This window comes from Panulirus ornatus, chromosome 4 (assembly GCF_036320965.1).
Source record: "Panulirus ornatus isolate Po-2019 chromosome 4, ASM3632096v1, whole genome shotgun sequence".
Lineage (NCBI taxonomy): Eukaryota > Metazoa > Arthropoda > Malacostraca > Decapoda > Palinuridae > Panulirus > Panulirus ornatus.
The window spans coordinates 3,242,574-3,314,662 of record NC_092227.1 but is presented as its reverse complement, the minus strand read 5'-3'; the positions used below and the strand labels follow the sequence as shown (position 1 = coordinate 3,314,662).

The following is a 72,089-nucleotide window of genomic DNA, read 5'->3' as shown; positions in this document are numbered from 1 at the left end:
GTGTGTTACGAAGCCTCTTGGTCCTTTGTATCGAAGTCTCGAGAAACATAGTTATTCTTCAAAAGTTGACAAAATATACCCTGACCTCAATGTGAAAAATGGCAATAAAATCACAACGATGGTTTAGCGTGCACGAAAAGACTACATATGACACATTGGTACTCCCTAAGGTTTACCGGTGATACCAAATTATCATAGTATATCCTTAGAGAGATGTAAAAATATGCCGGATATATCAGGAAAGGTCTATTCATACGCATAGCAGGACAGTGGATAGTGTATGAGGTGGGCGGGAAGAATGAGGAGGAGGAGGAGGTGGTTGAGGAACACAAACAATAGAGACTTGGCAACACGTCCCTCCTCCCGGGATTGGTCCATCACCAATCGTGGCGGCCAGTTCTTTGCTCTTAAACCGCTGTTCGACAGCACTTCAGGTGATAACACCGTCTTCTTCCATTGCCTTCTTGTCATTTTGTCTTTTTATGAATGGTACAGAGGGTGTTTCGTGTTGGGTGAAGTGGTGGCAGGTTAACAGCGCGGTTGGGTGTCAAGGACATGCACATGAGCTCATGAGTGTGCATTGAGTACCACAGCAAGACATTGTTTTCGTTTGGGGTAGAGGTTATATACATTTAGCTTGAATATCATGAAATGTTTATTTACTCAACGTTATGAGTGTGTTCTGTATATACCTGGAGTATCACCAGACAATACGTTATTGTCGTACATACGTCTAAACCGAATAACTTGTCATACGTTCCATTGGGAGGATGGTATACATATATATAGGTTAGGTATCATTAAGTATCTTGTTTCTGTATGTTTTATTCGTATTATGGTGTACGTATAGTTCTAATGTCACGAGACGTGGTTTGGGTTGGCAGTGTCATGTACATAAAGTCCAAGTTAATCCAGACATAAGTTGGTATAAGGTGTGAATGGCTTCTATATCTCTTAATATATGTTTGTATGTGTTTTTTTGATATATCCAGAAATCAGTTCCATTGGTAATGTAAATCTATGGTTGTATTTAGTTATAATTACCCCAGGACCATATCCATTAAAGAGTCGTGGTGCTATACAAGGTCTATTGAAATTTTCGTACAGCCTGAGGCTGCACATCTGTCAGTACCAGGGTAATGTAGACTCCTTTTGTCGTGACAAGACTTTACTCCTAGTGGTAGAGTCTCGCTGATGATGATTTTTCACTTGCAGTGTAACCTCATTTAAGCATAACCCAGTAACATCTATAGTGAGTATTGCCTGGTGTACATATCGTTGGGGTTATGTTTGACATATAGTTTGAGTGTCTTAGAGATACAGAAGCCATGCACACGCATATGTTTCATTGGTTTTTACTGGAGCCTCAGTGTAAGGTTACATCATGTGTAAGGTTTTCACTTGGGTAGTGGGTATACACACATGGTTTTGGTGGGATTGCTTGGATATAAATTTTTATTGCTTACTTTCTTTGCACCGAGCTAACATTAAAGTTATTGCCTTCTTCTGTTGAAAAGAGTAAATTTCTTTGCTGAAAAAGTTTGATGGATGACAGAAATATTTTTTACATTTTTGGTCATCAGATGTTTCCAAGCCTGAAGATGTGTAAATCTGAACAATTTGGTGCATTTATCCATGACCTTTTTGTATCAGGTATTTTGCTGAAATTGGTTATTTTTCTTGCATGCCTTAAGTGAGTAGTATTAAAATGTACACAAAAGTTAAGTGAAGCTTTGTTATAATATACTAGTGTTTGGAAATGAGTGCGATGTTAGTACTTTTGTTATATAGAAGTGAGGGAATACTTCTTAAACACTGGTAGATGATGGTTTCTCATCATTTGATATTTTGTAACAATGTGGAGGGCTGTGTAGAAGTGGAAAATGTGGGATTAATTTAGATAAAAGTTGATGAAACATTTGTGGAACTGAACAGAACAGACTTTCAGAAATCCTCCCATAACTTCTTTAGGCAGCTGATATTCACCTTTTCAATGTTATGTAAAAAATTGGATTTGATAGTCACGGTATGCTTGCTGCGATGTGGCACTCAAAGGAAAAACTCTTGATAATTTTTATCTGAAAGTTCATGTTGATATCCTTTTAGAATATTTCTTCCTTAGAAAATGACTTACAAATGTATCAAAATATAATTATTTCAGTTGTTATTTCAGGAAATTACTTTCAAGTACAGATAGTCCCATCATGTGAGAGACATGTCTGATAATGATATTGGTGTATTTTGACTATACTGTTGAAAATAGATGTACATTTATGCTCTTGATTAAAGTTCAGTGAGGTGGTATTCATAGGTTCTGTTGATTTTTAAAAGTATTTCACTTGCTTCTAAGATGATTAGCTGCTCATTTTTCCTGGTTTTCTTAACCATCCCCACTGTGATCATAAAGTGAAAAAGATAACCAGATCTTAGTTTAATAGCCTTACATATTCTTCATACAATACATTGCCATTACAAAACTGATATTTTTAAGGCAGACCTTTTTGTATACTGAGACTTCAACTTCAACATTCTTTATATTCATTCTAATTTTGGCTGACAGTTCTTCAGTTTGGTGACAAAGCAGTTTAAATGTATCAGTGTTGTCAAAAATCATGTGAATGGATTCATTACACTTTTAAGAACTCTTTATTCACTTGCAGTTATCACTTTAAAAGGCTAATTAGGTTTCTCGGGTCTTTCACTGTACAGATGCTACTCGACTAACGATGTAGTTACATTCCGAGAAACCCATTGTTAGTTGAAAATACAGTTAATACTGTACATCTAACCTTCTGAACATCATAGCTTAACATAGCTTACCTTAGACATTCTCAAAACTCTTACATTTTTTTAGCCTACACTTGGACAAAATCATCTAACATAAAGCATGTCTGTCTTGTAATAGTGTTGAATATTTCACTATTGTAAAGTCAAAAATTCATTTCGAATCATCGTAAGTCGGGGGTCATCTGTATATATATCTAACTTTATATACAACATAGTACCAGTCTGAGAAACCTAATATATATACTGGTGAATGCTGCTGGTAGAAAAGCATTTTAACGACTAATGAATCCACTTGTATAATTTCTAATTGATACTGTTATGTAAGAATTACACATCCCTTTGATTAAGATTTACTTTAGCTCTACTATTCCTTTTGTAGTTTTTCGCTTCTGCTTTAACCATTTCAGCTGCCCATCAGTTGCCCATCATCTTGCATAAGCTGTGCGAATATGTGAATTTTACTCTCTTGGACATGTTAGGGAGTTGTGTGTGTGCTAAGATCATTTCATATCCATTGTGAGTTGCAGATCACAAAGTGTGCTGCAAGGCCAACATTAGTTTGTTGTTAATGCAGTAATCCTGTAGCATCCCACAGTTATCCTTTCTAACTCTTAACTGCTCACTTTTTTCATTTTGTTTAAAAAATGAATTTAAACTGACAATTTCCAAGATATTCATATTATAACAAAAATTTTCAGAAGTATATTTTGTCCACTACTTTCTCTGTAATAACATTAAAAGTGCAAGAGTAAAGATTGATTGTAATGTTGCAGCTGCATATGTTTTATTGTATGGTTTGTCTACATTGAAATACTGATTAGTGATTATCATTATCTTCTGTAATGGACCTCATCTTGTTATAGTGATTGTTGTTCATTGTTAGATTTTTATAATGGCTAAATTATGAAAGTTTGTAAAATTACTGTACACCAGTCGTATACAATGTTGTTAAGGTCAGGAGGGCTTTAGCAATGCTGTCTCCACGTTTTCCAGCCTCATCTTGGATACCTTTTGGTGGCTAAATTGTCAGTGTTCATGAAATACTCTACATAATTGGAATCAAATAATCATCAAATAATATTGTCATCTGCTCACTCCTGTAAATCCAGTTAACAGTTGTGAAATTTCATTCCTAGAAGACTCGTGCAGATGTGCTGTCATTTGGATGGTTAGAGGATGACTGACTAGGGAGAGATTATTGTACTCTGTTAGGTTAGCTTCCTCACAGGCTTGATGCATAACCCTGAAATTGAGGCATGAAACTTGCTGCATAGATATCCATCGTTAGGCATTGCCCAGCTTGCATAGATATCCATGAGGAGGCATTAAGGGTTACACATAAGTTTGCAAGAATTGTTATTCAAGGAATAATTCCATGAGTTCTGACTTGGTGATGCAGCCTTTTACCCACAAAAACTTGGCAAAAAACAACTGCCACTTATGTGTTTTGTTACATTGATTCATAGTTTGCCACAATATGGTAGGCCAACCTAGGGTGACCTTTGCTAGGATTGGTTTGGTTTGACTTTGATTCAGTTTAGATTAATGGTTATGTTAGATTCATTATATTCAACACAACATTTTTCTACAATTTCAGAGCACTTTCCACTTCATAGGAATCATGTAAAATTACTGGATGGGTTAGGATAGGTAGTGATTATTAGATGTGCAACTCCTTTTTTTTCACCAGAACTATTTGATAGATTACCACAAGTTGACTAGTTATAGACTCTATTGCCATGGCCATAGTTAGAGAGAGACTATTGCCATGGCCACCCTCTTAAGGGGGTTCCAGTTAGGAACAGCCATCAGATATATAAGTAGATTCTTAGGCACAAGCTTATTTTTTGATGAATTGAAAAACATAGTGAATTACTTTTTCCTTGTAGCAGAACTAACTTAGACAGATAGTTAATTTTAAGTTAATAGGTCCTTCAGATTAGGCAGGATGTTGAAGCAAAGGGAGAAAAGAAGAATTTAGTAAGATAGCTAGAGGAAATGACAGACAAACCAAATTGACAAGTAATGCGTCATTAACATTTCTCTTGGAAATTGTCTAGATTAACTCCACATTGCTATTAGCTTTGAATACTGAGTGATTTTTATTCTGCTGAGCTAGTGTAGAGTTTAGAGAACACAGCAACAGTTGCAGAACCTTAACAAATATTATCTTATTGATTATTGGAAATTGTGGGGTGAAGGTAATTCACTTGTAAGATATGAACAGAACCCTTTAAGAATTTCTCCTAGTAGCTAAGCTGATTGTGGAAATATACCACCATAAAATTCATGTGCTTTTGATAGTGCTTAGTCAGGGGTGTGATTGGTATATTTTAGACCAATGAAAATAAATCTTGACTACTTAGGAGGTTAGGTGAGGTTTTCATAGGTTCTGTTAATTTTTATTTACATGTATATTAAGTAAGTATATCCTCATATTTTCCTGATATTTTTCTGTTTGATATTGTTTTGTTATATTAAACTGCAGTTGCTGCTGTTTTTTCATAAAACTACGCTATATAGCATTTTTTTTTTTTTTTTTTTTTTGCCGCTGTCTCCCGCGTTTGCGAGGTAGCGCAAGGAAACAGACGAAAGAAATGGCCCAACCCACCCCCATACACATGTATATACATAACGTCCACACACGCAAATATACATACCTACACAGCTTTCCATGGTTTATAGCATTATAGAGGAAAATTCCATTGTATTCCTACTTTAACTGGTTGACTACACCTATTCTATATGTTTAGTGTTCCCATTTGCTGCCCTCTCCGGTCAGTCTTAAACACCTGTATGTGAGACATACACACCATGTAATTGTGCATAGGGTTGATAGGTAACTAGAAAGGAGGCAAACATAAAGAATGTGTGTTTAAAGATATTCCAATACTAAGCTTGGCACAGGCTCTTGTCAATGACAGCCCACTTTTGGGTGTTCCATTACTGGCACTGGTTGGGTGTGCCATAACTGCCACTGGTTGTGTGTGTGTGTGCTCGGGATGCCATTACTGGCATAGGGAAGCTCATATGTAACAGTTGTAGTGTTTTCTTAGGGAATGTGCGTGCTGTGTAAATGTGATGAATTGCTTCATTCCAAATAAATTTTCATGAAAAAATGCAATATGGAATATTGGGTTAAGCAATTTTTTTTATCTTAAAAGCAGTATCTTTATTTTATTCACAGACATATTTTGTTAAAAATTAATTGAGATTTGTTTATGATTTATGATTTCGGTTTTTATTCACTTTTTCAGGGCATGGTGGAGAAGTGTAATGGTCAACATCTTTTCTTTTATTCTTCAGAAGAAGCAATTATTGCAACAAAGTGGAGATGGCAGTCACCTCTAGAAGTGAAATGTAGCAACAGGAATACATGAAGACATTTATTGATAGGCATAAGATAAAGTGTAACTTTCCATTTCAAATATGGCATCAGATTTAAAACCACTTATTTTGGAAACCTCTCCCAGAAAGGAGAACAAGGTTTTGCATTATTACACAGGAAGAGTGAGGGCCTTTTGGAAAGACAAGATTTTTTTCTCTGACCAAAGGAATGTTGCTGTGGTTAATGTGCAGAACTTGTTCTTGTATGGGAAACGAGCAGATACTACAGATATACCAAATCTTGAGGCACTGGTAGCCAAAAGTGAATGGGATGAGGCACCAGAACTTCATTCGTATGTGACTGAGTATCCTGATAAGGATCCGCCATCTTGGCCGTACCAGCTTTCAGGAAAGTCTCGTTGGCAAGCTCAGTATGCGTGGATGGGTTCCATGCCAGAGTTCATTATGAGGGATTGTCAAAATGAAATTGTTTATATGCCTGTTAGCTACTATACAGGTTTGATCATAAAACAGTTTGATGATAAGATACTTTTTGGGGATACAAGAAATAATGTGATGGTGAATGTAATTGATTTTTACATATCTGGAAAAAGAGCCAGCAAAAAGGAAACAGCAAAGGCCTTTAATGATTTGGATCCTCTGATCCATGCTTACATCACTAAACTAAAAGTATTGGCAAACACCAAAATTATAGGGCCAGAGCCTCAGTTACCAACCTGGCCTAAACAACACTATGCATCAGACACATGGGTGGCAAAATTTGCATGGCAGGGAGAAATGCCGCAAGTGGTAAGAGAAGAGGTGGGAAGATATCGAATTATACGCATGAACGAATGGGATATTGTAGGAAGAATCCCGTGGAGAAGGGATGATCAGCTGGAAAGACTGCATTGTCAAGCTGAAGTAAGAAAAGAATATCAGCAGGAAAAGTCATTTACAAATGATGAGGATGTCAACTGTGCTAAGGTCACTTTGAACTCAACCTTTATTCCTGTTGAGCAGGAATCGGGTATTATGAAAGGTTCATTGCTACTGGCTGATCACCAACAAGGACTCATGACCAGCTTTGTTGATGTTATTGCTTTTACAAAAGAAAGTTTTTATATAAATGGTGAAAAATTTAGAAGCCACATGTCTCTCTCTGATTTTTTTCAGAATAGAAAAATTCTCTTATCGGCATGGGTTGTGCCTTTGGCGGAACCTAAGGTGATCTTTCATATTACTGTTGTGTGGTATGCAGTTTGTGTATGGTTTGGGAATGTACCAAAAGACTTGGAAGATATTAAGAGGCAATATGGGGATGGGAAACTGGCAGGGACTTTAACGGAAACTAGTGACTCTAACTCCACGAAAAGGTTTACTCACTTCATGGGAAATATCACAAATTTATCCTTTGCTTCCGGTGTTCTTAAAAGCAGAGTCAGTCCCAGACATACTGTGAAAATATCCTTTAAGAGGAAAGCTTTATATATGTATGGATATAAGTTCCACTCCAGCTGTAGTCTTCTTGATAAACAACAGATATTAGAATCTTACACGTGGTCTGTATTAGCTTACCCTGTATCCTTGGAAAATCAAATGGGAAATCTTCGGTACCATGCGATTGCTCTCTGGCAGTACCAGTACCAACATTTTATTATGATGGATGTTTTCCAAAGAATTGTTTCAGAGGCCAGTGACCCCAAAATCAATACACCTTATGACAGAAGTAATGGACAAAGAGAAAATTCCCTTGGAAAAGAACTAGGTCGACACCTGTCTGGGTGGATCATGAAGGTTTCACAGAATTATGGAATCATACAAAGTGGAAGTACCCAAGTGGAGGCCACTTGCTTGTATTTCCACAAGTCAGTCCTGTACTTGGATGGGGAATTATTGCCAGAACATGTAACCTTGAATGCAATAGATAAATATCGTCAGTGTAATATGTATGCTAAACCAATGCCGTCCAAAGATATTGATGGGTTTATTGTAACAATGGAAGCAGTTACGGTATGGATAGGTAAAAAGCCCTCACTTTTAGGATCTTCACCTAAAGAACTAACACAGGTTATAAATGGTGGAAAGAGCCCACCTCGAGAGATTGATTCATCCGATACAAATTCGAAAACCACACATTACTTAAAACCAAGGGAATTGGACATCATTGAAGATTTTCAAATGGATAAATATCAAGGCTTGACAAGCTACAAAGAAGACAACTTTTTGTGTGTTAATGAGCCACATGTTGTGGAAAGTATCATTAGTGGAAGCATACTGATGACAAATGATTATCAAGGACTCATGACATGGTTTAAGAACATTGTTGCCTTTTCTATTAAGATATTTTATGTAAATGGTGAAAAATTTGAAAACAAATACACTTCTCTAACAGAGTTCTTTAGTGGCAGTAAAATAGTGTTAAAGGCCTGGATAGTACCTTTGAAAGAACCAAAAATAATATTTAATTGTCTGGTTATTTATGAGGCACTGTGTGTTTGGACTGGGCAAGAGCCAGCTGATTTAAAGAATTTTAAGACAGAAAAATGCTACGGAATACAGCTAAAAAAATTAGAAAAATTAGATAGATTCCCTGTACCAAAGGTTGTTTTTACCTACTTTATAGGTAATGTTACTCGTCTGTCTCAATTTGTAGGGGTGATTACCAGTAAGACTGACAAAGGAAATATTGAAATTGCATTTTGGAACAATGCTCTTTTCCTAGATGGAGCAAGAGTGCACAACGGTTTTAACCTGAATAGCTTAAGCAGCATTTTAACATCATCATTGTGGTCTGTACTTGCATTTCCTATTACACCAAAAGAGTTTCAGGGAAAAAAAGTGAGGTATTGGGCTGTTTCAGTTTGGCACCATAATGACCAACACAAGATTGTGAAAGAACTTTTGTTTGGGACTTCTAGTAAGGTTCAGGATTGGGCTTCTGATATCTTATCCTTAGTTAGGCCAGCTTCAGTGGAAGACATGTCATCGGTAGGAACAGGTTCAGTTGACAAATTCATGTGTGGTTTCATTACCACTGCCAAAGATCAATATGGTATTGTTAAGTGTGTCAGTAATAAGTCACAGGAATACACCTATGTCCTTTTTCATCACTCTGTGATGTGGATTGATGGCTGGGGTGTGACTGCTGATGTGTCTCTATCCCTCATTGATCAATCATTACAGTGTGGTCTCTATGCTCACCCAACTCCCAAGCAGGAGTTAGATGGCTGTCAAGTAACCATGATTGCTTCTGTGGTATGGCTTGGCAAGAAACCACATCATATAATTGGGCCATGCTCATCAGAAGATAGTCGTTTGCTGACGGAACTTGATGAAATAACAGTTTCACGGGTGAAAGAAGTCAGAAAGAAACTGGAGAAAACATCCCTCCAAGATATTTCAGTGACAGCCTTGCAGAATTCCCAAGAAGGATCTGGGGCTAGAAAGACTCTTGATAAATCAGAAAGTGAAAGTGAAGAGAGTGGCCACAAGTATGTGGGTAAACACATAACTGGGCGAATCATAGACAAATGTAAGGGTGGTGGAGTTGCTCAGTGGCATAGTATCCAGCTTGAAGGAGAAGTCTACATAGAATTTGCTCGTAAAAATATTTCCATTGACTTGAGTCCCATGAATAAAAAAACCAAAGTATCAGTTCTTCAGGCACGACCATGTAATTTCTTTGTTGTACCTGTACCACACCGAGAGGTTTGTGGCTATACTGTCAGTCTAGAAGCAACATGTGGCTGGGTTGGTAGCAAGCCATCACATATTCCTCCACCTGGGACGCAGGATTTATCCAAGGTTGATCTTAGTGGTGTCCATGTAACTCCAGTTGATAAGTCATGTTGTAATGGTAAGTCACCTATTGAACTTTTACAACTGACAGACCATAGACCTTCTCCACATCATTTTCAGTGTGTTTGTGGATCACATGGAAGCATTTTACCAAAAACTATGACTCACACTCAACCAGAAGCAATATCCAAAGACAAAAGTCATCTAGTTACTACCATAAATGGGCAATCTCGTAGTAAAAACAAATTTGATTCTTATGTTGTGGAGGACTCGCTGCATAACATGACAAATACTTTGGCAGTATCTGCTAAATCATATTTTAGAAATTGTAGCGAAAATACCAGTGAGCTTTGGGAAGATGGAATGAGGAAGAGTCACTTGAGAGGCACAATTATAGAACTTCACTCTAATGTTGGACGACTCCAGGGAGAAGATGGGAGCCAACATTATTTCTCACGGGACCATTGTTACCTCTATGGTGTCAACCTCCGCTACGTTGAGCTATGGCATGTTCTTGTGCAAGGTAAGTGTATGTATTTGCCATCTTTACCTGATAACCATTTTTACTCATCTACTTTTGATCTGATTTTCCAAACGGAGAAAGAGCATAAAGATTTTTGTTTTTGCATACATATTTGGCAAAGTGTAAGTAATCAAGAAAAATATGGTGTGGGTGACAATTTTTTTTTTGTAATCAGGGAGTTTGAATTAATGTATACCCATGGTATTTCCTTCCAGGGTTGGATTTTGCTTCATGATGTATGAGAGATATCATTGATTTCAAGGGGTTGAAAGCCTCTTAACCCCTTGTCTTGCTCGTGAGCCATATGCTTCTCACCCCTCATAAGTCATGTGCTGGGTGCTTAAAAGCATAGCTTGGTCCCTGTCTGGATTCAGACCAATCAGCCACCTCTGTAATGATGTCATCATCCCAGAGTTTGTAGTGGTGCACCTCATTTTTTCTTGACACAGTTACAACCAGCCTTGGCTTTCCATCTACTTCCATACTAACATGGAAAAGTATCCTTGACTTATGTAGATGAACCTTTAGGTATATGTAATTGATTTTTATTTGAAATATAAAGGTTGGGCATTGTTCATGAACACTACTGAGAGCACATGCTCTTTAAGTATGTAGCATAAGATGTGTCTGTGAGGATTACTGTATTGTCACTTACTACATACATAGACTTACAGTTTTTCCATCTAACTAAATCTCTGCTTCCCATTCCCCTCAGGAAGAGGATGGCCATGACAAAAGTCTCCTCTTATCCCTGTCCTTACATTCCTCCCTCGCATATGCCGTTTCATGCATTATTCCACCATTTATATCCCTCGTGTACTCATTCCACTCTGTTTCTCCGTGTCACAGGTATTTCTTCTCTTACATCAACCCCATTATTGTACCATCATGCACTCTTCCTTGTAAATTCCCTGTCCTGCATTCTCTCCTCATACCCAAACTTTCCTCTTCCACACTCTTACCTTGTTTGGTTATTTTTCTCTTATATTAAGACTTAGTGTATGGCTCACAAACGGGGGGAATACACAGAGGTTGGGACTAAAATAGTGTGGTCCTTTAGCACTAGGACTGATTACCACTCCTTTGATGTGCAACCCAGGGTCGAACATCAGTCAGACAAGCCTTTGCCATCTGGTTTGTGTCCCCATTGACCATTACTGGCACATCAGCAGGTATAAGGCATCCTTAGCTTGATCCTAGGAGAAGGTAGTTTTCTTTTTCAGAACGACTAATTTTCCCACAGGGTTAGTAGTGGTTCAAAGAGGGAGTTGCATCACAATGTCCAGACATAAAGAAGTGTTTTGTATTCAGTGAAGGTTTCATGAATCACACTTAACACATTTAATCTTCTCTCCAACGTATTGAGGGTAACTGAGCCCTTAAGGCCTTCATTTCTTTCATATGGGCAAGACTCATGGCTTCTGACAAATATCTTTCAACATGCCTTTAAGATTAGCACAACCTTGAAGGGTCCAGGTTTAAAGTATTAAGAATTTATGAGTGGGCAAAAATGTTTTTTTTAGGATGTAGTAAAGATGCTTTGTCAAGAGTGAAATGAAGATATGTTTGTTGGAGATGAAGTGAGACCAGGTTCAAGACTGTACTAAAGATGATTTTGTTGAGTTCAATTACATTTAAGTGTACTGAGGATGTAATGAAGATGTGTTAAATGTTAAAGATGATGTGATGGGTTGTTTGTTGAAGGTGATGTAAATATAGATTTATTGAAGGTATTTTAAAGATTCACATGGTGGTGTCATCCTATGTATTGAAAGTTATGGTGAGTGGTACTTTTGAGGTAGACATACTTCATTCCCTTGGGAATATTGGCTCTATTTTTCAGATGAAGAAACTATATAGATATGAGTATGATCACCCCAGGAACTGTCATGGTATGGAATAGGGCCTGTAATAACCTATTTTTGTGATTGATATCTTTATAGATGGTGAAACCAGTAAGTTGTAGAATGTTCAGCATGAATGTAAATTTATACTTATTCAATATATTATATATTTACAGTTGTAACTCCTGATATATACCCTTGACATTTCAGGTGAAGAAGCCCTGTACTGTATAAGCGAGATCACTCCAGGTACAGACAAAGTGCAGGGAGTGTGGGTTGGAGCTTTGAAAGTTAATGATGTACAGAAGACTGCTGCATACATTTATGAGTGGTGCAAAAAAAATCTCGTTCCTGATAGGGCACGGGATCTCTTGGTAAGTAAAATGCCTTGTAATGGTTTCAACCATTTATGGAAATTAAATGTTTTAAGACAGTATGTGGTGTGAGGTGGTTTGACCAAATAAGTAACGAAAGGGTAAGAGAGATGTATGGAAATAAAAAGTGTGTGGTTGAGGGAGCAGAAGAGGGTGTGTTAAAATGGTTTTTACATATGGAGAGAATGAGTGAGGAAAGATTGACCAAGGATATATTTGTTTGAGGTAGAAGGAACAAGGGGAAGTGGGAGACCAAATTGGAGGTGGAAGGATGGAGTGACAAAGATTTTGAACGATTGGGGCCTGAACATACAGGAGGGTGAGAGGCATGCAAGGAATAGAGTGAATTAGGATGATGTGGAATACTCTGGTTGACATGCTGTCAGTGGTGGTGGTACTGCTAGTAGTAGTAATAGTGATAGCTGTAATGTTAGTATTAGTTATGGTAGTGATAGCAGTAGTGATGGTGATTGTGGAGATAGTAATCATAGTGGTAGTGTTGATGGTAACAGTGGAAGTGGTGGTAGTAGTAGTAGAATTAGAAAGTTTTGGTAGTAACAGCAGCAGCAGTAGTTTCTTTTAACTTTGTAGTAATATTAGCAGTAGATCGGGCCTGATGAGGGTATCTGTACATGAAGAGAGCCTTGGTGGAGAATACTCCCATTACAGATTATGTATCATCAATTTTTCAATAAAGGAAAGAATAGGAAGGCTATCTGAAGACAAATGCTTGTTCCAGGTTAAGACCAAGCAAACCATTAAAAATAGGTTGTCTCTCATCGTCACACCAAGGAGTAGCAGTGTACATTTGTTGAAAAGTTAGGGTTGGGTTTTATAGAGAGACTGTTCATGCATATCACCGTTGCTTTTGTTAATTACAAACTATTTTGATTTTCCAGGTGCACCAGCTTAAAGTTTCTTAGCAGCTGATGTAGGGAGCATTGAAGTTGCTTGTTTTGTCACATTTGATGATAGAGTTGTTCATGCAGTTTCTTTGGCACATTACAGAGTTTTTGTAATTGATCATGAATGTACAGTATATTGTTAGATGTGCTTTTACCTGAAAAATCAGAAAAATCTATGATCATAATTTTTGAAAATATGAAAAGATTTGTTTAGGACATAAGATCATTTGTTGAAGTTTGATAAGTAAATGTACTTGATTCTCTTTTTCCAAGTTATTGGTGAATAAAAAGACTTGCATCTTTGGCTAACTTTATTTCATTTTAATCATTAGATTTCTAGTTAACCCACAGTGTATTCACCGATAATCTTGTAATAATTGGTGTGTTATAGCATAACTGCATAAGATTCTTATTTTCTGATGCTTATCTTTTTTGTAAGGATGTCTCTTGAAGCAGTTGCAAAGAATTGACTTTCGTAAAACCTAAAAGAATTAACCCTTAAACACTTGGGTGAACATAAAATTTATACATAGTTTGGACAAGAATGTCTTCAGATTTTGTTTCCCATTATGAAATGGATTAGTTACATGTTGAAGTGAGAGATATGTACAAAACAGTAAGCTAGCATACCTTATATGGCAATGGTATAATGCTGAGGCTACCATGTAGATTTCTCATGGGAGTGATGGAAGAGTTTTGAAGGATATATCATTCAGATTTTGTTTCGCATTTATGTTGAAAGAAATGCATTTAAGAGTAAAGGAATGTACAAAAAAGTGGGCTAACATACCTTACATTGTTTGATGCAATGCCTGAAATTCATCCGTAGATCCTCCATAGGAGCAATGGAGGAATGGTTATAGAGGGTGTGTATAATTCAGATTTTCTGTTGCCTCTGTTAGAATGAAAGAAGGATGTCTAAAAGTAAAGGGTATGTGCAAAATAGTGAGCTATCATACCTTATATGGCTGTGGTATGATGCTAAAGTTATTGTGGAGATCCCCCAGGGAAATGGTGGAGGAAGGTGCTTGGCAGCCATTGTCAGTTTGAGGCATCTCTGGTTTTCCATGATTTTCCACTCACACTGTCATCATAGGGAAGAAACTAAGGTGATGCCTAGTAGCTATACAAATGTCATACTGTTGTCGAGAGGTCAGAGAGAACCACAGAATAGTGCTCTTCTTAAACTGTTAGCACCTCAAGAACAGTCACCGTGTACACCTCTTGTGTTTAAGGGTTAAGTGTTAGTTTATTGATTTTTATGAAAAAATTAAATGTTTGCATGTAATAATCACAAGTGGGTTAGCTTTAGATAGGATATATTTTTGTGACTTCATTTGATTAGGAATTTATTTAATAATAGATCCTTTTCAGGAACTTGAAAGCAGATTATTTTCTTAATGAAATACTTATAAGGAGTTTTCTTATTTTTATACAATGTGTTTCTATATTTAGAGATTGCTTCAGCGGCTATTTAGTATTTTTTTACCAGAGGTTATTGCGCATAGAATTCTTTGCTGGGTTAAAGATGATGTTAAAAGTTATTTGCTATCTCTGATAGATAACTTGTGAGTGTTGGTTGAATGCAGCATAACACATACACACTCAATTATATTTTTATGATAAGATATTTACTGACATGCCATTGAATTTCTAAGAAATTGATTAGAGAAACTAGTGAGATGATAAGGCCTCTCATTTTTTAGTTTCACTCTTGTTTGCTATCTCCTGATTATAGAGGTAGCACCAGGAAGTGATGACAACAGCTTCATTTGTTCATGGCCACTCTTTAGCTGTCAGCTGTCTTGTTTAATGTACCCAAACCAGAGTCTACTTTCTACTGCCACATCCTGTAGAGAACTCCATGGTTGATCTTCACTGCTTTATATGCCCTTAATCAGCCCTATGATAGCTCATCATCTCATTCCTGTGTGTATCACATCATTCCAATCCATTCCATCCCATACATGCCTCACCCTCCAGAATGTTTAGACTCTGATACCTCAAAGCCTCTCTCTACATTCCTCCATATCCAATGTGTTCTTCCCTTCCTTCTTCCAGCACTAGCATGTAGATCCTCAAAGTCAGTTGTCTTTTGTTCATCCTTCTGAAATTTCCAGACTTTTATCATACCATGGTTTGCCTTCTTAATTAAACCATACTTTCAACAACACCTTGCTCCTACATTGTCATTCCTTATATGATCTACATACCTGACCCTATGTATTGTCCTCAGGCATTTCATTTATTACACATGCATCATTTTTCTTTCTTTTAAACACTCAGTACCTAAGACTCTCATTCATGTGGCTCCACTGGGACTACTGAACCCAGACATATGAATCTCTTCCTTAACAGACAGTGACCTATATTTTCACCTATTCCTCAGTGCACCAAGGACCATAGTGCTCTCCCTGACTCTGCTTGCTTTACCTCCATGGTTCCTTCAAACTTGTTCGTTCCCAAGTACTTAAAATACTCCATGCTCCCATACTCATACTGTTCTGTTTCGACCCCACGTTACACGTTATTACCATTTGTTGATGTTGACTTTAACTTCCTCTTTCCTTACACACTCCCAAACTCAGACATCAGCTTCTGGAGTTTCTCTCAGGAGGTCTGCCTCTATAACTGTCTCATCTACAAACAGCAAATGACTCGCTTCCTAGGCCCCTCTCCTTCCCAGTGTACTGTAGACCTGCTTCTAGCTCAGAAATCCTCATGTTTACCTTCCTCCACTCTGTTTTCTGTTATTGTATAATACTAAGATTCCAATAAGTCATGAAACTCCAAGGGCTTCTGCTGCAGGGGGCTATGAGACACCGAGTGGCAGGGACAGGATGGACTCGCTTAAAGCGAGTTTGACAAAATGTACTCTTGTCAAATGATGATACAGTCTTACCAAATATGACTTTTGACTGGCAGTCTAAAGTCAAGTGGGCAGTCTGGCAACACTTCAGTCCATGAAAACATTTAATGGCATTGGTGACCTCATATGCCATTGGAGACTCATCTTCACTTTGAACCACTCACCCTCTTCCCTTCCTGCTAGCAAACATACTTAACTCTCTTATAAAAACTCTTCGCTGTATTAAGTACAATAAAAACTCTTCTGCATTAAATACCTTTTTCCCACACCATATGTGAATGATGCCATCCACAATGCTTGTCAGCTTTATTGTATGCTTTCTCCAGGCCTATAAATGCCACATAAAATTTTCTGTAAGTATTTTTCACAGTTTTCAAGCAAACTCTTAGTTCCTTTATCCTGTACGACTGATAGTCGCAATAATTTTCCGAAACTTGATGCTCTATGCATTTCTCCAACCTCAATAACACTTACCCATTCACTTTTATCCACTTTGCCTCTATATCAGGCAAGCATTTTGCCAGTCCTCTGGCACCTCACAATGCATACATTGAAAATCTTGACTGGCTACTCACCTGTGCTGTCACCCCTTTTCTTGAGAAATTTTGCTGCAATCCCATTCACTCCTGCTCTGTCTCATTTTGTCTAGTATAAGTCTTTCATCACCTCTTCTATTTTTAAAAAACAATTCAAGCATAACTTTCGACCTGCATACCATTTCTTTCCACACACACCACATCTACTACTGAGTCATCTTACTCATTTAAATGGCTTCAGAATATTCACTCAATATCTTTTTCACCTATGGTCTCCTACCATTTCCTCATTTGTATCCTCTGTCACTTCAATTTCTTCTCATTCTTCTACCACTATTCACTCCTTAACAAAACTTTTTTTATGATACATGATTGCAGTTTTCCACATTAGCTAGGTAGCACCAGGAACAGATGAAGAAAGGCCACAACTGTTCATATCCTTTCTCTAGTTGTCGTGTGTAATTCTCCCTAAAGTTCCTTGATATTCTCTGTCTTTTATTTGACCACTTTTTCAGCTTCTGTACTCTCCTCTTGACGGGCTCTTGTTGTTTTTTGTACACCTCCCATTCACTTGCTCTTCTTTCCTGCAGGTACCAACCATACACCTATTTTCTCTCACTTCCTCATCCCACCACTTGCTACCAAGTACTATACATTTCATTACAAATGCAAGTACCTCTTCACTAAATGATTTTCACTCCTTGGTTCATTTACTCCCTAAATCCCACCTGCTGCCTCTATAAGCACATTCACATTCATTGACCTGCCCTTTGCATGCCTATCAGTTGATACATAGTCTTATAGTGCCATTTGACCTTTAGCCCCACTTGCCCATACATACATATATATATACACATTTTCTTAAGCCAAGTATCCTTAGTCACTAATCATGCTGAAAAGTTCTGAATAGCCATTACATTCTAGTGCTTTACAAATTCCTGGAAATAGGTCAGTCCATTTTCAGCATATAACTTTACAAGCTTTTCTTTATATCCATTTGCACTGGGTACCCCACGCCCCTTAGTTATACCCTCACCTGCCGTGTCACACTTGCATTCAAATCTCCCTCCACGAGGCCTGTGTTCCTTGCATCAGAATTGCTGAAGTACTCAGCCTCTCCTAGAACATTTCCCTTTTCCTCCTCTCTCGTTTTGAGGTGCATAAGCACTGGTGATCACCCACCTCTCATAGTCTTCTTTCATTCTCATATATGTCAGTCTTGAACTTATCCCTGTACTCTCTTTGATACAGTCCTTCATTTCCTCCTTCATATGTACCATCCTGTCCTTGTCCTCTTTTTCACACTTTCATACTATACCCCAAGACAGTGTAATAGGAAATGAAATTGTAGATTATGTTCTAGAATGTCACCAATTACAGTATTTTTTATTCGTTCCATTGAATTTCAATACAGAAAGGCTGTAGAGAGACTGGATTTTCCCAAGCCAGTACTTTCTCAGAGTAGTGCTTCTTTAGGTGATTAGGGCAAGTGGATCTATTCCCAACATTTTTCATTGCAAAATCCTTTCATCTCTCTATCTCCCCTCTCATAAACCTCAGGCTTATATTCCTGCTCCCAGCATGAAGGGTCATCTCTTGCTCGGATTCTTTGTGTAACATATATCGGTTGGAATTTGCTGTTCCCAATTGTTGGAGGGTCAGCCATTTCCAGACACTGATAAATCAGTCACACATTAATAGATTATGTTGTTTTTTTCTTAGAAAGATGATTGTCTTTGACTTACTGCAGTGAAATTTGCTGAGTATGTTACTAGAAAGGATGAATTTTTGTAAGTTTTTTCTCCTGTGAAGGACACCAGCCATACTTTTACATTTTTTTGTATGGAGACTTGTACAGATTGCCACTTCCTATCCTTATGTAGATTCGTTGGCATATTTTATTGGCACAGAGAGGTGCCTTATGTCACAAGCAACTAATTGGTACCAAATGAAAATCCTAGAATTATAATGTTACCCTTAAAGCATAATGTCTTGCACTGTGGACCCTATCTGTCCTTGTACATATTGCCGTTTCCCACTGTCATGTAAATTGAATGGCATACCTTGTGTCACAAGTCAGGCATTTATAATTAGCCCTGGGAAAGAATCTTAGTGGCCCAGCAACCTAAATAACACTTAGAAGTGTATGCAGTTGGAATGTGCCCAACATCAGTTAGTGGCAAATTAACATTAGTCTTTGGAGCACTAATTATAGTGATAATGGTATGGTAACTGTCGAGTTGCCAGCACTGAGGAAAGTTATTTTTGCTTCAGTAAACCATTTGTGATGGTGGATAAGACATAAATGTGTTTTATATTGATTAGCAGAATTCAGCAAACAGTGATAAACCAGACAAATGTTATGCACTGAATGTAAATGTCTGCACAGCAGCAGATGTGGATAATTTCACAGATTTTTCCCTTTAGAGTTTCTTTGATATTTCTAATTAACTGATTACTTTTTTTTTTTTTTTTTAGTATTTGAGAAGCCCCTGCCCAGAGTGTCCCCTAGATTATCATGGTTAGGCGATTCAGGAGTTAATCGATTATTCTCATATTGTTAGATCATTTGAGTGCTACTTCTCATGTAAAGCATTTTCCAACAAGTAATTTCCAGACAGGGTTTATGAAGGTCCTTGAAAACATTGTTTTGGTATGTCTATTATTTGAAGGGCAAAAAATCTTCAAAATTTATACCTGAATTTGTGAAAGGAAATGCTCCCTCGGCTAGCAAATTTTGACATTATTACCATTGGTAGATGAAGCGTCATTTCGGGTTGTTCTTAGCTGGATACATGTAAATGACATGCAGTCTGACTTATATTTACTTGTCCAATCTTCCTATATCATAAACCTTTATATGTTGGTTGCTATTTTATAAATGAATTTTGTGGCTTTTGGCTTGGTGAATTTGAAATCCTAGAACATTTTAGGGGTAATAAAGGTTTCTCATACAGTTGGAGGAATTTTAGCAAAATTAGAAAAGTAAAAGAAAGTTCTTACCCTTTGAACAACCACAGCCATTTAAGCCCAGCGTGCCATAGATATTTAAACTTGTGTATGACATCGAGACATTAATATCCTGGTGTGCTGGTGCCATTCAACAGCAGCACATACCCAGCAACCTCTCATTTGATTTCACAGTCCTTGTAGATGAGTCTTCCTTTAATGCTCCACTCGAGTCATTCTTTTTGGTCTTGTAACATGTACAATTACCTGTATGATTATATTTGGCTGTTATCATCATCCAAGTCCTATAAGACTGTATTTACCTGAGATGTAGCAGCTGTGTGAACATGCACAGTATTTCTGCCATTGTTGCTCCTGTGCAGCAGGTTTTAGATGTTTCCTTGGGCTGATTATATTTGTGGGTTATATATGGAATCTGTGCATGCCTCATTTGATATGAGTAAGATAACCTGTGATTTATTTGAATTCAGATGGGAATTTAAGACTTGTGAAAATGGTTGGTCCATTGTGATCACTCCTACCAGTATTTCTGAATATAGTCCTTAAGGTTCAGTCCTGAAGGAACATCAAGTAGAATCTGCTTTATGAAAATGGATGGGTTCTTAAGGTTGTTCATAGGAATTTTTACATGTTCATTTTGTAGATGATCTGTTTAAGGGACATTGGACAAGCCTATACCTAACTCATTGCTCATACCGTTTTATCTATTTGGTATTTCCCATTTGCCTCTATTTTACGTAGCATGTTGTAGTAACTCTTGCCACTGTGATATGGAATGTTTCATGTGCTAGAGTACAGGCATTTCCACTTTTTTTCTTTTATTAATGGCCACATATATTATGTTATTGTCATCATTAGCAAGGAGTTTACAAATGTGAATCTTTTTATGGCAAAATTAATCACCTCTGCATACCATGCTAATGACACTGCCAAATGTTCCTGGTACTGAGGATTATAGAATTTTTCATACATGATCAGAACTTTATGATGCACTATTGTGAAATTTATACAAAGTTTTAGATATGAATAATAAAAGGGGATAGGGGAGAAAGAATGCTTCCCATATATTCCCTGCGTTTTGTAGAAGGCGACTAAAAGCGGAGGGAGTTGGGGCTGGAAATCCTCTCCTCCTGTTTTTAATTTTTCAGAAGAAGGAACAGAGAAGAGGGCCAAGTAAGGATATTACCTCTAAGGCTCAGTCCTCTGTTTTTACTGCTACCTCGCTAATGCAGGAAATGGCGAATATGTTTGAAAAAAAAATACTTTTTTACCATGTTATATATCCTTATTATCCCTGGGGATAGGGGAGAAAGAATACTTCCCACGTATTCCCTGCGTGTCGTAGAAGGCGACTAAAAGGGGAGGGAGCGGGGGGCTGGAAATCCTCCCCTCTCACTTTTTTTTTTTTTTTTTTTTTAATTTTCCAAAAGAGGGAACAGAGAAGGGGCCCAGGTGAGGATATTCCCTCAAGGGCCTAGTCCTCTGTTCTCAACGCTACCTCGCTAATGCGGGAAATGGCGAATAGTATGAAAGAAAAGAATATATCCTTATGTACAGTATTATAGGTTTAGTTTTCAGGAAAGTTATGTAGTGTGGTCCAACATGATATCAAATACTGATGTGATGCTTATATATATTACACATGCAGACCAGAGATTTTGTTGATAATGTTGCTGTCATCCTCAGCTTTAGTTGTACAAGTTAATTTGCTTATAACTGAAAGTCCATGAAATGTGATCATGTTAATTAAAAATCAACAAATATCTGTCTTATACTTTTCATTAAACTATGCCTTTTTGAAAATAACTATGAATGTGTAAATACAATACTACTTAAGGCTTGGATTGTTAGAAATCTATGCAAGTTATTTGATTTATTGTAAGAACACACTTCGCTGGATATTGTAAGTTGTTGCATCCATATTGAGTAGAAATTGCACCACTGCTGAAAAAATTTATGCCAAATTATTGTACCACTCCATCACATGCACACAAAGGACTCCTGTCTGCTTTTCTGTATCAGTTGTATGTATACAGGTATTTCTCTGTTGATTCATTTTTAAAACTTGAACTAATGTCTTCACCTGTTAGCAGTGTTGCTCTTCGAGGTTCTCTCCTGTATGATGCTTCACTCATTTGTTGATTCAAAACTTTATTAATCTACATATTTTAAGTTTGTTCATTTTTTCTCTTTTTGCTGTCTCGTATTTTCACAATCAGATATACTTAGTAAGCTAGTTAAATTTAACACCCATAAAACCTGCTTTCTACAACTGCCAACTCCTTTGATGGCTCTGTAGTTTCACTACTTGGTACAATACAAGTATTTGATGGTATCACTGTAATAAATAGAAGTTTGAGATCCCGCATTACACAAATAACAAAATTTAGGCTCTAAAAAAGCAGTGAGGTTTGGTCATGTTACCTAAACAATGTTCGATTCATCTGGGTCTAGAGTACTATTATTACTTTTTGGATATCTCTGGTTCCTTGAGTTTGCTGGACAGAGTCCAGTCAAAAAAAAATTCAACTTTTCTACTCTTCAGTCTGACTTGATAACCATAGTCACTTTTCATAGTTGCGGTCAGTTTTCTACTGGTCTCTTGTAGAGATTACTTTGGTTTCTTGCATGTTGGCTGCTTGGAATAGCTAGATCTTGCAGTGCTCAGTAAACCTCTGTATCACATACCTACTATGGCCATGGTTAGCTTAAAAGTTGGCCACTGTAATGTCTGTCTCTGCCAGTAATACAAAGTTTAAATAAGAATTACAGCTAAATACTACATCTTATCAATTTTCAGGAATAGTGGTTCCAACAATGTTGTATGGTTGCGAGGCGTGGGCTATGGATAGAGTTGTGCGCAGGAGGGTGGAGGTGCTGGAAATGAGATGTTTGAGGACAATATGTGGTGTGAGTTGGTTTGATCGAGTAAGTAATAATAGGGTAAGGGAGATGTGTGGTAATAAAAAGAGTGTAGTTGAGAGAGCAGAAGAGGGTGTTTTGAAATGGTTTGGTCACATGGAGAGAATGAGTGAGGAAAGATTGACCAAGAGGATATATGTGTCAGAGGTGGAGGGAACGAGGAGGAGTGGGAGACCAAATTGGAGGTGGAAAGATGGAGTAAAAAAGATTTTGAGTGATCGGGGCCTGAACATGCAGGAGGGTGAAAGGTGTGCAAGGAATAGAGTGAATTGGAATGATGTGGTATACCGGGGTCGATGTGCTGTCAATGGATTGAACCAGGGCATGTGAAGCGTCTGGGGTAAACCATGGAAAGTTCTGTGGGGCCTGGATGTGGAAAGGGAGCTGTGGTTTCGGTGCATTATTACATGACAGCTAGAGACTGAGTGTGAACGAATGGGGCCTTTGTTGTCTTTTCCTAGCACTACCTCGCACACATGAGGGGGGAGGGGGTTGTTATTTCATGTGTGGCAAGGTGGCAATGGGAATGAATAAAGGCAGACAGTATGAATTATGTACATGTGTATATATGTATATGTCTGTGTGTGTATGTATATATGTATACGTTGAAATATGTACAGGTATGTATATTTGCATGTGTGGACGTGTATGTATATACATGTGTAGATAGATAAAAAAAAATTTATCTCCTTAGAAACTTATAGATCATATTTTTCTTGTATTTTCCATTTTTGTTTCATTCATGGTCTCTTGTTCAGTAATATAGCCTTGGGGATAGTCACAAATGCACACAACATGTTCACTCTGGAGCTTGAAAGGTAACAAGATGATGTAACTATGTTATGTGGTTGGGGATGAGAGACTGCAGTTCCTGTGGCCCACAAGTGCAAGTGATCAGATATTTAAGTGGGACTCCTTGAAGGATTCTTTCTTTGATATATATAGTTTCGTTTTGAAATGCGTGAGGCCCTCATTTAGTTTGAATGGTGAGAGGGGTGTTTTAGGGAGGCACCAACTGTTCGGTTGATAAAAGATAGTAGTAGTAGGTTGGAGTAATAGAAGTGGCACTGGAGTTCACTCGTATATGAACATGAATATAGTGCAAATGAATGTGCACTTTCAAAGAACACATAATACCCTCCAACAGCCAGGCTTCGAACCCAGGGCCTTTTCCCAGTTTTTATGTTGCAACTAAAATTCTGGGAAAATAATACACAAGATCCTATAAAAAGTCTTATTCAAATGATGGAATGAACATGTTACAATGGGTTCACAAACAGGAAGCAACAATGGGCAGTCAAGAGTAAGAAAATGCTGTTCATTACCTTAACTGTAGATCTCGCTAATCTTGACAGAAAATTTAGCCCACATTCAACAGCATTCTCTTACCACCAAATGCTTTCGAGTCCTGCTGAAAACAGTACATCAGTTTCTCAAGACTAAGAAAGATTGACAAATACCAGAATTACAGCAGGGTTTCATAAGGATTATTTTCCCAAACTAACAAAGGGGGAAAACAAAACTTACAGCACCCTACTAAGGCTTGAGATTTTGTGGATGGCTCACTAACTATAGGAAAAAACAATATTGTATTAAAAAAATAAAGTCTTGTGATACCATATGAAAAGAAAATAATCCCAAGCAAATATCTAATACTGTGTCACCCTACATAATACAAAAAATGCTGGTCATCAGGAGCATGAGATTAAGATCTTAACAAAAAACAGCAGTCCGAGGAAGAATGGGACATTGCTGGTTATGAAAATTTTTCTTTGCTCTGAATTTCCTTATTTCTCCTGTATAATCTTAGTGTATAAACATTTTGACAAAAATGAGGTAAGAATTACTTCTGACTATAGTTATAACAATGCAATAACAACTCCTACATCAACTTTCTACTGATGTAGGCTAGTGTGTCTGGATGGGAAGAACAGTCGCTGGTCCATTATTTTTGAATTATGGATCAATGTGCAGTTCTACAGAACACCACTTAAATTTGCCTTTCAAGTTTGCATTTATCCTTACTCTGGTTATTATAAATCCAAGGACCAGTCTTTTTACAAAATATAGATATATATATATGTATGGCCTCATATTTTTCTCATCTATCACACTTAAGGTAATCTTGCAAACGTCAATCTCAGTCATGAGTTCCAATCTATGGGAGAGTTCAAAAAAATTCAATTTAGTAATAGTCATATGTGGATGTGAAATCTAATGCATGTTGCTCTAACACAAAAGCTCTCCAAAATTATTCAAGCAAGAAATATATGTAACCATTGATGATACAAAAGTAACATTTTACTTCAACTACCTTTTCCCCCATACATTACATTAATAGTAAAGACTACTGGAGAGTCATATATACATTTTACGTCTTAGGTAACAAATAGCACACAGAAAAATATCCAAGTATCTTGAAGATTTTAAAAACATCCTGCACAGAGTAAGTTAGATCAGGGAAAAAAAAACTCGGCAAATGTTCACTGCCATTCACAAATGGATCCACCATAAGATCATTATCTTTAAATGATTACAGAGAATAATATGCCCATCTGCATTAAAGGCATAAAATTGACTTCATAATAATATACAACATCACCCCTTAACCATCTTACAATACGACTAAACACTCTTAATACACAGGCAAGTAAAGTAAGCATGAGAAACACATTCAGTAGGAAGATTATCCATAAAGAAAATCATACTGTAATCAACAGTATTATCAATTATCCATCATACATTTAATGATTATAATGGACTGCACTGATTGCAGGAAAATAAAAGGAATTATGGGAATATCACTGTCAAGTGGGTACTACCTACCTCCCAGTGTTAAAAGTTATAATGCTTAAGCAGTCTTTCAAGTTATCTTCTGTGGCTGTGCCTGACCCATTACTATCAATACTTCCAAATGATACGGGATTTGGTTTTCAGGCCTTTGTAGAATTCTTTATAATTCTTCTTGAGAGACATGAGAGAATATTTCACTGGCCTTTCTACTGAACATACTTATGAAGACTGCATTTTATCAGATTGAGAAGAATGTGCTACATATCAGTTAAACCCAGCGAAATTATCTAAATGAGGATGCATATGCTTTCATCATCAATGTATGAAACTAAAAACCAATTCCCTTTTGATGCAAAAGCTTTCATGGTTGTTTGGAAGAAATTGCTTATAATATCAAGATTGTAGTATTCATGCAAGTCAGAATTAATGACTGATATAAGGAAATGAGATCACAATTATCATCGGGGATTACTGAATTATTAAATACTACATGTTTTGATAATTATAATGAAGGCAAAATATTCGACCAAATACAGTCCTAATATTAAAAGGAGGTGCTTATTTCTCATGCATGATAAGATGCGAGCTGATAAATTGGTTGCCTCTCGTCTGGAAATTACACTGGATGCCACTCATTCAAATTGGGACCTGACACTCAAAATAGTTGAAAACTGCATAGCAGGCTGATAGGATTTGTCCATCGTTATGCCCTTATCACTTAGCCACTGTGCAAGCAACACACTTCAATGAAGCCCTAAGCAGACGATGCTGTGGTCAGTTAATAAAGTGTCCAGTAAAAACTGAAACCAGTGGAGCATGTGAGAATTGGGTTAACTCATATCCTGATCGATGGGAAGTTGCATCTTTTTTATTGTTTTTCTCCTCTGGACAAATATAAACTGACAAACTGTTTGCTTCTTGGGTATGATAACTAGTTTTACTAAAGGAACAAGAGGACATTACTCACATAATGCTACTGCAAGAGTCTTTCTTTCAAAAAGCACGATCCAATCATCATTAAACTTTTGTATATCATGCAGCAAAAACCTCAAAAGCATATCAAATATTTGTGAAAATAATAAGAATGAAGATATCTTTAGAGTCAACCATGTTGAAACAGAAAACTTAATGAGACATTTTAGAGTAATTCTCTAAAAATCAAAATTTTTGGCAAAAATGGCACGAGAGGAACTGATCAAAAAACAGTTTACAAAATGTGACTACAACATCAACATGAAATGAACTGTTTAGATATGCAATTAATGCAGTAAAATATGTAAATGCAGATTGCATAAGTTCAAAAGACTGTATGATACAAAAGGTTCAAATTTCACCATACTGCACAAATGGGTAATCACTTAGGAGAGAAACTGGTAAAAGGTCTCCTTTCACATCCACCTACTGACACATACACATATAATCTGTTTCTCTCTCTCTCTTTCCCTCACATACACATGGCCCCATGAGTGTTAAACTCCTACCAGGAAGTATAAATATGTAATTACAAAAAGACAATCCCTTTCACACACACATGCACATGCCCATATACATTACTGAAGAAAGCACAGAAAAAGGCAAGAAGATCATCCTGTCTCATACACCATCCATGAAGAGGTACTTAACTCATTTATCTTCAAAACTTTCTCCATCATCTAGACTTCAAACAACAGTTAATAATTAAAGAACAGAAACAGGCATAAAACATCACTTACACACTTCAAAACTGTACTTTCCACAACATAAGGCCCCCTGGTATTTGTTTTACTTCCCCTATGCCAATTGACCTATGCTGCCTTCTGCAGTATTAGCCTCCATTTAACTTGATGTCACTAGTAAAAGTGCTCAGTAAGTTAACAGTCAAAATGGCCACTCCAAATGCACACTTTGCAAGTGACATACTCCATGGATAGGAAGGACTACAAACTTAATCAGAAGGCAAATAAATACTGCATAACTCGATTACCAGTAGGCTGGCCTTTAGAGCCACTTTTGGAGTTCATCTAGAAGCTGCAATAATGACAGTACAGCATTATGCTGCAAGTATCACACTTGTAAAAGGTATTTTTCACAAACTAGTTCTCATATAAATGTTTCTATTCAGATATTGAAAAAATTATATTTAGCACTTGAAAGAGGATGTACTCTTAAATGTGTGGATAATGGCTATATGCTCACCTAAGCTGAGCCCTAACTGCATTGCCTCATGTACCATGTCTTTGAAAGATTAAAAATTTTGATCTCATAAGAGATTCTGATATCAAGTTCAAACCTATTAATAGTGAGATGAATTCAAATGTGAACAGGAAGTTTAAACATAATCATTTCTGCTCAAAAATGAATCAGGGAAATGCTCTTAAATATGCTAACCAGAGTTCCTGCAGTGTGTGACTGTATTATTACCATAGTTAATGATGATCACACGAGAAATGTTTGTTTTAACAATTATATAACAACTTCTGGTTTTACTATTAAGCCAGACCTCTTGTGGACCTATGATGCTGCATAGCAGGGACATCATGTAAATTACTGATCACTGATTTGTACTAATAATAACTTTAGCTGATCTACATCTATGGTAAAACATGCCTCGGACCTCCTTACACTAAAACTGGATATGGATGCTTTGATTATCCTTCAGCATAGTGTCAGGAGGATACCATAGTAAACCACTAACTTCAAATGAAATAAAGTAGCATTTACTTCATAGCAGTAACAACTCCTGCATCAGATGATAACATACATAGGTCCAATGAAGACTTACATCTGTGTGGATTATGGATACCTTAATTGCCTGTGCAGCTTCTCTTTACATGGCTAGGTTCGGTTACCTATTGCAAGGATAACTGAGATAACAGTGCATATGTATAAAGCTGTGTCTGTGTAATATTTCTTTAACTTAAAACCCTTGCCATGGTAAAAACAAAATATTTCAATAATTGGCTTACAAAAACCAAGTGAAAATTATGAAGAAAAACATATGGCTCCAGCTACCACCTTACAGAGGTGTTTGAGTCCAATAAATACCCAGCATCTTTGTTGTATATGACCATCTCACAATCATAATCATGTGGGTTGGTACACTATTCAATGACCAACAACCAACTTTTATATATATCAAAGTTAAATTTATAATCAAATCCCTTCATACAAATTAACACATACTTTCATAAATATGCTGCCAGGACTTACCCAAGATAGTTCCCAGTAACAGACTACTTAAAGAGCTGAGTGATGAAATGGTTAAATGCATCAACCAAAATACTGTAAAAGTTCCACACATAGCCAACTAGTAGCATGGTCATCAGTGATGGAAAATCATGATGCAGCTGTGAGACTACTGCATTTGTTACTGAAACCTGCACTCAAGGAACTGGTGTTTGAGCTTAACTACATTACTATACATTTCAAAATAATCAGAGCAAGACCTAAGGCACTTCATTATAATCAACAAAATACCTTTCCCTCCTTAAAGTTTGTAAGAGGTAGCTCCTAAGATCACCACAGCTGTTTATGATGACTTGGACAAAATAAACAGAGCTTGACAGTGACATGATAAAACCTTGCTGGGTTGCTTCTTATTCATACTGGAAACCAAATAAACATAGGTGCATTCTTTGCACATGTTGTCTGATGTGGCCACTTGAGGCAAACAGTTTGTCAACTCACATACATTCAGTGGACAAACACAACCCACAACCAAAAATCCTAGAAAGCATAAATCTTTCATTAAATGGATATCAGATCACCTAGGAAGATGAACATTTAAATTTGTCTCCGTGAAACTGCAGAGGTAGTGTCTAAAAAACAAAAACCATGCACTTAAAATTAACTAGGAGAAAAACTTTTTGAAAAAGTACAAAGCAAAAATGCATAATGACAGTAAACTTTACTACCAATCCTAACTAATGTATAACTTACAACAACACAGTTATACAAAAAAAATATTTTGTAACAAATAAAGTGTGAAAAGATAAATGATGAAAACTTCTAGGGCTCTGTCTTAGCAGTATGTGGCAGATATTGTATTCAATATGGAAAGTACACAAAAACTTGCATACTCTTGCGTCAAAATAGCTCGTCAAACACCTTTTTGAGATTGCAAAATGATAATTTCATTTTTCTAAATAAATAACTCATGTCACAGACAATGAAGTACGCCAGTGTGAAAGCACAAGCATGCATGAATACTTTGTGTGTGTGCACGTGTGTATATGTGTAAATGTTGATATATATCCGGGGGATATGGGAGAGAGAATACTTCCCACATATTCCTTGCATGTTGTAGAAGGCAAATAAAAGGGGTGGAAGTGTGGGGGGCTGGAAATCCTCCCCTCCTGTTTTACTTTTCCAAAAGAAAGAACAGAGATGCAGACGAAGTGAGGATTTTTCCCTCTGAGGCTGTCATCTGTCCTTGATGCTACCTTGATAAAGCAGGAAATGGCAAATATGTCTGGAAAAAATTAGATATATATTTTTCTTATTTTTTACTTTGTTGCTGTCTCCCGCGTTAGCGCGGTAGCGCAAGAAAAAAGAGGAAAGAAAGGCCCAACCACCCACATACACACATATATACATAAGCACCCACACACACACACACACACATATATATATATATATATATATATATATATATATATATATATATCACCACTAGGGATAGGGGAGAAAGCATACTTCTCACGTATTCCCTTTGTGTCGTAGAAGGCGACTAAAAGGGGAGGGAGCGGGGAGGGGGGCTGGAAATCCTACCCTCATTTTTTAATCTTTGTAAAGATGGAACAGAGAAGGGGCCAAGTGAGAATATTCCCTCTAAGGCTCAGTCCTCTGTTCTTAACGCTACCTCGCTAATGCGGGAAATGGCGAATATGTATGAAAAAAATATATATATATCTACATATATATATGCGGAGGACTGAGCCTTAGAGGGAATATCCTCGCTTGGCCCTCTTCTCAGTTCCTTCTTTTGGAAAATAAAAAAAACGGGAAATAGCGAATATGAATGAAAAGACATACATACACACACTATATGCATAATATACTGGATGTTAAATGTGCACATGCACTCACACAAATATGGGCAAAGAAGCAGTCACACATCCACTTATTTTGCATACACATGTACACTTGCATACACAAAACATACATAAGGACATCATGGTGTAAGGGTATATGTCTCCTTTAGTACTCTGTGTATGCTGACCCACAGCACTCTGTGCACAATGACCCATTTAACTACTTCTGCTAAACAGAGATGTACTCTAAAACAAGTTGCTTGTTTTTACTTTCACATTACTGTTTTCCCTTCAATATATTAAATTTTGTCTCTAAAAACTGTCCTAAATATCTTAACCTCTACTGCACCTTTGACTTGCACAATCTATTTCTGAATCTGATAAATTACCTTTCCCTTAAGTCAATGATTTTGTCATGATTTAGTAATTGCCAAGCATACTTTTTTACCAATAACATGTTCTTTTAAGTATGGTTTACAACCTGATTTCCATTACTTAGTCCCCTTTCTGTTCTTTCAAAGACCATTTCTTTTTCAGGAAATCATTCTTCTTCATTCTCGATGTATAAGGACAAATATACCCAAACCAGCTAGCACCGCAAACTGAAATCAAGAAAAAAAATATGTTAGTAAAAAGACATCTTCCTTCTTTTTATCAATGCTAGTTATAAAATGATGAACCTTCTAATAACTTTTAAACCTTTGCCTCTATAGCCTCATCCACAATTACATCAGAAGGGCACACCAATGAAATGCCTTACCCATGCGCAGGGGAAAGGGAGATCAAAATCTCACCAGATTGCTCCCAGATATTCAATATATAAGGCAAAAACCAAATCAATGATCAGTCAGTAAATCACTTTCCAATAACATGCAAATCTCACCAAATGATGTTAAAAGCCTCATACTCGTGTCCATACGCCAAAAGTAATCTCCCTTTTCCCTCTAAATGAAAAGGAATCTATTATGGCTCTATGCTACAGTGGCCTATCAGATATTTCTCATGTGCAAGATCATTTCAACTTACCTTCTCTAACACTATGGTTGATAAGAATCAGTCTTTTAACCTGCTATTTAACCTGCTATCTTTTACATGACTCATGGCCAGGTAATTATCTGAATCTAAGCCAGCAACCATTTTTTTTTATGTTGAAGGCTCCAGTCATGGACAAAAGTCTACACCAAGGCCAGACCTTAATTGAAATATAGAGAAATATGAAATGGAGAAAAAAAAACAAGGGCAAATATTTCAAGAATTTTTGAGAAAGTAAAAACTGTCTTTTGAAATGTGCCACATTATAGTCATTGACAAAGACATGAGAAGGTAGAGTTCCAAAGCATTGACACATGGGGAAAAAAAGCAGGTATCAAAATGGCCCACCCTTGAGTTGCTGATGGCCACACAATAATCATGTGACACAGTAGCCTGCCAAGTATAGCATGGTCTAGCTAGTGGTGGGGGCACAGAAGCAGCCAGCTCTTGGGAGCAGAAACCAAAGTAATACCTACAGAAGAGGGAAGGTGAACCAACATTGCTGCGCAGGCAAGGGCTCAAGTTTGGAAGTTAGCGTAGGATAGTTTATATGGCACACTGCTTTCAACTCAACTCTGTCAAGTAAGGATGCAGAGCTAGAACTACCCTAAATGTGAGAGCAGTACTCCATACAAGGACGAATCGATTCCTTGCATAACCAGAGCAACTGTTCAGAAGAGGTTTCAACATCTACACATGACATTTAGTTTCTTAGAGGCAAGCTTAGTTATTCTTGTAACGTGGGGTTTAAAAGAAAGAGTGAATGTTACAGTAATACCAATTATGTCTATTGAGTTGAGAGGTGGAATTAGAGGACTGTCAAAGAACAAACAAGAGTTGTGAGGAGTTTATGATAGAAAGATGGGTAGAAACTAGGTCTTGGAGGCATTAAACTCAACAAGATATTGTCTACCCCACTAAGAAATCCTGTCCAAGTCTGAGTTTAATGAGGAAGTTGTATCAAGACAAGCTGTTGATTAAGTGAAAGAAGAGGATACAGACGAATGCAGTGTTGAGTCGTCAGTGTATGAGTGCATTAGATTATTTGTAAAAGAGGGGAAATTGTTGAAAAAAGGAGAAAAAAAGTAGGAGACATGACAGAATCTTGAGGGACACTGCTGTTGACAGATTAAAGGGGGAGGCTGATCCAACAACAACCATAGAGACAGATCAGCCACAGAGGAAGGTAGATATGAAAGAGCAAAGTGAGGGAGGGAAGCCAAAAGAGGGGAGCTTAGAGATGAGACTCCATTGCCACAGCCTATCAAAAGCCTTAGATATGTCAAGGGCAACTACATGACCCCAAAATCTTTCAGGGATAATGACCAGACATAAGTAAGATAGGAAATAATATCACTGGTGGATCTCACCTTACAGAAGCCATACTGGTGATCAGAGAGAAGACTGAATTTCGACTGAGAGTAAAAGTGAATAAAAGCAAGGTCATTAGGTTGAGCAGGGTAAAGGGAAAGGTTAGTTGGGGTGTGAGTTTGATTGGAGATAATTTGGAGGAAGTCAAGTGTTTCAGAAAACTGGGAGTGGACTAAGCAGTAAATAAACCATGGAAGCATATGTGAGGGATTAAAGGTTCTGAAAACATTGAGGAATGTGAGGAGAGAGACATCATTAACTGGGAGGGTGAAAATGGGTATGTTTGAATGTACAGTCATCCTAATGATGCTGTATGTATGTGAGGCATGAGCTATAGATGTGGATGCACAGAGGAGAGTGGATGTATAGGAAATGAAATATTTGAGAACAATATGTGGTGCAAGGTGGTTTGATTGAGTAAATAAGAAAATGGTAAGAAAGAAGTGAGTGGTTGAAAAAGCTGAAGAGGCTGTGCTGAAATTAATTGGAAATATGGAGAGAATAAGTGAGAGGCTGACAAAAGGATATATGTGTAAGAATTGGATGGTGCATGGAGAAGGGGGAGACCAAACTGGAGATGGTGGTTTCGACGTATGAAGAATGAGTGAGGTGAAGTTGACCAAGAGGATGTATGTGTTAGGAGTGGAGGGGACAAACAGAAGGGAAAGACCAACCTGGAGATGGAAAGATGGGAGTGAAAAATATTTTTAGTGGTCAGTGTGTGAACATCATTCTACTTTTTTTTGTGCGTAATTTAAACAACACATGCATAGTGACGACTTGCTTAACACCGAGGCTTTATTCTTGCAATTTTTAGTGTGTTCTGCTGAAACATCTATAAAACTTCTACAGATTATTGGAGTGAAAGAGTAGAGGTAAACATTTTCTGCAGATTTTTCTTTTTCCACTCTTATATGAATATCTTTGAATTTGTAAGATTAATTACACTTTTCTGAGCAACTTGTAAAATTAGGTTTTACAAGACTGGAAAGAAACTTTAGCAAGAGGTCAGGTGGTTAAATTCATCCAACAGAAAAGTTCCCATTCCAAGTAATCAAAGTCATTACTACCATCACTTAACATATTAGGTTAAAAGAAATGTGTCTTGCTGGGGAATAACTTATGAGTCAAATCACTTCCACTTTTTTTCCTGCTTCTTGCAAAATGACAACAGTCCTGTCTCAGACCCACATGCAGTAAGGAAGGAATACTCTAACAGTTAAGCCAATATATGATCATATGTAAACATCCTTAAGTCCTGTGAATGGTACATGTTTGGTCATCAAAATCCCAATGAAATACTTTATCCTTCAGCTTTTGAGCAACCATACCCATTGTTACAGTGGTAGCTTTCCACAAGTAATAGACCTGGTAATAGAAAAACACATAACCCCTGAAAACTTCTACTGTATCTGTCAAGAGATCCTCAAAAAAAAAAAAAAAAAAGTGCCTGAGGCCTGGACATGGCTGGATTTTTATTCTTCTCGATTTCTGAATGTATTTCCAAGAATACTTTAGAAATTCTAACTTGCTATCTACCTATCTATATCTGCATCAAATAAGTGTGTCCTCAGTTATATCAAAATAATAACATACTTCTTTTGAGCTCGTCTTCTCATGCTAGTAATAAGCATAATGTCATAAAACTTGTAAATCGAACAGGTTTAATAAAAATACTACATAAAATGAAAAATCTTGGAAAGAGTTCTCTTGAATTATAGTCTTAATTTTCAATGTTGTATCAGTAACAGCATACCAAATACCCTAGACTGTGTGTGTTTTCTTTTTAGATATGGTAATCTATTATACTACTTCACCACAACATGTAATGATCAGGATGTAAACACTGTAAACTCTCTAAATTAAAACTTACTTCAATGCATTACTACCACTGTACATGGATATTATTTATGTCAAACCACCTCCATTTCCTTCGATGCATTTAAAAAAAAACATCAATTTACTTCATACCAACCTTAAATTTTGGATAGTCATTCATTATGATTGTTACAGTGCCAATGAATGGGACGTATCCTCGCGCTCGTCCCACTACATCTTTGCGGTTCAACCATGCCTGTCCATTGGCATACAGACCACGGTCATCTACACTATTGTTGTCACCCTTTGTTAAGAATTTAACAGTTCCATCCTCTCTGTAGGAATATAATGTGACTGTCAAATGTACAAAAAACATTAAAGACAGCAAAGTATACATCTAAATGCTTAGACTGCTATCAAATCATCAAATCCTATTTTTTCTTCTTTTAAACTATCCGCCATTTCCTGCATTAGCGAGGTAGCGTTAAGAACAGAGGACTGGGCCTTTGTGGAATATCCTCACCTGGCCCCCCTCTGTTCCTTCTTTTGGAAAATTAAAAAAAAAGAAAAAAAGGAAAAAAATTTGTATAATCCCTAATGCCATTTTCATTTGTATAATCCCTAATGCCATTTTCCAATGAGACAAGGACCCAATGGGGTGCATCTTTCACCCTCTCATGCCAATGTACTGTACCATGAGTTTGCTCTATGCTTGCATTTCCTATCATCTTGTGAGCCCTTTACTTACATAATACATTTCTGCAGTGGTCATACACAATAACCTATACTGTATCCTATTTATATAGAAAAAAAACTTGCTTGGATGGATTTTCAAATACGATGAAGTGGACTTGATGGGAACATGCAATGCAATTCTAGCCACTGAGACAGCTGAACCATAAAGTGGAAAATGTAATGAATTTAACGGAGTATCTATCACTCTTAACAAATGTTTTCAATGTCCCAAGATCCAGGCAACATAAGCTCTGCCTCTCATTTGTATAATCCCTAATGCCATTTTCCAATGAGACAAGGACCCAATGGGGTGCATCTTTCACCCTCTCATGCCAATGTACTGTACCATGAGTTTGCTCTATGCTTGCATTTCCTATCATCTTGTGAGCCCTTTACTTACATAATACATTTCTGCAGTGGTCATACACAATAACCTATACTGTATCTGTAGTCATGTGTCAAATACAGCAGCACGAATCTCTAGAAATGTGCAAAATACATCTATAAAGCTTTTAAAAGGATGCTATCCCTTTTTCAAATTACATTAATACATGCATTTCCTATATAGTCAAAAGATTCTGATAAATATTTCAACATCTACATTGACTGAAATAATGGTGATAACTAACTTTTCATGGACCTTCATGACGCGATGGACGATGGGAATATCCCGTCCTTCAACCTTGAAAACAACAATCTCCCCAGCACGGATGGGTTCATGATCATAGTTTGTCAGGAACAGGAGGTCACCCCGCTGGAATGCTGGCTCCATACTTCCACTGAAAATGAGGGAATTTCATCTAATTAACATATTTGTATTTAGAAACAAAAGCTTTCTTCACTTCTGGATTATTCATATATCACTTTTCTTATTAGTTCTAAGCATAATCTTGCACATGCCAGCTTGAGAATGCAGCCTTTCTTTATGTTCCTGTACTTCCTCGCTGTTGCAGGAAATGGCAAACAAGTATGAAAAAAATACACACACACACACACACACACATACATATATACAGCAGCAAAAAAAAAAAATATATATATATATACATATATATATATATATATATATATATATATATATATATATATATATATATATATATATATATATATATTTTTTTTTTTCATACTATTCGCCATTTCCCGCGATAGCGAGGTAGCGTTAAGAACAGAGGACTGGGCCTTTGAGGGAATACCCTCACCTGGCCCCCTTCTCTGTTCCTTCTTTTGGAAAAAAAAAAAAAAAAAAAAAACGAGAGGGGAGGATTTCCAGCCCCCCGCTCCCTTCCCTTTTAGTCGCCTTCTACGACACGCAGGGAATACGTGGGAAGTATTCTTTCTCCCCTATCCCCAGGGATAATATATATATATATATATATATATATATTATCCCTGGGGATAGGGGAGAAAGAATACTTCCCACGTATTCCCTGCGTGTCGTAGAAGGCGACTAAAAGGGAAGGGAGCGGGGGGCTGGAAATCCTCCCCTCTCGTTTTTTTTGTTCTTTTTTTTTTTTTTTTTTTTTTTTTTTTAATTTTCCAAAAGAAGGAACGGAGAAGGGGGCCAGGTGAGGATATTCCCTCAAAGGCCCAGTCCTCTGTTCTTAACGCTACCTCGCTATCGCGGGAAATGGCAAATAGTATGAAAAAAAAAAAAAAAAAAAAAAAAATATATATATATATATATATATATATATATATATATATATATATATATAGGGTGGGGGAGGGGGCGAAAAATTCTGGGGGCCTTGAAGAATGTGTGGAAGTCGAGAACATTATCTCGGAAAGCAAAAATGGGTATGTCTGAAGGAATAGTGGTTCCAACAATGTTGTATGGATGCGAGGCGTGGGCTATGGATAGAGTTGTGCGCAGGAGGATGGATGTGCTGGAAATGAGATGTTTGAGGACAATGTGTGGTGTGAGGTGGTTTGATCGAGTGAGTAACGTAAGGGTAAGAAAGATGTGTGGAAATAAAAAGAGCGTGGTTGAGAGAGCAGAAGAGGGTGTTTTGAAGTGGTTTGGGCACATGGAGAGGATGAGTGAGGAAAGATTGACCAAGAGGATATATGTGTCGGAGGTGGAGGGAGCAAGGAGAAGAGGGAGACCAAATTGGAGGTGGAAAGATGGAGTGAAAAAGATTTTGTGTGATCGGGGCCTGAACATGCAGGAGGGTGAAAGGAGGGCAAGGAATAGAGTGAATTGGAGCGATGTGGTATACCGGGGTTGACGTGCTGTCAGTGGATTGAATCAAGGCATGTGAAACGTCTGGGGTAAACCATGGAAAGCTGTGTAGGTATGTATATTTGCGTGTGTGGACGTATGTATATACATGTGTATGGGGGGGGGGGGGCCATTTCTTTCGTCTGTTTCCTTGCGCTACCTCCCAAACGCGGGAGACAGCGACAAAGTATAAAAAAAAAAAATATATATATATATATATATATATATATATATATATATATATATATATATATATATATATATATATATATTTTTTTTTTTTTTTTTTTTTTATACTTTGTCGCTGTCTCCCGCGTTTGCGAGGTAGCGCGAGGAAACAGACGAAAGAAATGGCCCAACCCCCATACACACGTACATACACACGTCCACACACGCAAATATACATACCTACACAGCTTTCCATGGTTTACCCCAGACGCTTCACATGCCTTGATTCAATCCACTGACAGCACGTCAACCCCTGTATACCACATCGCTCCAATTCACTCTATTCCTTGCCCTCCTTTCACCCTCCTGCATGTTCAGGCCCCGATCACACAAAATCTTTTTCACTCCATCTTTCCACCTCCAATTTGGTCTCCCTCTTCTCCTCGTTCCCTCCACCTCCGACACATATATCCTCTTGGTCAATCTTTCCTCACTCATTCTCTCCATGTGCCCAAACCATTTCAAAACACCCTCTTCTGCTCTCTCAACCACGCTCTTTTTATTTCCACACATCTCTCTTACCCTTACGTTACTTACTCGATCAAACCACCTCACACCACACATTGTCCTCAAACATCTCATTTCCAGCACATCCATCCTCCTGCGCACAACTCTATCCATAGCCCACGCCTCGCAACCATACAACATTGTTGGAACCACTATTCCTTCAAACATACCCATTTTTGCTTTCCGAGATAATGTTCTCGACTTCCACACATTTTTCAAGGCTCCCAAAATTTTCGCCCCCTCCCCCACCCTATGATCCACTTCCGCTTCCATGGTTCCATCCGCTGACAGATCCACTCCCAGATATCTAAAACACTTCACTTCCTCCAGTTTTTCTCCATTCAAACTCACCTCCCAATTGACTTGACCCTCAACCCTACTGTACCTAATAACCTTGCTCTTATTCACATTTACTCTTAACTTTCTTCTTCCACACACTTTACCAAACTCAGTCACCAGCTTCTGCAGTTTCTCACATGAATCAGCCACCAGCGCTGTATCATCAGCGAACAACAACTGACTCACTTCCCAAGCTCTCTCATCCCCAACAGACTTCATACTTGCCCCTCTTTCCAGGACTCTTGCATTTACCTCCCTAACAACCCCATCCATAAACAAATTAAACAACCATGGAGACATCACACACCCCTGCCGCAAACCTACATTCACTGAGAACCAATCACTTTCCTCTCTTCCTACACGTACACATGCCTTACATCCTCGATAAAAACTTTTCACTGCTTCTAACAACTTGCCTCCCACACCATATATTCTTAATACCTTCCACAGAGCATCTCTATCAACTCTATCATATGCCTTCTCCAGATCCATAAATGCTACATACAAATCCATTTGCTTTTCTAAGTATTTCTCACATACATTCTTCAAAGCAAACACCTGATCCACACATCCTCTACCACTTCTGAAACCGCACTGCTCTTCCCCAATATATATATATATATATATGGAAAGTTTTGCAGGGCCTGGATGTGGAAAGGGAGGTGTGGTTTCAGTGCATTACACATGACAGCTAGAGACTGAGTGTGAACAAATATAGCCTTTGTTGTCTTTTCTGGCACTACCTTGAGCGCACGCGGGGGGAGGGGGGTGTCATTTCATGTGTGGTGGGGTGATGACGGGGATGGATGAAGGTAGCATGTATGAATATGTACATGTGTATATATGTATATGTCTGTGCATGTATATGTATGTATACATTGAAATGTATAGATATGTATATGTGCGTGTGTGGGAGTTTATGTATATACATGTGTATGTGGGTGGGTTGGGCCATACTTGCTTGCCTTCATCCATTTCTGGTGCCACCCCATCCCACAGGAAACAGCATCGCTACCCCCTGCTTCAGCGAGGTAGTGCCAAGAAAACAAGACAAAAAAGGCCACATTCATTCACAGTCACTCTCGCTGTCATGTGTAATGCATCGAAACCACAGGTCCCTATCCATATCCAGGCTCCACAGGCCTTTCCACGGTTTACTCCAGACATTTCACATGCCAAAGCCAGCTTCCTATTTACTGACTAGCCCTAAAAGAAGGATGAACAGTTGGGTTGGCTGTGAGCTGAATGCACTTTCAAAGATCTGAACGCAGGAAGTCTTTGCATGATTCATAGCGTTCTCTCCCTTTGATTGCTTCATCCCTACCTGATTCCTTCATTCCTTTCCTCTACATTCAATACCTGTTTTATAATAACCATCTTAGTGTTGGCTAACTATGTTTTTACCACAAAAAACGAACTGTTCATACTGCATCGTAAGCAAAGTCAAAAGAGTGTCCTGATATTATAGATGCACACATGGTAGTAACTGCCAGTTGTTAAAAAAAAAAAAAAGCACAAGAGGAGCATCAGTATTTGTTTGGAAAAGCATAGTTACTGCTTTGGAAACAACTGCATTAGCCAGCTTGCTTTCTAAAAGAAAGAAAACCACACAAATTCATGAATAAATGATCATAATATATTGGCTTTGTGAGAACAGTGGTACTGTGGAAATATCATGAAAAGCTTGTGATTTTTTTTTTCACTGGGATCATTCGGACAGTATTAACTAATGTACGAAATGAACTTACCTCAGCACAACTACGATGGGACTTTCACTTCCTGTTACGACCATCAATCCTTTCCATATCATAAGTGCTGATGAGACTATCATGGCAAAATTCAGTACCTGGTAGAAGAGCTGGGGAGTAAACTGAAGTTAGACACAAATGGATATTAGTTCAAGAGAACAAGAGTGGCATAACATGATGATGCCATTATACATACATTGTAAATGTAAACTCATATCAACATAATAATAATGCTGTATATGCTTGAACATGATCAACAGGTTACTACCTACAAAAGCTGTCTCTGCTACACACAGAAGCTAAGATAAAGTTTGAAGAGTTGTGCTAATTAACTCTGTTAGTGATGACTTAAGTACCATATCATTGGAATAACTTAACCGTATAGAATTCCATGAATCATACTGCTTTACATATGAATTTATTGTTTGTCATAAACTGGGAATTATCTTGAGCAGTGATACTCCTCAAGGATCTGCTTTAACACCAACCCTCTTCCTCCTTTAAAGAAAAACCTTACATTAATAACCTGACTCACTCTTTTACAGACTAAGTCTTGACTTTTCCACTTCCCTTAAATTCCAACATTACTCATTTGTTCATTTCAACCCATAAACTAGTTCAGTCTTATCTTGCCTTAACTCTGCACTTTTCCACTTCCTTTGAATACAAACACGTGTGTTCTGTTTCTTTATCTACCAAGACTTTTCCCCTCATTTCTAACCTGGATCTCTCTCAGTACAGGAGACAAAACAAAGTCCAAGTACTTCCCCAATCTAGTTTCTTCCTACAACTCCCTCTAAGATTCCTCTTGACATTATACCATTTTAGTATTCTACTACTGATTTTCAACTCTATTACTGATAGAAACTGGCATTAAAGTTAACATGTAATCTCTCTTGTAAACTATTTATCACTGAAATAGAAAAATCTAACTCTAAAAGAATTACAGATTCAGTTTGGGTCTTGGGAAGAATCTATCCTCGAGGGAAATATTCAACCTACACTTACGCTAAAAGTATCTCTGTATAGAAAACTGCTCATGCATCTTGCAAAATTTTTTCACCTTCATAAAATTCAGACCACCGAAGTTCATCTAATCAACTCTCTGCCTAACTTATCAACCTGAACACTTATCCCTGCAACATTTGTATATATTTTTATGTACATTCTATCCTATTGTCAAGAATGCAATCATAAATACTTGCAAATTCTTCTGCAGGATAAATCTTGGAACTTCATCAAAATCTGGCTAGGTTCTGACAGGTTCTGTTGCATAAATAAAGCTCACCTTTTTTTTTATCTCATTTTACCCAATATCATTTCTTGTAAGAAAAAAAGTTCCAAATCATGCCTCCCTACAATTAAATAACTTCTTCTACGAAGGAGTCCATTAACATGTATTTCATCCAAATTCATGCTATTTCAGTGGTGTCCTAAAACTAAACATTAACATGGATATGTCAGCTATAGATGTGACAATCTCAACGAAAATGATACATAACACTTATCAAAAATCTGTTCCACTGGCAGCAATCTTTTTCAAAAATGTCTGGTTAGATCACCGTAATCTGCATGGTCTTCATTTGGAAATAAAACCCAAAAATGAAAATAAAAAAACTACTCTTCAAAAAAAAAAATGCAAACCAAAGCTAACATTCCTTAAGCGATCGCTGCGCCTGGAATCGAGTTCTACTAACTAATGAAACTAATGACAAGAAATTAAGGTAATACAGATGTACAGAGCCGCGTTCTCAAATTGCCAAATGTACCCTAAGACAGTACACATCCCTTGGTCATGACCAGGGAACCTCGCGTACCGTGGATATAGCGGTACTCTACATAGGTTGTACCGTCATGCTCCATAGGTTAAAAAAGACTCTCAGAATCGGGTGATGGAGGTGGTGGTGCTCATGGAAAAGTGTGAGATTATCATCTCACAGGATGCAGCTGGGGGAGGCATGTATGTGCACCTCTCCAAGCACGGCCTTAAACAACCACTCCACATACACCAAGCCACCTAATAACCACAGAAAACAAACCTGACGTATGCTCATCCGTCTCAAATCGTCTAGGAAATCTAACTGCAACATCTTGATGGTGGAAAGGACGTCAAGCTGTCAAAAATCGAGACTGCCGGGTTAAGAAGGCCGATGTTTACGCTGAGTCCCGCTTGTCTCCCTGACTGGCCCCGTGGTCACTAACATTCTCCCTCGTCGTCCATTTTAAAGGGAAAATTAGGTCAATTTGATGACAAAATACCACCTATTATACTCGAAATGTTAGAATGAGTGCAGTAAATGTATATAAATTTATTACATAAGGAGATAATAGGCTAAATATAGTACACTCGAATTCGCGTGGTGGAATATTATATTGCAGATTTGTTATTGATTAATATCTGATAAATATTTGAATATCCATATGAGGTTCATGTATATTAATCACATAAAAAGGTTAATGACAGGAGAATATTTAGGTAAATAAATGGGCTCGTAGTTAGGACAACAACGTGTAGCCGAGATGACGTGGGACTCCAGGGTTGGTACACGACTCACTCAATATTGCATCAACGACACCAATGATGAATAACTTTTACAGCCAAACACTCTGAAGACATATACATATTATCACTCAGAGGAGGAACTACCACGGTTCTAGAAGTCTTTTGGCAAAGGTGGAAGGTAAGGCTATTCAGGTTGCCAAATGGAGCCGATGTGAAGTTAGCGGTGACAGTTTCCTGTTATAACTGATTTATAATGGTTTAACTAAAAATTGGCATATAGTAAGTGAATGATATATATGAAGTTAAGATGAAGACAAAGGTATTTCCATATAGGACAAAGGATGTTACCTTGAAGAAATGGATGAATAGATATGTCAGTCATATGGTTTACCCAGGAGCCTTAAGTACTTAAACAACGAACACCACTAAATGCCATGAAATGAATATCCTAATGAACCTATATTCTCGTCATCAGGAGCAATGGAGACGTGTAACAAGGTTATGCAAATGGCAGTGACTATGGTAGACGTGTAACAAGGTTATGTATATGGCAGTGACTATGGTAGACGTAACAAGGTTATGTATATGGCAGTGACTATGGTTGCCCCGACGTACCCTGATTATACTTTGCTATTTGTATGCCGATCATACCCGTAGCCACTGCCTATTAACTGAGACACAAAAGATTATGTCTATATGGTAAAATATGGGGTCTTAATGTAGAAGTAGGAAAAGAACTTGTAAAATATCAACAGGACCTATAAAAGCATCACCTAGTTGCTGAAAGGAAATATACCATCTTATTCATCTGCTAAGAATTACTCGGCTATTCGTTATATCATCTGTTTGTTGACATCTTGCAGCATGTTGGCAGTGCATGTTACTGTGACAGAATCATTTCCGTTGGAATAGAGTATTAACATTTTAAGTGTGTGCTGCTAGGGAGGTTAGGTGAAGTTTCCATACTTTCTGTTGATTTTGTACAAGTGTATTACCTTTTTCTACATTTATAAAACCGAGTGTCTTTATTATACTATTATCACTTCATTTAGTATGAAAGGTAAGATAGAACATTCCTTTATGGGTGTTTCTGTAATCATGCCAGTGCACTGAATATCCCATTCTTTTTTCGTCATTTTTTATGTATTTCAACTAGGATAAAGTTGCTGTCTTATGTTACTATGATTATCATTTTCTTTTCTTATTAGAATATTATGCTGAACATTCCTGCTGGGATATTTGATAAATACAAGTTTGAGATGTCTGATTTGTGTGATTTAGAAAGGCATTTTGTGTTCGATTAGTACCCTTGGCATATAATGAGCTATACAATGCGGGTATGTTTGGGTACAGTATAAGTCCTGGTGATTGAAGTTGTTTCATTTACAGATTAAAGAAAAGGAAGAATGAAGAGGGTACTTGGATTTATAATAACACTTGTGGTGATAGTGTTGATGGCAGCTGACACTTGGAGTCAGAGTAATCAGCTGTCAGTAGTGGAGACTGAGGAGGACCTGGACCAGGACGATGAGGTAACTGTTGAAGGATTCACTGGACAGAAGCCTGTTGACTTGAAAAAGGTCTTTATTCCTACCAGGGAATGGCAGACTGTTGAAGCAGGTGGGTAATTTTATGTGGGGGGATAAATGTTTTCAGTAGTTCACTACCTTGCAGAAATATTTCATTAATTCATTTGTTGTGATTTTATTTTTATCGAACAATGTCTTTTTTCATTGAGATTTTCTGAAATAGTTCAGTGAACTTTATGGCATCGACATTGTGTTTAACATCTAGAATGCAAGTTTTATTGCTTATACCTCACTGAAGCGGGGGGTAACGATGCTGCTTCCTGTGGGGTGGAGTAGCAGTGGGAATGGACAAAGGCAAGTATGAATAATGTACATGTGTACATATGTATGTGTATGTTATGTATATGTTCATGTATGTGCATTTTACAAAGGCAAAGGGGGTAAAAGTGAGTGTTCAAATTACAGAGGTATATGTTTGCTGAGAATTCCTAGGAAATTATGTGGAAGGGTATTGATTGAGAGGGTAAAGGCATGTACAGAGCATCAGATTGGGGAAGAGCAGTGTGTTTTCAGAAGTGGTAGAGGATGTGTGGATCAGGTGTTTGCTTTGAAGAATGTACTTGAGAAATACTTTGAAAAACGGATGGATTTGTATGTAGCATTTATGGAGCTGGAGAAGGCATATGATAGAGTTGATAGAGATGCTCTGTGGAAGGATTTAAGAGCATATGGTGTGGGATGTAAGTTGCTAGAAGCAGTGAAAAGTTTTTTATCAAGGATGTAAGGCATGTGTATGAGTAGGAAGAGAGGAAAGTGATTGGTTCCCAGTGAATGTCGGTTTGTGGCAGGGGTGCTTGATGTCTCCATGGGTGTTTAATTTGTTTATGGATGGGTTTGTTAGGGAGGTAAATGCAAGAGTTTTGGAAGTATGCAACCTGTTGTGGATGAGAGGGCTTGGAAAGTGAGTCAGTTGTTGTTTGCTGATGATACAGCGCTGGTGGCTGATTCGGGAGAGAAACTGCAGAAGTTGGTGACTGAGTTTGGTTAAGTGTGTGAAAGAAGAAAGCTGAGAGTAAATGTGAATAAAAGCAAGGGTTGAGGGACAAGTTAGTTGGGAGGTAAGTTTGAAGGGAGAAAAACTGGAGGAAGTGAAGGTGTTTTAGATATCTGGGAGTGGATTTAGCAGTGGATGGATCCATGGAAGCAGAAGTGAGTCACAGGATGGGGGAGGGGGAAAAGGTTCTGGGAGTGTTGAAGAATGTGTGGAAGGCGAGAACGTTATCTTGGAGAGCAAAAATGGGTATGTTTGAAGGAATAGTGGTTCCAACAATGTTATATGGTTGTGAGGCATGAGCTACAGATAGGGTTGTGCGGAGGAGGGTGGATGTGTTGGAAATGAAATGTTTGAGGACAATATGTGGTGTGAGGTGGTTTGATCGAGTAAGGAATGAAAGGGTAAGAGAGATATGTAGTAATAAAAAGAGCGTGGTTGTGAGAGCAGAAGAGGGTGTATTGAAATGGTTTGCTCACACTGAGAGAATGAGTGAGGAAAGATTGACAAAGAGGATATATGTGTCAGAGATGGAGGGAACGAGGAGACGTGGGAGATCAAATTGGAGGTGGAAGGATGGAGTGGAAAAGATTTTGAGCGCTCGGGGCCCGAACATACAGGAGGGTGAAAGGCATGCAAGGAATAGAGTGAATTGGAACGATGTAGTATACTGGGGTGGATGTGCTCTCAATGGATTGAACCAGGACATGTGAAGCATCTGGGGTAAACCATGGAAAGTTTTGTGGGGCCTAGATGTGGAAAGGAAACGTTTCTGTGCATTACACATGAAAGCTAGAGACTGAGTGTGAACGAATGTGGCCTTTGTCCTGGCGACAGGAATGGATGAAGGCAGCAAGTATGAATATGTACATGTGTATATATGTATATGTCTGTGTATGTATATGTATGTATACATTGAAAGGGATAGGTATGTATATGTGTGTGTGTGTGTGTGTGTGTACATGAGTGGATGGACCATTCCTTGTCTGTTTCCTGGCCCTACCTCACTGATGCGGGAAACTGCGATTAAGTATGATGAATAGATAAATAGGTAATTGATAGATACCTGTTTCTTAGACATGGGTTAGAGTTACATTTTTGAAAATTTTTTCACTGATTCTTTTCTAAATATAATGTAGAAACTTATGATGTGACAAGAATTAGAAATACTATTTTTTAAATCCAACTTTTAAGATGGCTTAGATAAGAAAATGTGAAATACTTTCCCTTATGAATTACTGTGTCAGTTTTTGTTGTACACTCAAATCATGTTGCTGAAATGCTTAGGAGCTTTGGAAAGTTTATGATTTAAAAAAGTTTGAATGGAGAAAAACTGGGGGAAGTAAAGTGTTTTAGATATCTGGGAGTGGATCTGGCAGCGGATGGAACCATGGAAGCGGAAGTGAATCATAGGGTGGGGGAGGGGGCGAAAATCCTGGGAGCCTTGAAGAATGTGTGGAAGTCGAGAACATTATCTCGGAAAGCAAAAATGGGTATGTTTGAAGGAATAGTGGTTCCAACAATGTTGTATGGTCGCGATGCGTGGGCTATAGATAGAGTTGTGCACAGGAGGGTGGATGTGCTGGAAATGAGATGTTTGAGGACAATGTGTGGTGTGAGGTGGTTTGATCGAGTAAGTAATGTAAGAGTAAGAGAGATGTGTGGAAATAAAAAGAGCGTGGTTGGGAGAGCAGAAGAGGGTGTTTTGAAGTGGTTTGGGCACATGGAGAGAATGAGTGAGGAAAGATTGACCAAGAGGATATATGTGTCGGAGGTGGAGGGAATGAGGAGAAGTGGGAGACCAAATTGGAGGTGGAAAGATGGAGTGAAAAAGATTTTGTGTGATCAGGGCCTGAACATGCAGGAGGGTGAAAGACGGGCAAGGAATAGAGTGAATTGGATCGATGTGGTATACCAGGGGTGACATGCTGTCAGTGGATTGAATCAGGGCATGTGAAGCGTCTGGGGTAAACCATGGAAAGTTGTGTGAGGCCTGGATGTGGAAAGGGAGCTGTGGTTTCGGGCATTATTGCATGACAGCTGGAGACTGAGTGTGAACGAATGGGGCCTTTGTTGTCTTTTCCTAGTGCTACCTCACACACATGAGGGGGGAGGGGGATGGTATTCCATGTGTGGCGAGGTGGTGATGGGAATGAATAGGGGCAGACAGTGTGAATTGTGTGCATGGGTATATATGTATGTGTCTGTGTGTGTATATATATGTGTACATTGAGATGTATAGGTATGTATATTTGCGTGTGTGGGTGTGTGTGTGTGTACATTGTGTATGGGGGTGGGTTGTGCCATTTCTTTCGTCTGTTTCCTTGCGCTACCTCGCAAACGCGGGAGACAGCGACAAAGCAAAATAAATAAATAAATAAAAAAAAAGTTGATACATTTTTTTGAGGAACTCAAGTAGTAAGCTAGATCAGTTTTTCTTTAGTATGTAAGTCTTTCCTTTACATGCCTATCAATTAACATGTAATCTAATAATGTCCTTTGACTACCTCTCCTACTCACATACGTGTACTTATGTATATCTCTTTTTAAGTCAGGCATTCCTAATCACCTGTCTTTTTTTCAGCACACAAATTCACAAGCTCTTCACCATTTCCATTCATGACACTGAATACCCCATGTACACCAGTTATACCCTTGTCTGCCACATTTCACACCTTTGCATTTAAATCGTCCATCACCAATACCTGGTCCTGTGCACCAAAGCTTCTGACACAGCTGCTTCCAAAACACTTGCTTCTCATGATCTTCCTTATGACCAGATGCATAAGCACCAATAATCACCCTTCTCTCTCCACCCACTTTCAAGTTTACCCACATCAATTTAGACTTTACTTTCTTACACTCTATCACACACTCCTACAACCCTTGCTTCAGGGGTAGTGCTACTCATTCCTTATCTTTTGTCCCATCACTAACTCCTGACTTTACTCCCAAGACTTTTCCAAACCATTCTTCTCCTTTACCCTAGAGCTTCGTTTCAATCATAGCCAGAACATCCAGGTTTCTTTCCTCATGCTTACTACCTGTCTCTTTCAATCTGAGCCTTGAGGAGGGTGAGCACTCCCCGCTTGACTCCTTCTTTATTTTTATGTGTAGATATGTGTAGAGGCATGTCTGATATAGTAACTGATTTGATTCAAAGTTTAAGGTGTTCTATATTTTTTATGTTAATCTAGATATCCAGTTCTTGTTCCTCATGAAATTCATGTTGTAGATCAGGTGCTTCTTCCTGGTCTTCATATACGGATGAACCTTCAAACTGGATTAAAAGAGGCAAAACTAATGGATGGGGATGATGGAAAAGAGTACCAGGAGTCTCTGGAGAGGCTCCGTAGGACTGGGCACACTGGTTTGACTCAGGCAGTAATCTCATCAGAATCACCCATGTCTGAGGACTTGCTCCCAAGTACTCAAAACAAAGAGGACCCAAAAGCTGCACTGATGCGAGAGAATATTATTGAAGCTCTAAAGAATATTAAGAATGAAGATAGTTTGACTCCAAAGGTAAGTGGTTTGTTTAATTTTTACAATATTAAGGCTTCATCACTTGGTTGTTGAGTGTAGAAACAGTTTGAACTGTCCATAGATTGTGTTATTTTAGTGAAATGTAAAAGGTGAAAAGATGTAAAGTTTACTTAGGTGCATTGTATTAGTTTAAATAGTGGGATGCATGTCATATTGCTTGGCACAGTTGAAGCTGTTTAAGGACAGTGAAATGTGTTGATACTGTTGACATAAGCCTTGCATTGTTGTTTTTACTAATTACAATTAAGAGTGGTAGATGGAACTGCTGAATTAATGAAGAGAACTAAACAATCTGAATGCATTGCAGTGCCCAGCTTGTGGATAATCTTAACTACTTGAAAAATTATGAAATACCTTTTTTGTGGTGTGTTTGTCATACAAGGTGTGCATTACCTTTTGTTTGCATGAAAAAATATAATCTGTTAAAATGAATGACTGAAGGTGATAAATGAAGTAAGTTTGAGATGGTGGAATTGATAAGCAAGAAAAAGCGTAAGAATGTGAATTGGTGGTGGTTTAAGAGTATTGTATCAATATATACAAGAAAAGTGTCAAAAGAATTAGATGCCTGAAAAAATGAAGTCTTTGGAGTTAAAAAGATATTATTGGAAAACTTCAAAATTTGCTGCTTTTCCAATTTGCTGAGAGCAACTGTATGGAAACAACCAGTTTTATGTGAATGATGAGGAATACACCTTGTTCATTGCCAGAGCTACATTCATTTTTTTTTTCTTTTGATAATTGAAACTGCAGTATTTGAAGTTTTTTCCCATAGACACCCATGTATTAGGGGGAAATGTAGTTTGGCCAGAGTCTTATATGGTGCCTTAAATTTCATCTGCATTACATGGGATATGGCAACATGGCTGAATCAGATAATTCAGGGAGTAATATAGATAAGCACAGGGTAGCTCACTATACTTTCCAGTAACCCTCATCCTATTGTATTCCACTCTGGCATCAGCACAAGCACTCATCACATTTTTAGTACTTTTTTCAGTAATTTTTTGATAAGTATCACCAAAAGTACATCATCACAAAGTATGGTATGTAGGTGGTATGCTGTTTCAGTTATAGTTCATCCATAAAGATTAAGATTGAAAAAAATATTTTGTTCAGGAAAACATAGCACCCTGAAGTGTAGGTTTCATATGCTTGACTTGAGATAGGTTCAATTTGCAATGTTTTTCCCTAGGAGCCTAACCCTATTGTAAGTACCATAGATATTGTAGACGACTAACATAATACAGCTTATTAATTCTGTACTAAAGTGATAGAGGTGCTTTCTTTTCTCTCGAAGGCTGAGGGAACTGTTTTCATTGTTGGGGGTCATTCCCATGGAGTGGCAGGATTATCTGCTTCTACTCTTATACCTAGCATCTTTGGTCTTTGGAACATGTAAGAATACATTTGCAGTAGAGCAAAAATGCATTGATGTGTATCCTAGATAGTTCTTGGCTGCTGCACAACTGGAAGTAGCTTGAACAGCTGGATTGCACCTTCATTGTAATAAAATAAAATGCAATGCAAAAACTGAATATTTTGGTAAAAAACTAAATTGTGGTAAATTAGTATGGTACTGAGATGTGCAGTTGTGATAAATGAGAAATAGGTGTACACCTGAATTAATCTGAAGTTTTTGTACGCATATTGAATAACATACTTCCTTTTCCACCAAATCATCTTTTTAGATTATGAAATATAACTATTATTTTTGCAGATTATAATTTGTCTTTTTTTTTTAAGGAACTTGGTGATGAAGCATTAAAGGCTAAGGGGAAATTCCGCTCATATGGGGAACTAAAGAAAGACTTTGATGACTTGAATCTTGCAGTTGAAACTGATCTGGAGATACTGACTAGACTGATAGATCAGTATCACACTTCGTATTCTGATAATGATCGCGTCAGCATTCTGGAAGATTTAGAGTATCTTGTTCATCAGTTTGATAATGCTATCAGCTTTGTTGATATGGGTAAGTTGAAGATATTGATGGTTATCTTCAAGTGCAGAGGAACACCTCTAAAGGTATTGGAATGCTTTTGAGATAGGATACAATCTGGGATTATTATTATTTTTTTCTTAGAGCATTTGAGTATTATTCAAGTCACTAGTATCTAGCCATGTGTAGAGATTAAAAGATAAGAATATTTTCTTGGGTAGATGCTACAGATCCATTAATAACATTTTAAGGGGTTTAGAAAAACATTGATACAAGAAGTTCACCCTTTGTATTTCTTCTAAAAGATGTGTTTTCTTTAGTTCTGATGATGCATGAGTTTTTTAAGTACTTTACAAAAAAGAAATCACTTTCGTAGTTTAGTGAAAAGTTTGTGAAATTTGAAAGGTGAATTTTTGGCTTATGAATAAAGTACAAAAGTCAAAAGTTGATAAAATGTATGAAGGTAAAGACACAATACATGTGAGACCAAATGCCATGGAAATTAAAGGCCTTTCTTGATAACCATCCATCTAAAGGAAAGATTTTTCTAAATATGTTGATAACACATAATGGTGTTATTAATAAGTTGATTTATCAATTATCATGACATTGCTATATTAGAAACTTTTCCTTGAGGCAAGTCATAAACAAAGTTTTATTCTTATAACATAGTATTCAGTCATTCTCCTTATGGTCTCCTGGTGGGTAGTTGATCAGTCATCATTATATGGACCCCATATATTCTCATATGTTTGCCATGTTGTAGAAGGAACTGCTTATGAGCTTGTGAGGGACCTTTTCCTGAAATAGTGACCTGTGGATGATTAAGAAGCTTGAGAAATTTTCTCTGGGTTATTTCGAGTTCTGGGTGACATATGCCATTTGTATACATACTTCAAGAAACCACTGGCCTATTCATGATCAGTACTTTCTCTTGCATCTTCATTACCAAAATGAATGTATCAAATTATGACTGGGTGACTTGGAGGCTTGAGGAATTTTGTTTGGGTTGATTCGAGTTCTGGATGACATATGCCATTCGTACATGTACTTCTGGTTACCACTGGCGTATTGAAATGTGGGCAGAAAATTTGAAAACGTATACATATATAATCAGCATTTTCCCATACATCTTCATTGCCAAAGTGAATGCATCAAATTATGACTGTTGGGAGACTGGTAACTAATATTTTTCCTTACGGCATTACAGAACTTTCATGATGAAGATACATAATGGTTTAAAAAAAACATGAAAGACTTGGTCTGTTGCCAATTTTGTTTTGCGTTATTTTGCTTTGTAATGTAGAATTAGCTACAATTTATAGTACATTATCAGTAACAGCATCAGTGGACATCTGGTAAACAGTACTTACAGTATTTTTCAGTAATGATACTAAATTTGAATTTTTAAATTTTGACATTGAACTGCTTGCAGATTATGACTGACTGAATAAACATTTGGGAAGATATTTAATCAAAAACTGTAAATCAGCTTAGTTGTTAACCTTGCATTCTTTGATATAGTGACCCTCTCCCTATATTTGATGCACTATAACAAGTTTTGTGTTTATTTCTGTCATATTTCAGGTGGCCTGAATCAGATAGTGTTAACAGGAATAAATTCAAGTAGCACTGAAGTAAAGCAAGGTGCACTTCATCTGTTGGGTTCTGCAGTTCAGAGTAATCCCAAGGTTCAAATTGCTGCCGTGGAGGCTGGTTTAGTGCAGTCTTTGATTAGGGCAATAGCATACGATACACAGGTTAGATTCACATGCCCCATATTTGCTTGTTGTTTTATCATATATTTTTCCTGTCATACAAGTATGCCATTTCTCATAATTGTAAGCTGCTGCTGGGAATGGACAAACAATGGCCTCTCTTGTTGACATCTGCTCTCTAGGTATCGTGTATAATGCACTGGAACTAAAATCCCTTGTCCATGATCAAGCACTACAGAACATTCTGTGGTTACCTCTTCTTCATAAACCCTGGTTCAGCCCATGAACAGCACATTTCCCCCATAATGCTCTAATTTGTTGAATCCCATGCAAATCTTTCACCCTCCTGAATACTCAAAGTCTGATGATTCAAAGCCTCTTTCACTTCATCATTCCGTTGCCTTTTCAGCCACCCCTTTCTCCTTGCTCCTTCCACTTGTGACACAGATAATCTTTTCGTTAGTCTTTCTTTGCTCAGCCTCTCCACGTCCCAACCATATCGGCATAACACTTTCATCAGCTCTTACCATGATACTCTGCTTACTTCAACCCCTTTGTTGTACACTCTGCCTTATAATATACCTCTCTCTCTTACACTGCCATTATTTATACATTCAGTTGCCTCATTTCAAACTTGTCCACCCTCTTCCATTCTTTTGCATATTGGGCCCAAGACAAACATCCATACAACATTTTTGGACTCCTACCTTCAAACATACCTATCCTTACCATAATAGACATTAACCTTTCCTTCCACACCCTTTTTAATACTCTCAAGACCTTATCCCTGTCTCCCACCCTTTGATTCACTTAGGGTCTAAAAATCCTTCAGCTACCAGGTCCACTCCAATGTATCTGAGTACTCCACTTCCTCCAGATCCTTCACATTCAGATTTACTCTCAAGCCATCTTGTCTCCCAGCTGTATCTCATTACCTTACTCTTGCTCATGTTCGCTTCCAGCACTTTCCTTTCACACTGTCCCAGACTATGTACGAGCTTCAAGAGTTTCTTTTATGAGTCTTCCACCAAAGCTGCATCATTTGCAAATGGCAACTGATTCACTTACCAGGCTAACCCACCATCAGCATACTGTAGACCTGCCATATGTTTTAAGGACTTTGCATTCACCTCCCTTACCACATCATCCGTGGCAGATTAAACTACCTTGGTGACATTTTATATTCTTGACACCTACTTTCACCGAGAACCACCCACCCCTTCTCCTCCACTTGCACACGTGCCTTACTGTCATGTTAAAGAATCTTCATTGCATTTAGTAACTTCAGGAGTTTCTATCACAGCAACTGATTCACTCTCCAGACTCCCCCACCCCCAATATACTGTAGACATTCCATTTGCTTTAAGGTCTTTGCATTCACCTCCCTTACCACACCATCCATAAGCAGATTTAACTACTGTGGTGACATCATACATCCTTGATACAAACCTATCATCACCAAGAACCACTCACGCTCTCTCCTCTTCCACCTGTACACATACCTTACTGTTGTGGTAAAAACAAAAACTCTTTGTTGCTTATAGTAACTTTCCATTCACCCCGTTTATTCATAGTGCCTTTCACAAGGCCCTTCTGCAAGCCTTTTCATATGCTTTTTCAGATCAGTAGATACCACATATGAATCACTTTCTTTCTCCAAGCATTATTATTTACCTTGTGTAGGTTCTGAATTTATGCTTAGCATTTGACATCATTGGGAGCTACTTTTATTATGACCTTCATTGTATTAACATTTCGAACATGACCTCTTTTGTAGAATATTCCCAATTTTCTTTAGTAAGTTAAGAGGTTCAGAGTAGGGAGGTTGGAGATCCAGTACTCTTGTCATGTCATATTTCTTTCCAAATTTTAGGAACAGAGGAAAGAGGGAAATGGTTCAGTGTCGCATATTGTGCTCTCTCTCTCTCTCTCTCTCTCTCTCTCTCTCTCTCTCTCTCTCTCTCTCTCTCTCTCTCTCTTAAATGGGAAATGGCAAATAAGTGTAGAATGATAATTTTAGCTGATTCATAGTTACATAATATTGATTAGTTTTTGTTGATGTAATGATTATCACATCACTGTAATGGGCTTTTATCATTATTTTTTTTCATATCATTTGCTTATTCTTTGCTTTCATTTCATTTGTATAACTGCAGTTGACTCTTGTTCGTTTCATTTTAAAAAGTTTTAGTGATTTCCTTTGGTGTCAGTATTTGAATGTATGTATATCAGTGTTGCTAATCATGATTAATATTTTCTTCACATCATTGCAGTGTATTCATTTTGACAGTGTCATCTCATTTGTGTGATAGGGAGTCTCTGTTGTCTTCATTTCCTGTAACATTTTTATACCCAGATGCCTTTCTCATTTTGGCAAGATAGTGTCAGGAACAGATGAACAATGACCTCATTTGCACACACCATTTCTTGCTGTCATGTCTACCACACCAAAACCAGAGATTACCATTAGCAACCAAGTTCCACAGACTACTCCATAGTTTACCATGGTTGCTACATATACTGGTACCCTGGCTGAACACAGTGACAACATTCTCTGCCCCCAATATATACCACATTACTCCTTTCCAGTCTACTCAGTTTACACCTTTCACCTTCCAAATGTTCAAGCTGCAGGCCCCAAAGCCTCTTTCATACCATCCTTCCATCTCCTCTTTAGCCTCCTCTTCCCCTATCTCATAGACAAAATTCTGTTAGTCTATCTTTGTTCTTCCTCTCTGTATGCTTCTCATTATATCAGCACACCTATGTTGGCCCTGTAAGTCAGGCAGCACTTGCTATCATACATCTCTGTCATTGTCATTTCTGGTGATCAGCTCATGACATGTGTTTTCCATAGGCATTTGTCTTCCAACGCATCTGCCTTCTCTCTTTCTTTTGTGTTCAAGGCCCAACAAATTATTCCAGTCAGCTTTCTTTATTGTCATGACATTTTAGTGTCACGATCTTTTCTGTCAGTAATTAGACATATAGTCTCTTTCATGATTGGTGTGCTCTAAACATTGGCTGGAAACTCGTATAAGTGTGCCCAGTTCCAGTTTTTTTTTTTTTTTTGCTTGACTTCATTGGATTGATCAAGTAATGAGTACCTATTTCGTACGTATAGGAGGGTGTTGCACGTAAGGCTGTGTTTGCACTGTCATGCCTGGTCAGAGGATTTCCATATGGACAGCAAGTATTACTGCAGCATGGGGGACTGGAAGTTTTACGCAAAGTGTTTGATCGGCAAGATTTTAAGAGTTTACCTCTTCAGCTTAAGGTCAGTATTTTAAAATTTTATCCCAAGCCACTTGTTAGGAGGATGAATTTTTTTTCTGTGTGTTTATATATATGCAGAGAATGGGATCCTTGATTAGAAAGGTAAGGTAAGGTATGCTTTTGTAAGAACTAAGGCTGTTGTAGGGAAATTTTTTCTACTTATACTAATCAAACCTCCATGTTATGTTCTTCCAAAATCCATCTTCAGAAATATTCCTGTTTACAGATATATGATTGTATTAATTTTTTTCATAGTTGTTTGATTTTTCCCACATTAGCAAGGTTGTGCCAGGAACAGACAAAGCGGATGGCCACATATGCTCACATCCATTCTCTAGCTGCCATAACAGTAGCCCCTTATCCATGACCAGGCCCCAAATACTTTTCTGTGGGTTTCCCTGGGTGCTTCATGTTTCAGTTCAGTCCATTGATAGCATCTCACCCCCTTTATACCAAATAGCTCCAATTTGCCCAATCCTTTGCATGCTCTACACCCTCTTACATATTCTGGCCTAGAGTACTTAAAACCTGTTCCACTCCTTCCTTTCATCTCCTCTTCTGTCTCCTTTTCTGTGTCCCGCCACTTATGACACATATACTCTCTTTGTCAGCCTCTGATGACTCATTTTCCCTGTATAGTCAAACTATTTCAGTACGTGCTCTTCAGCTTTCTCAACCATGATCTTAATGCTGCACTTTTTTTTTTACCCTATCTTTTCTTACTTGATTAACCCTCCTCAAGCATTATATTTCCAATACATGCATCTGCACTTTCTCATACATCTTGGGGATAGGAGAAGAAGAAACTTCCCACGTATTCCCTGCGTCTCGCAGAAAGCAACTTGCCTTCCATGAAATGTTTGGTGGAGTGGTGACGGGAATGGATGAAGGCAGCAAGTATGAATATGTACATGTATATATATATATATATATATATATATATATATATATATATGTCTGTGTATGTATATGTATGTATATGTGTGTGTATGTGTGTGTGGGTGGGTTGGGCCATTCTTTCATCTGTTTCCTTGCGCTACCTTGCTAACGTGAAAGACAGCGACAAACTATGATAAAAAAAAAAGGAAACAGAAGGAGGAGTCAAGCGGGGAGTGCTCATCCTCCTTGAAGGCTCAGATTGAGGTGTCTGAATGTGTGGCTGTAACCAAGATGAGAAGAAAGGAGAGATAGGTAGTATGTTTGAAGAAAGAAACCTGGATGTTCTGGCTGTAAGTGAAATGAAGCTCCATATATATTATAATGTTATGGTCTCGATGCATTACACATGACAGCTAGGGACCTGGCTGTGGACTAGGGATTCTGATTTCAGTGCATGACAGTTAGAGAATGGTTGTGAGTGAATGAAGCCATGTTTCATCTGCTCCTGACACTACTTGCAAGTGCAGGAAATGATGATGATGATTATAAAAAAATTTAATCATATGTATAGGTGTATCTCTCTATTTTTCTCATTTGATCTGATTACTAATAGAACTGCGACTGAAGTCTCATATATTGAGAAGGAACTTTAACATAGCTTTTATTTAGAGAATGTAAGGGAAACTTTTATTTTATGTTAAGCCATTGTTAAGTGAGCAGTTCATTGTATGCATTAGATGAAAAGAAAGTTCTGGCTTTATACTCTTAAAATCTTGTATCTTCATAGGTTGTTTCACTTCTTCATGACCTTTTAGTGGAACGAGAGGAAGCAGAAGGTGAACGATTGCACCAACTTCGTCGCCTCAGCATAGATGATCAGCTTGCCACCGGTGGGTGGTGTCCAGCTGTTTCATCACTCCTTGCAGTTGCTTCTTTTGACAGGAGGGATCGACGTTATGACATGGGCGCTGCTTTAAGAAATGAGATGCCTTTGAGACCTGATCATGATACAGTGAGTTGAGACTGAATGAATTCTAACTTTCGGATTATTAGGGAAAAGTATACAGTTATTGAATAACTTAGTCATATTGTAACTCAACAAGTTATTTACTGTGAGATTTTTACTAATTGTGAATACTTCATCCGGGTGTGAACTACATATTTGTTGAAAGTCATTATGTATCCATCCTGAGTATTCGTATTTATGGTGGATAGTTGGTCTCATTTCTTTCTTCCTGCCTTCCTGCATGTATGTACTGTTAATGTTGATTAAACATAATCATGCTTAATGAGTTATTTTCTCTTAAGTGGACCAAGGGGTCACTCAAGATTTGTTCACTAATCCTTTCCAACTTGCGAGAGTCAGTTAGTTTTGCTATAACTGATTGTGCATTTGCACTTTGCTACTTGGGGATGATTATTGGCATGAGACTAGGGAGGAAGGAAAAGTTACATACACCATTCAGCTTCCTTAGACTTTTTTAATTTTTCACATATTTTGCAAAATTGTCTATTTGATTTGTCTTAGTTTATTGTAGGGCTTTGTTTTAAATGTCTGACCTTTTTATGAAAATAACTTTTCTGAGCATAGCTTTTTTTCTCCATTTGATATGGAAGCAGTATTTAATGGCTTACACTCATATTCTTTAGGTTTACCCTTCAATTATTGCTACTTTCATAGGTTCTCATCATTTGTTATTTACATTTTCCCTGCCACCTTACTTCTACCATAGCCCTGGTACTGTATTTACCTGAGATAAGACAACCATTTTCATTTCAACATTCTTACTTCTCAGTACAACCAAAATAGAGTATGCATTACATACATAATAGCTGGGAAAATTTCCAGAATTCTTAACCAAGCATTTTTAGTTGCTATTGGATCTCATATACTGAAACATATGAAGATGATTGTGAACTAAGATGTTGAGAAGTTGATAACAGTCCAACACTCAGTTTGAGAAAAGATGAATATAGTTGGTACTATAGGACTTAGATTTTGTTTTTCATATATATAATTACATAAGAGCCTGTATTACTTTTCAGGTGGATAAAGTGGTGGCAGCTATGGGCAGCATGGTTAGAGTTTGTCGCTACCAATTCCACGAAGCTCTTCCATTACTGAGGCACCTGGCTCATACTTATGATGATTTGGCGTACAAAGAACAGTTTCAGGACAGTGATGATGGAGGTCATGCATTGTTCAAGAGTCTTGCAGACATGATCCAGAGCCTTGTGAAAAATATTAGCCAGAGAAATGAACTCTGAACTTGGATGACAATTATGAAATGATATTGATAGTACAAAATGCCCTTCATCAAATATTTGTATTTATTATGCCATGGAGTGCATGGTTGCTAATACAATGAGATCCTCTTGAATGGGCGAGTGAGGATATGTTTTAAAGAAAAAGGAAACAGGCTTGATATATACACCTCTGTGTAGTAGGTAGATAACAGTAATGATTACGATAACTATTTATGATGTATTATTATAGAATTAACTGCAGTCAAAAGCTGAAATTATAGAGAAATTGCTTACGACATAAATAGTGGGACTAAAATATGTATGTAGGGTGGGGGGGACATTGACAGACAGTCTTTACACAAAATCTAGTACTAATGTTTACTTATTTGCTAATTGTTGATGATGTTCATAATGGCTAGGAGGCTGTTCTTACAGCAGTCTTTTTGAGCTTGTATGGGTTCAGTGTGGTTATGGCACCAAACTGCAACTCAGGGACAAGTGATCCCGGGTAGCAGTTGATGATGGCAAGGATGGTGCAATAGCTCCTTTGTGATATGTTGGCAAGAGGTCCAGATGATGGCTGGGATGAATCTAGTTGATCAGTATGTTGAGCCTCGTGATATACAGTGTAGAGAGATTGAGGAAGATCTTGCATGCCATTATCTGCACCTAATTTTAGTAGCCTTTGTGTAGTAGATAATGAGGAAGACTAGATGAACATGTGTATTGAAATTTGGGAGAAAGTTCTGGAGATATCCTTGAGTTCAGGTAGTGGGAACCCAGTTGTTTTTATCAACAAAAAATGCAGAGACAAAGCCAAAAGTTTTGTAAATGGTACTTGGATGTTCCATCCCTTTTTAGTGTCCAAAATAACAGTGAAAAGCTTCGTGGATTGAACATTTTGGATGAAACTGGGTCTTAGTGAGACAATGAATTGGATATGGCTGGAAGCAAGGTTAACATTCATTCTTGTCTTGTTTTGATTGACAGTGACATGCTTGGCAGTGATCCAGTTCTGGAGGCTGTTAAGGATGTTTTAGAGGATGAATTAGTTAGGAGAGCAGTTGTCACTCCTGAAACCAGCAGAAAAGTTGTTGAAGTAGTTTTCATCAGCCAGATACATCCACAGGGTAACATTGATAAAGATGAGGAAACAGATGGGTTCCATCACTGTGTCATGTAGGATACCATATGTCGGGGACTGGAAGATGGTGATATCCCCAAGAAGTGTACAGCTCATTGGGGGAACCTACAAGCTATTGAATGGGATTAGACCACAGGCCAAAGTTAATGGCTTTGTTGATTTTTGTATTATTGTTGATTAGGTCGAGAGTTTCAGTGAAGTTATTGAATATGAGAGCCACAGAGATCTTGTGTTCCTCTTAGCGCAATATGTACTGTGATCATACGCTTAATCTTTTGATAATCTACAGAACAGATTTAGGATCACTCATAGTATCCCATAGGCAAAGTTATAGGGTCAGTCTTTTCATCACTTGAAAGAGGACCATCTTAAAGGGCCAGATTACCATGAATAACAGAACTCATAATAAACAGTTAAATGAAGTTTAGAAATCTGCTGTAAATCATTTTGATAATCCAAGAATAATTTTGAAAATAACAGTACAACTCTTACTTTGAACAGGCCTTGCACTTCTTGATATTATCATTAACCTGTGGAACACTAAGATGATACTTCATGCAACACAGGCTTTGAGTACTTTTTAACATGTGTATACAGAATCTCTTGAGGAATTTGGCCTTTATAGATGGAAGCCTGTAAGAGTTACCATGTCAGTACTCTCCTTGCATGCTATCCTGCCTTATGATTATACTCCATGCCTAATGTATTCCAAAGAATTAACTCATCCCTACCTCATTGAGTGTGTGTGTGTGTATGTGCATTTGACGTCTTATACTCTCTTGTAGTTAAATTATTCATATCTTTTGCAAGTCCGTGATAAAGACAGCTACCTGTGACATCACTTGGCAGTGGTGTCGCATTAATTTTTGACAAACCTCATTTTTTAGATGTCACTTTTTTACAGTGTCATGACAGTGAACAGAGCAGAAGAATGTAGAATGACTTGATGGGGCAGTATTTATAAGACTACCATGATATCCTAAACCATCCTCCATATAGTTCATTACCAAAGTTTATTGTGATATGTATCCAATATGCCAAATAGCATCAAGTGACAGATTTTTAACCTGGGTATGATATGTATTTGACAATCAGTAGTTTTATGGACATCATTCTCATATGTGTCTCATTTGAAAGTTGATCGTAGATTAGTGAAAAGACAGTTAGTTTCAGAGCTAGTGATATCATAATCAATTATAGTAGCTCAGTTTATGTTATGCCTGGTAAACAAAAACATCTATTGATAAACTATCATGGGAAACTGCTTTGACATTTTCTAGTTTCATCAGATATTAAGTTTTCATTCCTTTAGAAATTAGGTATCAGTTGACCCTACCAACACTGCATAGATTGCACTTAGGAGAAATTTTTGAATAATTCTTTTCACATATTATGATGTTTTATGTAGAGGTGTATGGAACATCTTTTTTGAACTTCAAAAGCTAAAGTATGTACCCAGACAAAATATATGCAAAATGGCAGAGCAGTCTACTCTTAATGCCTTTTAATTAGATTGAATTTGGTTTCTGAGGTCATTTAGTTTCATAACAAATCGTAATATTAAGTGATTTGGCTTGTGATAAGGTCAGTCAGCTGTGATCAGTTACGAAGTTATGTGCTATATATTGATTTGTATTTTTGTAAGAGGAATTCCATGTTGAGAGTGATATTTATTTGAATATAATAAATAGATATAAATGATTTTGAATATACACCTTTGTGTAAAGGTACTGATTCTTGAGTTTTTTTTTTGAAAAGTGTCTGTGGGACTTGAATTAGAAAAAGCTAATGTTAGCATTAATGGACAAAGATTTTGAATATGCTAAAGAGTACATGGCATTTAAGGAAAGCCTATTAAAGTGAGTAGTTCATATATGAAAAGTAAAACTGGACGAAGAAAGGGCATTATGATTGAGATTTTAGTGACATGAAGGTACTCATTTTGACTGTGTAGTGAATACAGTGTTAGAGAGGTGTGAAGTCATAGGAAAAACTGATGTGTTGTTGTAGGATAGAAAAGTGAATGGAACTGAAAGTTAGGGGTACTAATAAATGCAGATGAGATAGTGACATTAACTAGACTAGCAAATGTTCCAAGTAATGGAGAAAGAATTTAATGAGTGCTTATGAGAAGAGAAAGTTATATGTTCATGAGGAGATTGGAATCTTTTGGCTTTTTTGGAGAATAAGTCAGTGTGTGGAAATTGTTGAATGGACTGAAGATAGAAATTTCAAAGAAGAGTTGATTGTAAATTCTGCCCCACCAAACATACACCCATTTGAAACTACATTCCCCTGGCATGTATGAGTTACACTTCCTCATGTACTCTCTAGATGCCACTCATATTTGTAACACTAAAACCAGAGTGAACATACCACCAAAACCTCCATTATTGAGATGTGACTCCCATACTGAAGATTCTGAACACCTATTCCCTAACTGTCCTTCACTCACGTTACACAGAAACACATCACGACACTTCTTGACCTGTGGTTCTGCCCAATGTATGTAATCGGCTTCATCTGCACTGCACGAGCTCCATAGAGAGGGATCTTGGGGTGGGAAAATATAATAAGTAATCATGGACTATATATAGCACCCTACTAATTTTACATCGCCTGAGATGATGGTACCAAGAGGGTCAAAGTTACTAAAGCGGGTTTTGTGTTCAGAAAAAAAATACAACCATCTCTGCTGTATGCAGGTGAATTGTGTCTGTTAATTTAAGAACAGCTGGTGAAAACTACATATTTAGGATAGATTTTCTGACTCTTGGAAATGAAGATTGCAGAGTGGATGGACTTATGAACAATGATTTTAGAGGAAGATATTGTATGATGAAGAGATTGGTTGATTGTGTAGTAAGTGGAGCACCAAAGTGGTCTTGTTAGTGTATTTAAGTATGGCAATAGAAGTAAATGACAAATGAAAGACAGTGGGAGAGTGAGTGTGGTTAAAAACCATGTATTATGAAAAAAATTAAGGAATTTCCTACGTTAATGATGTATGCAGGATGTTTTACTTTTGTTATATTCAAGAGATAGAGACATTGGCTTGTAACATGACACCTTGAAATAGTTTATTCCTTCCCCAAACCTGTGACATATTTATATTGTTCATGCATAGTTTGAGTATGTGCCTTAGTTTGAAGTTCCATATTGCTTCATTTATGGTGTCCGCACTGTTCCAAACTATGCCAGTTGTATTACCAGTCTAATACAGAACGGGTATTTACTGTGAAACTTCAGCTTCTGCTGTTTTGTTTGTAAATTATGTGATTTTTTAACTGTGGAAGCTTAAGATGGTAGAAATACTGTTTTGCTTCCTTATAATATTTTTTTGTTGGCCATGTGCATCGTGTAGCATCAGTTGGTGGACTCCTGAACATTATCAAACACTATTTCATTCTTCAGTGAGTGTTATTTTCCCATTTCTTTATCACTTATTCCCATATTTCCACTGTATTCCCTTATTCCTGCCCATATCCATATTTTTATGCATCATCTCCCCCTTTCTTTTACTTGCTGAGAGAATGCTGGAGTCTTTTTTCGTGCCATCTTTCTTTCATTCAGTCAGTAACATCTGGTTCACAATGGGAAAATAACACTCACTGAAGAATGAAATAGTGTTTGATAATTTTACCTAAATTATCAAGTTGCTATTCTTCAGTGAATTGCAGGTGTTGCTAATGAGTGTTTTTGTATTTGAAGGTGTTCAGTTAGCTGATAACAAAAGTGTTTGGGGAAGACTGTCTGAGTCAGTGTATTGTACTGTTGAAAAAAGGTGTATATGATACTGATATTATTTGTAATGTGTGTTACCTAGTAAAATGTCACATTCTTTAAAAGTTCTGATACATGAGGTACTAGTAGTATTCTCAATGTTTTACTTATCACTGAAGTATCCTGTCTAGTCATTTTGAAACTTTAAGAATAAGTATAGACTATTCAAGATTTTATTTCATTTGTGTATTGTGTGGTAGTATTTACTGTATATGCAATCTGTCAGGTAGGTTTCATAAAGAATCTTATACTTTCAGAAACCTTGAGTGATTATTGATGATGATGCCATCTTGTTGAATATTTATAAAATAACACATATATAGGTGAAAATGTAAAACAGTTACATGAAAGCCAACTTTCCATGGCTATTTTATTGCCCTATGTAAAACAGGACTGAATTTTTTAGAGGAAATGACTGCTTTTGTTGTAACATGCAGATTATGGTGTGCGGTAAGGTGAATCTTTGGAGAACTAGAATGGTTGCTTACATTAATGATGTATGCAGAAGTAGAATTGTAAGTTAAAGTGATTCAAAGTAAGGTGTTTGAAAGATAGGAAAATCAAGGAATGAAAGGTTAAATCTTTCTAGAATTTGTGAAAAATTATCTTTCCAGAATTTACTTGAAAAATTGAGATGATACAATAGTGAAATGTGGGGTTGAGGTGATGTGGAGGCAGTTAGATGACATTACTAAAGGCTGTAAGGGAAGTGTGTGGCATGCATGTATTGGTTGTGGAAAGAGTCGTAGCACACTGGAATAATGATTCAAAACACTCATAATGGTGAGAAAAAGACTGTAGAAACTGAATCTACCCGAATATAGTGATGAATAGAATTGAAATTTTTTCTTAATATATACAGTAACCCTAAATAGAAGAGTTAAAATGATGGTATGTATAAATGAGGATCTTAGAAAAAAATAAAGCAGAATTTGATGTAGAGTAACAAACTATTGTTGATAAAAGTATAACAGAGGTATGTATAAGAATGACCGTAAATAAGTATGAACTTTGAAAGATATTGAGCCAAGTATTTAGAGAATGATTTGAGGTGATGGTGAAAAAGACAAATTTATTGCAGTACAAAGGGGTTGAGAAAAATAGGCTTAAGGAAGACATTTTTTTTTTTTAATTCTCGTGGTGTAACGATTAACGTTCCTGACTGGGATGCATTCATGGACTGCCCAGGGTTATGCACATAGGTTCAAATCCTCGTTACGGCAGATGGTCCACAGTCAACCCAGCTGTACATCCACCCTGAGGGGTTGGCTGATAAAATGGCAACCTGGCTAAGGCTAGGATACAGTTTATTATTATTATTATTATTATTATTATTATTATTATTATTATTATTTATTATTATTATTATTATTATCGCCGTTTCCTGCGTCAGTGAGGTAGCACCAGGAAACATACAAAGAACGGACCATACACTCATATACACATATATACACATAAATACCCATAAACGCACATATACTACATATCCATATCAACATATAATACACATACACAGATATAAACATATAAGCACGGGTACTTATTCATACTACATATCCATATCAACATATAATACACATACACAGATATAAACATATAAGCACGGGTACTTATTCATGCTTGCCTTTATCTATTCCTAGCATTACCCCGCCCCACAGGAACCAGCATTGCAACCCACTGCTTCAGCAAGGTAGCGCCAGGAAAACAGACAAAAATGGCCACATTCGTTCACATTCACACGTTTCTAGCTGTCATGTGTAATGCAATGAAACCACAGTTCCTTATCCATATCCAGGCCCCTCAGGCCTTCGCTGTTTCCTGTGGGGTGGGGTAGTGCCAAGAATGGATAAAGGCAAGCAAGTATAAATATGTACATGTATACATATTTATATGTTTTTGCATATATATATATATATATATATATATATATATATATATATATATATGAGTAGATAGGCTATTTTTCGTCTGTTTCCTGGAGCTACCTCACTGACATGGGAAATGGCAATCAAGCATAATAAAATTTTTTCTTTATACATTGTCTATATCACTAGTTATAAACGCAACTAACTTCAATTTAAGTTTCTCCATCTAGAAAATAAAGTGTTTTTTCCAGCAGAAATATCGCATGAATCTGTTAGCTCGAGTCGTAGGATTGCCAGCAAAAGATTTGAACACGAGATTAACCTTTGCTATCATAACTTCCTGACTATTGAGGAAAATAGATAAGTGGGAAAGTTCGAATTTTTTTTACGTATAAAGGAAAAGGGTATCTTTAGGTTTCAGAATCAGATCTATAAAACTTTTACTCTCATGATGTTCCCTAATAACACAAGCTTCTAAACTTGCTATTAGTTATGGATATTTCGGCTTCAAATCTATTAACTTCAGCCAACTGAGAAGGCTGGAGGTGTTTGCAGTACCGTTTATGAAGGTTGGTGGGTGTTGGGGTCAGGCTAGGTTTAGTTAACTAGTTTGTCTTAGTCTGCAGTGAAAAACGACGTCTTGATATACACATTAAACCACCTTTTCCCACAGTTTATAGCAAAAAAAGAAAAATCCACCGTTTCAGATTACTCATTTCGAAGTATAATCTTATCCGAAACACTAATGGTTCACTTTGTCGAGCAATGTTTTTTGTTGCCACAGCGACACGGAAAGTGCAAGTTAACGTAATTTAAAACCTTTGTTAAGGATCTTCGCATCTGACGATATAGTCATAAGGAAAGGTAATGGTAGAGTAAACGGCATAAATTATGTATTATTGTACATAATTTTTTTTTTTATTAAAAAGCCTAAGTGTCCTTTTGGTATATGTTCTGTTGTTGTTAGAACAAATTTTAAACATTCGCATTGTCAGATTAAGTACGAAAACTTCGACTAGCTTAGATAGCTAGTACGATTATTCTTACAATAAACGTAGAAGTTTGTTGTGTAGGAGCGGTCAAACCTAATGTAGAGGGCATAAATGTGAGCTCAATTGACGGTAGCCTCATCGCCACTTGGGATTGACGAATGGCGTTTGGTAACTTTTCAGTTGATTAACCATTGTCCCATGTAATGTAATTGATATAAACTTATGCGCTTCTTTTATTTGTAACTGCAATACAGTAAGTTGCTATCAGAAGAATAGTAATAAATATTACAGTCGTTTGTGGTAAAGATTGGCCCTCATTGCGGATAATAGCATTTCTTTCTTTCTCAGCGGTCGGACTTTCGTCTGTGTAGTGCTTAAAGTCAAGTCTTGCAAGACATTGCTCTAAAACTTCTGAATAGAGTGAACCCAGGATGTGCACTGTATTAGAAAAGATTTAACGTTGAAGTGGGCTTCGGTTAGTGTCAAGTGATGATTTTGTTTCGAGGTTTTCATGGTACAGCGACTGGCTTAATCTCGTAAACACAACGGCACGATCCTTGAGCACAATCCGTCACTTGCTAAAATCTTGAAAGCGGTCCGGAATTCCATATCTCTGGATCCCAGAGTTTAGTTTTAGATCACGAGTCTTATTGCGTCATGGTGGACTAAGAGCACCGTTGGAGGTATTATTCGAATCACCGTTGCTGTAATTATTGTCAATTGAAGATGTGGCCAAGTCCAGGTTCAGAGCTCTTCCTGTCATGTATCTCATAATATGTCTTGGTACAACGTATTTTCTCAGTCTTCCACCTCGAATTCAAAGAAGAGGAGTTTCATACGTACATAAGGATATATGCATATGCATTTAGAACTTTTGAAGCACTTGTTATGGCAAATGATATTTGATTTGAATCAGGGTTCGAGATACGATTCAAGGGAGTTCGAAGCCTAGTCGGAATTGAAGATGGAATGGTGTGGTGTTTTCGAGGATCATTGTAATTTATAAAAGCCTTGTTTAGTGTTTTATCCCTAACTGTGATGAGTTAGATTTTGATAGAACTGAATCCGCCTTGTTGTGAGCCATGTTCAGAGATATGATTCGAATTATGTTGCTCGAACTTTCGGCCATGTTTACCTTTCAAATATACGTACGATTCACTTTTGTGGATAGGTTTTGCTGTATTTTGATCACATTTGTTGAAATGCATCAATTTGATCAAGCTGTTATTGCAGGAGGCGTTTATTTCCCTCAGACACCGTAGAAACATTTTTTTTTTACCATCTTGCCACTTAATTTCTTTGTAATGACTGAAACTGTCTGCCAGTGTCACGAATGTTCACTCCCAATAATCTCGGTGACACTTGCAACCCACATTGAGCATGGCTGTCCAAACCTTTGGGTATGTTGGCCTGGACTTTAACCATAAGGGTCCGAACGAAGGCTAGGAGTCACTAACAAGGGTCGTAGTGACATATCCGGGGGTCGCTAAGTCGTGGTTAAGGGTCGTACCGTTGTGCTGTACAGGTTAAGGAGAATGGTGTACCATCGTCACGTCCAACGTCATGTGGTCAAATTGGATTAGCCGTCCGTTACAGGTAAGCAGAACAAAAAAATATTTTAATGCCTTTCTTGTTGAACTATATCCTTTTCGGTCTAACACACACACACACACACACACACGGGTGTCCTGAAGCTATGATTCACGCACGGGCTTGCCCAGCTGGGTATCCTTCTTTCGGGGCTGGTTGATAAATGGGTATCTGGCTGAGGCTGGAGTGTGTGCGTATAAACACACTCGAGAGTAAAGAGACGGTATACATACAAGGGTAAGAGACGGGTCAACACGAGTGTATAACTCTCTCCCCGTAACACGCAAATAGTTATCACGCAAACCAAATGTGTAACGGGATTCGAACTCTGGCCCAGTGTTCAACTAAGTGTTCCCGTTTGTACCAGTGACCACATAGTACTCTGGACACGTAAGGAATAATAATGAGCACTAGTGATGAACGATTAGGTGTAGATACCTGTTAATACTCTACAGGGAGGGACTTCAATACTCGTGGGGTCCCATCTCGTAAACACTCGGAGCTAGTTGAACATGCAGTCCACCCGTCTATCTCATGTATAAAAAAGAACTTTCATAGATATTTAACCGATTTTTTGTGTTTTTTACGCATGACATCCTTTCCCTGAACCCATATTATTTCTTGGGTAGTTGTTCGTGTGCGTGTGTGTGTGTGTGGTTTTTGTTTGTGGGCCTTTTTGATAACGAGAAAAGTAAACAATGGTGGCGGTGAGTGACGTCACCCGGGGGGTTCGAGACCCTTCCATTGACTGTGTGGTCTTCACCGTAATTGACCAGTCACAGCCAAGATAACATCTGGGTCTGTACATCAATCTTTTATGTAGACGACCAAAAGGCATTGAAAAACTTTAACCTGCGCCATTTGTATTGAATTCTTTCATTGGCGATTAAGCGTTTTTTGTAGAAAACATATTTTCGGTGTGTTTTGTTCCATTATACCAGAGTATTTATTCGACCGTCCTCTCGTATTTTGTTCCCTCATCCCAAGTATTCCATTCCACCATCCCCAGGCGTTCTGTTCGGACATTTTCAAGGATTATTCTGTTCCACCATCCCCAAGTATTCTGTTCCATCATCCCTAAGTATGCCATTCCACCATCCTCAGGGATTCTATTTGAATATTCTCAAGGATTCTTCTGTTCCACCATCCCCAAGTATTCTGTTCCATCATCCCACGTATCCCATTCCACCGACCGAGGTATTCTGTTCCGCTACTCCCAAGAATGTCAAAAAGATTATCCTCAAGTGTTCTGTTCCACCATCCCCTAGTAGACTATCCCGACACCTGCAAGAAGTCTGTTCCACTGTCCCCTTAACATTCCATTCCTCCATCCCCGGATTCTAGGAGTCGAGTTGGGGAGGGGGTTGTTGGAGGGTCCTTAAGAACGCGGTGATCGAGAGAGGAGTAGGGAAAATAGAAGCAGACGTTGGTGGGTAATAGACACTAAGGTTCACTCAGCCTTGTTCTATTATCATTTAGTTAATTACTGCAGGGCATTAGTCAGTCTGATGAGTCACTGGAATTTTATCATTATTATTATCATTATGATCGTAGTAGCAGCAGCAGCAGCAGCACAGTGCATTGATTATGATAATGATAATTGTATTAGTTTTGTGTACATTTCTTTATTTTGAATTTCCAGTAAACTGGTAAACGTCCTTCGCTTTATTTCTTTCTTTACTCGTAAACGTCGCATCTTGTCGATTGGACTTAAGGGCAAGAACTCCCTAGGAAAGCTGGGAATCCCGACCAAAATGCGGCCTGGGACCGTCCCTGATTCATCTGCTGCCCATTTGACGTTTATGCTTTGGGATCACGTGACCTCAAGTTGCCTCGTAGAATTTCCTTTATATTTTTTTTTCTACAAATATTACACGAAGCATCTCCCAAGTCCAGCGTTAGTGTGAATCTACTCTGTTCATACTGGCTGATAAAGTTATACCGATATGAAAAACGTTAGAGTTTGTATGTATCGTGAAATATGTGGGGGAAAATATATGGGGGGGAAAAACTGACACTTTGTTGGAAAGTCGTTGAAAATATGTTTCTAGCGAGATTCCAGTATGACTTTTATTGTCTCTTTATGCTCAGTGATTTTCCTCTAAGAATTAAACATAAAAGAATAATAAAAGAGGAATCTTATAGTTTAACATACATAGTTTGGATTAAGCCTGAATGATTATATAACTGTTAGTGGTCGTTCAAACCGATATCTCGTATACAAGATAAACTATCGAAGAAGCGACTATTATGGTATTTATATATTGTACGGAAACAAGAATTTAGTGGGTGATCTACTCCATAAACAACAAACTGATCGTGGAATTCCTACTATTTTCTTGTTTTTTTTGTTTCTTTACCATTATGGCCTGTCTGTACTGTCTGTCCGCCTTTACGAAAACTCAGGTGTCGAGTATGTTAATATTCGTGTGTATAAGAATGCTGGTTTTTGAGTTTATTAGCAGTGTCGCCTTTTACTAGTATGATAATGCGTTTGAACATGTTATTTCAAGGCCTTATTCCCGCTCCTGCTACTACTACTACTACTACTACTACTACCACTGCCACTGCTACTACTGCCACTACTACTACTACTACCACTGCCACTGCTACTACTGCCACTACTACTACTACTACTACTACTACTACTACTACTACCACTGCCACTGCTACTACTGCCACTACTACTACTACTACTACTACTACTACTACTACTACTACTACTACTACTACCACTACTACTATTGCCACTACTACTACTGTTATCACTCATGACAATAACGGTACGACCCTTGAGCACGACGGTACGACCCTCGAGTATGTCCTGATGGATCAGGATTAGGAAATGTTTTCATTTTTTCATGGATGAACATAGGATTTTTTTTTTCTTTTGCTTGGTCGCCGTTTCCCTCGTTAGCGCGGTAGTATCAGGAACAGACGAAGAAAGGCCGCATCCGCACACATCCATTCTAAAGCTGTCGTGTGTATTGCACCGAAACCACAGCTCCCTATCCACATATCCAGGCCCCACAAACCTTTTACATGGTTTACCCCGGACGCTTCATATTCCCTTGTTCAGTCCACTAACTCACTTCGAATTCAGTATACCACATCTTTCCAGTTCACTGTCCATTACACGCCTTTCATCCTCCTGCATGTTCAGGCCTCCCCCCCGATGTTCAAAATCTTTATCGCTTCATCCTTCCATCAGTTTGGTCTCCATTTTCTTGTTCCCTCACATATATCCTCTTGGTCAACATGTCTTCACCCATTCTCTCCATATGTCCAAACTATTTCAGCAAACTCCCCTCACCTTTCTCGACTACTCTATTATATTTTCGCACAGTCAGTATCAAGAA

The 72,089-nt window shown here is 37.7% G+C and overlaps 3 protein-coding genes across 10 annotated transcripts; 2 read left to right on the top strand and 1 right to left on the bottom strand.

Annotated features, from left to right (window-relative positions):
• Positions 1-276: 276 nt before the first annotated feature.
• LOC139765214 (uncharacterized) lies at positions 277-21,701 on the top strand. 5 transcript variants are annotated; one of them, XM_071692524.1, is made up of 4 exons: positions 277-434; positions 6,045-10,438; positions 12,493-12,656; positions 13,556-21,701. In XM_071692524.1, the coding sequence occupies exons 2-4, from the start codon at positions 6,217-6,219 to the stop codon at positions 13,577-13,579; spliced, it is 4,410 nt and encodes a 1,469-aa protein (XP_071548625.1). In that variant the 5' UTR covers positions 277-434; positions 6,045-6,216; the 3' UTR covers positions 13,580-21,701. The 5 variants fall into 5 exon arrangements, with proteins under 5 accessions (XP_071548625.1, XP_071548661.1, XP_071548652.1 ...); XM_071692560.1 differs by lacking the exon at positions 277-434 and adding an exon at positions 444-489; XM_071692551.1 differs by lacking the exon at positions 277-434 and adding an exon at positions 495-615.
• A 2,377-nt stretch (positions 21,702-24,078) lies between these two features.
• Positions 24,079-42,867, bottom strand: twr (signal peptidase complex catalytic subunit SEC11 homolog C twr). Of its 2 annotated transcripts, none has more exons than XM_071692510.1 (5): positions 42,705-42,863; positions 40,666-40,775; positions 36,249-36,398; positions 35,042-35,219; positions 24,079-31,265 (listed from the first exon to the last, which is right to left on the bottom strand). In XM_071692510.1, exons 1-5 carry the CDS (start codon positions 42,753-42,755, stop codon positions 31,215-31,217), a joined length of 540 nt encoding a protein of 179 aa, XP_071548611.1. In that variant the 5' UTR covers positions 42,756-42,863; the 3' UTR covers positions 24,079-31,214. The 2 variants fall into 2 exon arrangements, with proteins under 2 accessions (XP_071548611.1, XP_071548605.1); XM_071692504.1 differs by having other exon boundaries at positions 31,072-31,265; positions 40,666-40,787; positions 42,705-42,867.
• Positions 42,868-43,182: 315 nt separating this feature from the next.
• On the top strand, positions 43,183-64,643 carry Sil1 (Sil1 nucleotide exchange factor). 3 transcript variants are annotated; one of them, XM_071692482.1, is made up of 8 exons: positions 43,183-43,346; positions 44,558-44,788; positions 48,984-49,273; positions 51,041-51,269; positions 52,824-52,996; positions 56,079-56,231; positions 57,897-58,121; positions 59,156-64,643. In XM_071692482.1, the coding sequence occupies exons 2-8, from the start codon at positions 44,575-44,577 to the stop codon at positions 59,375-59,377; spliced, it is 1,506 nt and encodes a 501-aa protein (XP_071548583.1). In that variant the 5' UTR covers positions 43,183-43,346; positions 44,558-44,574; the 3' UTR covers positions 59,378-64,643. The 3 variants fall into 3 exon arrangements, with proteins under 3 accessions (XP_071548583.1, XP_071548574.1, XP_071548591.1); XM_071692473.1 differs by lacking the exon at positions 43,183-43,346 and adding an exon at positions 43,428-43,447 and having other exon boundaries at positions 59,156-62,199; XM_071692490.1 differs by lacking the exon at positions 43,183-43,346 and having other exon boundaries at positions 44,655-44,788; positions 48,989-49,273; positions 59,156-62,199.
• Positions 64,644-72,089: the final 7,446 nt, after the last annotated feature.

Coding starts and splice junctions, on each gene's coding strand:
- LOC139765214 (XM_071692524.1), top strand. CDS start 6,217: ATGGCATCAGATTTAAAACCACTTATTTTGGAAACCTCTCCCAGAAAG. Junction 10,439..12,492: donor ATGGCATGTTCTTGTGCAAG/GTAAGTGTATGT, acceptor TTGACATTTCAG/GTGAAGAAGCCCTGTACTGT. Junction 12,657..13,555: donor ATAGGGCACGGGATCTCTTG/GTAAGTAAAATG, acceptor TTGATTTTCCAG/GTGCACCAGCTTAAAGTTTC.
- twr (XM_071692504.1), bottom strand. CDS start 42,755: ATGTTGCAGTTAGATTTCCTAGACGATTTGAGACGGATGAGCATACGT. Junction 40,788..42,704: donor GACGGATGAGCATACGTCAG/GTTTGTTTTCTG, acceptor GTCTAACTTCAG/TTTACTCCCCAGCTCTTCTA. Junction 31,266..35,041: donor ATGACTATCCAAAATTTAAG/GTTGGTATGAAG, acceptor TCTTGATTTCAG/TTTGCGGTGCTAGCTGGTTT.
- Sil1 (XM_071692482.1), top strand. CDS start 44,575: ATGAAGAGGGTACTTGGATTTATAATAACACTTGTGGTGATAGTGTTG. Junction 52,997..56,078: donor CAATAGCATACGATACACAG/GTTAGATTCACA, acceptor TCGTACGTATAG/GAGGGTGTTGCACGTAAGGC. Junction 56,232..57,896: donor GTTTACCTCTTCAGCTTAAG/GTCAGTATTTTA, acceptor GTATCTTCATAG/GTTGTTTCACTTCTTCATGA.